General features: G+C 47.6%; 3 protein-coding genes across 4 annotated transcripts in view; 2 read left to right on the top strand and 1 right to left on the bottom strand.

Moving 5' to 3' along the window:
- The window catches only part of SLC1A4 (solute carrier family 1 member 4), a 27,502-nt gene extending 5,848 nt beyond the window's left edge, over positions 1-21,654 (top strand). The window contains exons 2-8 of the mRNA XM_074150167.1: positions 4,230-4,272; positions 5,375-5,437; positions 11,689-11,855; positions 15,942-16,175; positions 17,283-17,477; positions 18,911-19,045; positions 21,420-21,654. Of these exons, the coding sequence (XP_074006268.1) occupies positions 4,230-4,272; positions 5,375-5,437; positions 11,689-11,855; positions 15,942-16,175; positions 17,283-17,477; positions 18,911-19,045; positions 21,420-21,654 (1,072 nt within the window). The remainder of the gene's footprint in view (positions 1-4,229; positions 4,273-5,374; positions 5,438-11,688; positions 11,856-15,941; positions 16,176-17,282; positions 17,478-18,910; positions 19,046-21,419) is intronic.
- A 19,526-nt stretch (positions 21,655-41,180) lies between these two features.
- On the top strand, positions 41,181-53,658 carry CEP68 (centrosomal protein 68). Of its 2 annotated transcripts, none has more exons than XM_074150475.1 (7): positions 41,181-41,275; positions 46,751-47,179; positions 47,653-49,083; positions 50,270-50,392; positions 50,549-50,645; positions 51,630-51,784; positions 53,129-53,658. In XM_074150475.1, exons 2-7 carry the CDS (start codon positions 46,796-46,798, stop codon positions 53,177-53,179), a joined length of 2,241 nt encoding a protein of 746 aa, XP_074006576.1. In that variant the 5' UTR covers positions 41,181-41,275; positions 46,751-46,795; the 3' UTR covers positions 53,180-53,658. The 2 variants fall into 2 exon arrangements, with proteins under 2 accessions (XP_074006576.1, XP_074006577.1); XM_074150476.1 differs by lacking the exon at positions 41,181-41,275 and adding an exon at positions 45,269-45,531.
- A 963-nt stretch (positions 53,659-54,621) lies between these two features.
- Positions 54,622-69,278, bottom strand: RAB1A (RAB1A, member RAS oncogene family). The gene is given in 8 exon segments (XM_074150474.1): positions 54,622-56,774; positions 57,066-57,197; positions 58,216-58,311; positions 59,657-59,752; positions 61,862-61,934; positions 68,854-69,091; positions 69,094-69,232; positions 69,234-69,278. Coding segments are annotated over 8 exon segments (1,017 nt in total). The 3' UTR covers positions 54,622-56,576.
- Between the last annotated feature and the right edge of the window lie 873 nt (positions 69,279-70,151).

Here is a 70,151-nt window from a genome sequence, read left to right as displayed (position 1 = left end):
GACTCCAATCACTGAAAAAAAAAAAAAGAACAACAAACAAAAAACCAAACAGGAGATAACGCAACAGAGTATTTTTTCTAGGCTTCCTCACAAAAATATGTTTTCCAACAGTGAGGTTTTTGGCCTCAGAAGTGGAACCTTTTTGTAAGAAGCAATGCAAGAGGAATGTGTAGTATTTTAGGGTTTCGTTCTGCTTGCCTGGATTTCCCTTCATGCTTTTTCTGCCACAGCAAAGCTGTTTGCAGAGCTCTAGCAAAAGGATAGTTCAGAAAGAGTTATTAATAATAATCCCTTACACATGCAATGAAGGAGTTCCTGCGCCGTCCTTATCCTGCTGCTGGAAAGATACAGGTTAAGGAAGAGAGGAATTTGCCCGTAATATCAAAATTGAGAAGAGTGGGAGCTACAGCCCCTTTTTTCTGCCTTTACAGCTGCAGGTTTCCTTAGTCATCTAGGATTCCTAGTAGTGGATGCTGCAGCTGAACTAAGACTTCGGTGACAGCAAAGATACAGCGAGACCTTCCTGCTAAATTTGGTTAGGGGAGTAATCGTCCCTTCTTGCCTGGTGGGAACAGCTTTTCACTGAAGAAAAGGAAAAAGCTGTATTTATCTGGCTGTGCATGGGGAGATGGTGTAATGAGTACGGTATTCAGACCCTGAAACTCCCGCCCCTGGTGCTGACGCTTTCTGGTTCCTATTTTAAGAGGATCCGAGATGGGTGCTTTCTTGCATTGTGTGTTGTGCAGGTCCCTAAAGGTTTCCTGGCTCGGCCCAGCTGCTGCTCCAGCCCTAGGACACAGCAGTCACCTAGGACACCTGTGTCACCTCTGACAGCCGTCCAGTGGATTTCCGATTTATTTTTTTTCTGGGCTGTCCATGTGACTTGCAGCAGGCAGAGCACCCAGGGTGCGTGGCTGTCCCCCTGCCCTAATGTCACGTGTCACTGGCTCGTCTCATTCTTGCCGCGTACAGCCAGTTTCATCTTTCTGCATCACGGGGCTGAGGCAGCCCGATCCCAGACCCCTTATCAGCCAGACTCAGGGTTTCCTCAGCAGTGTGCTCTTGTGATAGCCCGTGTCTGCTCTGAAAAGGCAACCGTGTTCTCTAGCACGGGGCATAGCAGTGGCAGGGATGGGGACATTAGAAACAGCAGCAGTAGTCAGCAATCCGGTGATATAACTGTGGTGATTTCTTTAAACGCCACACTCACATCTGGTATGGGCTTTCAAAGCTAAAAAACCTTCTCAAGATTTGGTCCGCATGGAGAGACCGACTGGCAGATACCCACATTTAATTTGCATGCCCAATTACCCAGCTCATCAGCTTTCCTGTTTGCTGGTTCACTCTGACAGGGAGGAAGGCATGTTTGCGCTTTCCCGTGCAACTCCTCCACTTGGGCTGGGGGACAGGGTGAGCAGAGGGACGGGGCTGGGTCTGGATTTCTGTGGTGGGTGAACTTTGCCTCCCTGGGCATGGTGAGCAGAGCCTGCAGGCGCAAGTACATGATGAGCCCGGGCAGGTCACCAGCCCACTTTTGCATCGCCTTGGAGCACGCGGCATCCCAACCTGTTTTTTTTTCAGGAGCTGCTGTGGTGTTCTTGCCCAAATCCGTCTTAAGCTAAAAACCTGCGGTCTGACCCACCCATAATTAAAGCTTAATTTAATTCTTAGTCTTAGGCTGTAGTCTGTGTGGAACTTGTGCCTCTAAGATAAGCCATTTATTTGTTAGTTGCTTCTTGTGACCTGACACATTTTGTTCTTAATCTTCAAGATTCAAAACAAAGAGGAGCAAAACATTATTTTACGTGTTGCTGAGACTTTGCAGTCAGGTGTACTTAGAAGTTGGATTGAATAAAACACACAGCTCCTTCTGAGCTGCTGAATGAAGATCCAATTTTTTTTACTTGGTAGATTGTCAAAAATGCTCTTTGCTGTCCTCGGAGTCCTGTGACCAGTGCTTCAGGAATAAAGAATGACTGCTATATGCTTGTGTTTTAATAGCTTTAGTGCTATTTACACTTGAAGCAAGAACCTACCCCTTGCTGTAGCAGGGTTGCTGGCATTACTCAAGTATGTGCTTTAAGTATATGCCTGGAGTTAAGTTAGTGTTTAATTACTGAGGTCCATGGCTGACGTACTGTGTAAATTATGGAGGGCTTGGTTTCTTGGCCACATTTAAACATTGGAGTCCCATATTGTTTAGGCTTTAGGATTGCTTCTTTTGGTTTTGGTTTGTCAGAATGGAAAAGCCGATTTAAAAAAAAAAAAAAAAAAAGTATTATGATTTCTGTTTGGTTTTCAGTCTTTTTTCATCTCTTTGCATCTTTAAAATCCAGCTAATTCTTTTTTTAAAAAGTAATCACCCTGCTATGAAAAGCTGAAAAGAAATCTCCTTATTTTCCCAATAGCTTATTTTCTTTTTTTTGGTTAAAACTGTGCACTGAGCTATGCCCATTTATATATGTGATGTTTTACTTCTGCTAAAAATAAGTTTGCTTTTACTTGACATGAAGTTTTTATTCACCAGAGAGTTCCAACTGTCCAAGAATTGATCCAGATTAGCTGTTCCATTGATCTTATTTGACCAATTCCTAAGCACCTTTGCAGAGTTAGAGCTCACTCTCCTGTTTTCAGACAGACAGCTGTATTGTCAAATTTTAGGGAGGAAAAAGTTGCTGTTTCTTTCACGCTCAGGGGAACGTAGACTCCAGAAGCCAAATTATTCTTACAGCAGTTTGGCTTTTGCAACTGCCTTCTAATACACTTGTAATGCAACAGAGAGAGAGGCTGAGCAAGCAGCCCCTTGTTTGGTGAAGGTCCATTGCTGTCAAGGCTGTGGGAAAACCCTCGCTGTGTGGCGGGATAACGGAGCTATGCAATGGAAAAGACCAAAGTCCTTATCTGTGCCGTATCTTAATCTCCCTCTTGCTTTCAAAGATTTGACTCTGCTCCTTGTGTTTCTGGCCGCGGTTCAGGTTTATGCTTTCTGTGTCACCTGTGGAATGATCACAGCCAGAAACCTGGTTTAAAATCGTGTTTGCCAGGGCAACCATGGCAAAAGCTGGGGGGAGGTTAGCAGGACACAGCCTGCAGGTACCTGAGGCTTCCTTGGAGCAGTGCAAGGAGCAAAGGATGGGGGGCTGCTACCCAAATGTTTTTTGCCACAGTTAGCTCGCTCTGGATAAGGTCTTTGGGTGTTTTTTTGGTTGGTTGGTTTTGTCCTTACCATAAGAGTTTTAGTACCTCTTTGTTGCGTTCAGCTGGCAGCATTTTCAGTTCATACCCCTCACCTTCCTGCCCTTGCCAGCTAGGGTCCTGCCGTGACACCAGAGCTCAGGTGTTATTCCTGTTTTGCTTTCTGACACAGAAGAAGCAGCTGACATTTGGCTAGGGGAACACATGCTCTTTGCCCACTGTAAGAGGGGAAAAAGGAAGTGTAGCGTTAACAACTATGAAATACAACAAGAAGCAGCTTTTTCCTTAATTCGTCCAGTTAACCATTTTTCCTGTCCTTGTTTCTTCATAGATGCACATATATACTGGATGCCCAGTAGCAGTGTATGTCACTGCATGCCATCCTCTCTGGGCAAAACTGATGCTTGATTTGCATTTCTTTATGAAGGCACGACCGAACTCAGATGTTGCAACTTTCCATATGAGTTGCCTCTACTTTCATGTGTGCTTAAGCCCTTGCAGACAACTCTGGCCTGTGACTTTGTTCTGCTTTAACTCGGTGTTCAGGGAAGCTGACCTTGTTGTGTTGAAAGGTTAAGCCGTTCTCTTAAGTGGATTTTGCTGATGGGATTGTCCTTCATGTTGATGCTGTGAGCACAGTGTAATCACATGAGTAACGTTAAAAACCTGCCTGACCCTGGAGGCCATAAGCTGTTGCTGCAGCTGGTGTGGCTAAGCTAGTTTCTGTAGCCACTGGCTAATGGGTGTGTATAATTAGCATCCATCTGATTGCCTATGGTGCCCCTACCCAAATGGTTAGGTGTGGCAGAGGAGCCAGGAATCTTTTCATGTGAGCCAAAGAAGATGGCATTCACACCCCTGGAGACGTAGCAAGACATCTGCTCCGTGCTGCCAGAGTATCTTCTGTAGTACGTTATCTCACTAATGCCAATATGCTTGCCTTTGCAAAAGGAATTGAGTTTCTGAGAGTAAAACACCTTGGTGTTTTAGAAGTTCTACAAGAAATATTTCATTTTCTTGTTTATATTTTACAGAAACCTGTTTCCTGCAAATCTTGTTGCTGCAGCTTTCCAAACGGTAAGATGTGCGTGGACTTTGGACATGAGTACAGTACACAGACAGACAAAGTGACTGCTTTTTTTTTGGGGGGGGGGGGTTTGTTTGGTTTTGTTGTTTTTTTTTTTTTGTTTTTGAAAGAGGACTAGAAAAATGGCGTAGAAAATACCAGAAGTTAATTTACTTATAGTAGGCTAGGCTTTCTTAAAAGCACCTGATGTAGTCAGACATACAACTTCCTTGAAAATGGTTTGATTTTGAAAAATACTTCTCAAAGAAAAGCGTATTTGGAGCCTATGCTTTGTACCTCCATCAAAAATATTCTTTAAACTTTTATACTTTGGGTGCTGTGTTGGGCAGCAGTGGCAGGTCTTCTTTTGCCAGGATGCTTATTACTCTTCAGGAGCCAGCTGGGAAACCCTTGGGTACGTAATTTGGAACTTTGATTGTATATATAATACAGCACAAGTCAATATGCCATAGATAAAAGTAGGAGCAGTACAAAAATATAATTAAGAAAAAGATATTCTGTGATACCTCGAGTGTCAGGGTTCTGTGTGTTCAGGGATGAAATAATGAAGTCCTCCTTTCTTCTGTGCAACTGTTGTCACAGGTAATTGGCAAATACATGAGCTTTTACTTCCCCTATTTTATATCTAAGGAAAACAAGCCCAAAGAAGTGCCCTGCTTTTGCAAGGTGTCTGGCTTATTTATCAAAGTAAACTGTCGCCCTAGATTTTAGGTATTTTACCAACAATTTTAATGCCTGCCTCACCACTTCTTACAGTGCAACAGCACAAGCGCCACTTGGCTTCTGCAGGAGCCAGTGCAACAGCGTGGTGTGTGGGCAACAGCAGCGGGGAGGGAAGGGGAATTCCTCAGCTGCTGCCCAAACCTGGAAGCTCAGGGGGTCACAGAGCACTTCTCTGTTGCCACATGGGGAAGAAGCTGCGTGTGCTGTTGCTCTCTTTTCTTCCACAGGGCAGGCTTGTTAGCCTGCATGGTATGGTCTCCAGAAAACAGTGATCTCTTCCTTGTGAAATGCTAGATGATATGGTCATATTGATGATCTGATTGGCAAACACTGTAGTTATATTTATTTGGGTTTCTTTCTTACCTGCAGTATGCGACGGAATATAAGATGCTGCTCAGAAACACTACCTCTGGAAATGCCACGTGGGAAAAGGTAAGGTCACTTCTTAGGTTTTCATACAAGCTCATCAACCGTAATATTTGACTACTTCCCAGTCTTTAATCCTACCTAGCAGTCATTGGAAAGAAACAAGTACTTTTCTTTGCCTGGAACTGAGACACACGCAAACCAGATGAGTTACCCACAGCCAGGAAATCTACAATGGATAGGGGAGTTGGTCTCAACTGATCTGACCCTTGAGACCTTATTTTTTTGTTATTTGTTTCCAAATAAATTTCTGTAGACTTGGAATTAAATAGCAATCAGGCTGGCTGAATATGCCCCTTAAACATTGCTCAGCATTAACAGTTTGGAGAAAATGATCATTTTTATGCTACCCCCAAAGCTCTTTTAAAAAACAAAACAAAAAAAAGGGGTTAGTTGATATGTTTTTCTTGTTGTCATGTTGCTGAAATTTTGTTTAAAGCAGTAACAAGTGGTCTGAAGGAGTAAAAATTATAGACAGAACATTACAAATAAGCTGCTATTGCAGTGGTGTCAAAAAGGAAAATAATTTGCATGTGTAGCTGAGGTAGTGTGTTATCTTCCATATGTAGCTCATAGGACTTCCAGAGATGCTCTGTATCCCATTGAGTGGCATCTCTCCTGCAGCATGGGGTTATCAAACATCTTTGTTATTGGTCAGAGCCAACATATTGCAGTTGTAGCAATAATTACCATTGTCTTTCAGGCAGCACACTATGAAACAGACCCAGTATCCCCGCCTGTGATGTGTCACCTCACTCCAAGTGAAATATCTCATGTGCTTTTGTGGCATTTTGGGGAGACAAGTCTGAGACTGGAAGTGACTTTCAGGGTTATTTTCTATTTCTCAGGCTTATTCTGACTATCTGAGATTAGTATTGGATATTGGGTTCCTCTATTTCTAATATGATTTGAATGTCCCTGAGGCAAGAGACTTGTAATGTTTGTGTTTGCCATGGAAGGGCTCAGCTGGGGCTTGCCTGCCAGTTCGTAAAACCATCGAGGAAGAAGCAGTTTATGCTCATCCAGGGGGACTCTGAAGCGTATCCCTGGGCACAGGAAGTACCGGCCTCATTACCTTCCCTTCGCCACGCGTGACCCGTGAGCCAGTGATGCAGAACGTGTGTTTCCGAACTCTGCATTTGGCTGAAGGTCTGAACTTTTCACCAGCCCCGGAGGCGGGGTGACAGGTGACTTGGATGGCACAAGAACCGAGCAGGGGAAAAGTCAGCCCTTGAAAGGCCTAGAAGCCTGCTTTCAGATGGTGAGCGGTCTCCCTGGGGCAGAAGGCAGCCCCCGTCTGCCTGGGTTCTGCCATTGCCTGTAAGATTGCATCAGCCCTGAGCTGTGCTCACCCCGCCTCACACAGATGTGCGGCAGTGATCCCAAAAAGAGCACTTTCTCTTCTCATGGCCTTACGTCCTCGGGGAGTATGTGCCTGTGCAGCCTTGTGCTGCTAAAAACTGAGTGCAATATGAAAGGCTGTAACAATGTGCGCTTACACATGTTTGTTACTCTTCATTTAAGCAGAGGTAAATGAAAACCGAGTAAGACTTTTCTTATTCCTTTTCAGTGTCAAGTTTGATAGGGATTCCTTGGCAACCAAGCATGGATCAGGGCCAACCATATCCATTGGACATAAGCTTGGCTGTCAAGTATTTTTTTTAATGCTTGTTCAAAGCCATCATCCTTCCTCAAGAGATAAAGAATGCATCTTTTGGCAATTTAAAACGTGAGATTCTTTTACAATTTTCTTCTTTCCTTTTCCCACTTATCAGACTCCTGTCTGATGCAATATCAGTAAAAATATTCTGAATTTGTCACCGGCGCCTGTTTTTGCCAGCGGTTATGATGTAAAGGTTATTTCTACTATTACTTTTCCAAAACTTTTCAGTTATTGGAGCAAAACCAGAGCTGAGTTTCTTTGATTGCGTAAGACACCCTACTGTCTCTAAGGAAGAGTGGACCAAATAAAAAGAAAGCATTAGCTCAGTTTCAATATTGGTCTGACCATATTATTTATGGATAGATGAGGATTAAGTTTGGAAAGGAAGAGTATGATTTTTGGATAATACATAGTATAAATATCAGTGATAGAAGTGTGGTTCCAGGGAAAGAAGATGATACTCCTAATGTTTTCTTTCATCAGCAGAATATTTGATTGAAGATGAGAAATGTTTTCCTTCTACTTCCCATATGAATAGTGTAGAGCAAAATTTTCCATTGATTCCCCCCCTTCTCCCCCGCCAGTGTTTAATGGGCCCTGTCTTCTCTTGCTGATGATATGAATAGTAGGGCACGTAGATATCTGCTCAGCCACGTCTTTTTTTTGTTGTTTCACATGCTCCCCTCGTGTTTACCTAGCTTTTATGGCCACATCCTCTCTGTCTCTTTGGCAGCAAGGCTTCCTGGGGTGTGGACTATCTCAGTTCTCCATCTGCAGCACAGGGAGGCTGTGGGGGACTCCGAGTTCCTCTGGTGGCAGCAGTAAAAATACACAAACTGGTGATTGCTCTTCTTCCTCACATCACACGGCTGTGTTTTCTTTTCAACCACCTACTACTGGGATGGAGTAATGTCGGCAGTTGTTTCCTTGATATAAGCATTTTGTTTCAAGAGCTAAAAAACAATAGGATCTTCAGAGAGATTCAAGGACCAGAAGGGCTCCCTGAATCTTCCTACCAGAACACAGAATTTCAAGCAAAGAATAACACGTCCCATAGCTTATCCAGGAACAAAGCTCTCATTAAAGCTGGTTTTGTTTGGTGTCCACAATGCTGCTTGGTTTGGCAGTTCCTTTGGGGTGATGCACTCTTCTGTTAGAGTACAAAACGGCCGTTCAGCATCTGCCAGTTTTCGAGGCTGGGACTGTGAGGATCTTCTGCCGAGGATTTACTGCTGGACTCTTCCCATATTGTGCTGCAAGGAGGTGAAATTCCCTGAATGCTGCAGATTCTCTCCTTGATTTGCAGGGAGCAATTTCTTGCAGTAAGTTACTACTCTGTGTGCAAATGGTACGTCTTCTGCCTACATGGTGAATGTTGTGTGTTGTGAAGAAATTGGCTCAAGAGGGAGAAAGGGAGACCGAGACCTGAAAGGGGTGGCAAGATGACAGTGAATAGAGGAAAACAGCTAAGAAGGTTTTGGTGGTTGTGCACAGAGTCCTCCTTCTGGTCACCCAAGAATTCAGGGGTCCCCGGATCACAAGAGCTATGCTTGAAGTACTAGTTAGTGTGAGCACCTGGAAATGGGCAGCAGTGATCGCAATGCTGGGAGCAAGGTGGAGAGAGACATCTCCAAGGGTAAATGAAGACTAAACTCCATGTCTTGTCATTCTGGAGAGATATAAAGGAGTTCAAAGAGAATTGGCCAATTAATGCATGGTAGGCCACTGTGAATGTTAAGATGAAAGGTGAGAAGCCTCCTGTGTCCTGGCTGTAGCTGACTGGAGATGCTCTTGCCCTCCTCTAGCTTCCCAAGAACAAAATTTGACAAGCCTTCAGCACCCGTGTCTCTGAAGAAGGTGGGTGCTCATGGGGACTGAATGACCTAGAAGAGCCTTGGACTTCTCGAGTCAGGGAAGTAACCTTCCAAATGAAGCACTAGGAGCTCTGGCCCTGGTTCACCTGTATGCCTTCCAAGCTCTGTCCTTCTCTGTCACCCTGTGTACCCTACACAGCTGGCGGGAAGCTGAGCAGTCCTCTTACAGATTCAGTAGACTTTTGCCCCGTTCCTGAGACTAGAACTTTGAGAAGCCCAAAGGGTAGGGGATTGCTTGACTTCAGGCTCACACCACTGCATTTAATGAGTTGAGAAGTGAATCTCTCATAGAAGGAGTTTAAAGAGCAGAGATGCTTTGCAAAACATCGGTGTAAAGTAGTATAATGAAATTCCCTCCCAGTTAGCATCCAGGTCAGGACGCTGGGTGCTTTAAGCAGCTTGAAACACTGAATTTCTGTTCCATAGCAGAGTTTGGTATCTATTATTTTTTTTTCTGAATGAAAACCAGAACAACAGAGCATTGACTGTTTTAAGAGGGGCTTTTTTGTGGAAAAAGTTTGGGCCCATTATGGTAAAATTCTATTCCAAGCTGAACTTTTTATATTAGGCTTGTATCAAATAAACCTTTATATAAGATGTTGTATTATAAAAGAATGAGTTGGATAAAAAAACCCAACAAGGTGAGAGGTTGTGTCAAAATGAAAAAGTATCGCATTAATTCCATATGAATGAAGTGTTTCTTTTCTGGTATAAAAATGTCCACATTTTGCTCAAGTTTACATATTCCAGAGAAAGCTTTGTTTTTGATGAAATGACGTGGCAGCATTATTTTACTACAAATTTACTTTCTTCCGGCTAATAAATTAGTAGTAAAATTTGAGACTCTTACATCAGTTTGTACATTGTTACTGAATTGTCACTGAAATTTTGTTCGATTCTCTTCAGCCTTATGGTAAACCTTATCTCCTACCATAGAGTTAACGTTTTATCAGTTGAAGTGAAAAATAGAACAATGGGTGCATGTCATGTACACAGTTTATTCGATTAATAGGAGGGTGTCATGCTTTTTTTATCTAACTTTTCTAACCACAGGAGAGTTTAGGGGCTTTCAGGCACATAAAACAGAATATAGACAAAGCATTCCAGGCTGAGAAGTGTTACTGTGTGTGAAGAGAACAGCGCTATTCTTCAGACACCTCTGGAGATACACTGCGCCCCATTAACTTAGTATCCCGGCCATGTTTTCAGTTCTTTCAAACGGCAGTCAAATAAATACTGACAACTTAGCCCTGACCAAGCAACTACCACCAAAAAAATTGCAGATCCTATATCTAATTATTTTGTAGTTAGCAAATAATAACAAAAAAAAAAAAAGCTAGAGACTTCATTGTTCGTAAACACTTCTGTTAAGAGCAGTTCAGCCTTCATGCTTTTGCATATAATTTGTTGTATTCCCTTCCCTGCGGTACTTTGCCAGTAAGAGACAGTCCAGTTCAGGAGTGTAATTCCAGCAAAAATACCATCTCAGGCAGGCTGGTTTTATCAGCTTTAGCAGATCACTCTCCCAAGTTCTTTAGTCAGTATTCGTTTCAAGCTTTTAGCTTACAATATATTTTTCTTTCCTAGTGTTGAGCTAGTGTCTGCTTAAACTAGCCAGAAGGCCAAAACTTGTACGCAAACCTGATCTGTTTTAGAAGCTCTTCCAAATAAAACAACAATTTGACATATTGAGCTTGTATTGCCAAGTTGGGGGGAAAAAAAACCCAGTTTGTCAAAACAATTATATTTTTATGTAGCCACAAGGACACTCATTCAGTTCGTATGACACTACATTGCCAAACAAGCTCCAGCTCTCTTTGAGAAACAAACTGTGAAGAACCATCAGGGCAGACTAGTTTTTGTCAATAGGTGGATCCTGGCTTTACCCTCTTACTTTAACCATGCAGCCATGTGATTTCTGAGAAGGGCAACAGGTATTTCTTCTGTTCTCTCTGCATCTCCTGCAGCTGATGCGGACAGATGAATGAGTAGGTTTCCAGGGTTTGCCACCTTTCTCCGCCCCTCTCCTCCCTTTCTGCTTCATAACATTGGTTGTTTTCTCGTGGTTTTCACTTTTTTAATAAATATTCCACTAAAGCGATGAAGCTGGCAGTTTGTGAGAGCAGATTCCCGTTGGACGTGTCAGGAAATAAGAGCATGTTTGGGGCCAGACTGCTGCAAGCCTCTTGTAGGTATGATTTGTTTAGTGGTAGAATATCATAGTGCAGGCAGTGAATGATGTTTGGTGGAATAAGTGGAGATAGGAAGTCGACATCACCGCTGTCTGCTGTTTGTACCTGTGGTCTCTCCATCTTCCCTCATGGGGAAACAGGGAGGAAAGCTTCAATCTTTTAACCACACGGGTGTGGTTGGTGCCATTGCTGTTTCCCATCTGCAGTGGAGCTTGTCCTGAGTAAACTGGGGAGGTTTCCTGTTCAGGTCACTGAGGACACACATATCATTGAGTGGCATGTGGGGAGACAGTGGCAGGCCCTTTCCGTCTCCAGTGAATCTATGTCAGCTCATAACTACGGAGGTTTGTATCTGGGCTGCATCCAGTTCTTGTTTGGTTTCCTTCAACAAAATAGGTTCTTCCTTCCCAAAACAGGTTCTGCTTGTTGATTTCAGATCGATCGGGCAACAACAAACAGAGGTGACCATTTTGCTGGGTTTTATGTCCGTCTTGGTATCTAACAAGCCTTCTTTTTTTGTCTCTACAGATCCCTGTTGGTACTGAGATAGAAGGGATGAATATCCTGGGACTGGTGCTGTTCGCTCTGGTTTTAGGAGTGGCGCTGAAGAAGCTTGGCCAGGAAGGGGAAGATCTGATTCGCTTCTTTAATTCATTCAATGAGGCAACTATGGTCTTGGTTTCCTGGATTATGTGGTAAGTGTGTGTGGTGGCAGATACATCTGCAGTACAATATTATGCTCAGTTCAGGAATCTCATGGTTTATCTCTCTCCAGCTTTTTTCCTACCAGATCCCTCATCATAGCAAAAGTGAATATCATGGCGTCACACGATGGGGTCTCTTCTTCTTGCTTGTGCCCTGTAATTAGACAGTCACGTACTTCAGAGGGTTGCTTAAAAATCCTCTCTCCAGGACTCCTTTTTGATTAATTAGTGGAAAGAAGGCTTTCTATTTCAAAGCAGCATAAACCCATGGCTAGCTGCCATCATATCATAGAATGGTTAGAGTTGGAAGGGACATTAAAGATCATCTTGTTCCAACACCCTGCCCTGAGCAGGGACAGTTTAAAACCATTCCCCCTCATCCTGTCACTCCACTCCCCGATCAAGAGTCCCTCCCCATCTCTCCTGGCGCCCCTTTTAGGTATTAGAGGGCTGCTCTTCTCCAGGCTGAACAAGATCCTCTTCTAAGATCCCTTTCCTTTTCTTGGGTGAAGCAGGAACTAATGTTACTGGCAGAGCGATGGATTGTTTCTTGTTGGTGCTTGCTTCTCCAGAGTTGCTTTTCTTTTCCAAGAGTAGGTGTTTCCCAAGGTTAATTTTTCATTTGGTCTTCTAGCTATTAATGAGTAAATCCATTATTTCACTTACTTCCCTGGAGCCCAAACATGTTTGTGGGGTGTATGTTGCTCTAACCAATCTCACAAAGCTTTTCCCACCAAAAAAAAGCCTGTATGCTCGGAACTGGAGTGCACTGAACTTTCTCACTGGGCAAGAAACCAGCTTTGGAGGAGTCAGGCACCTCTAGAGAGCGGTTGGGGCCACCTAAGCTGGTGTAGGACCAGCCTCCTGACTGGGTTTTCTGTGAGGTACAATGAATCTGGGCCTCAGAGCAGCGTTGTGGCTGTTCTTGTGCCGCTGGGTGGGTGTAGGCTGCTCTTGCTCACACACAAAAATAAACATATTCATAAGGACAGCTGGCTATACAAATTAACAGTGGGACATTTCTCACTCTCTCCAAAGCTGTTGGAGAAGCTATAAGCTTCCTACAGCAGAGGTGTTTTTTCTCCCTTCATTCTGCATTTTTTCATTCCTACTATTTTCCTTGCTCTAAGAAGTAGAAAGGTTTTAACAAAACACCTGATTTCACACAAGCAGATCTCTGTTAGTTGCTGTCATAAGGGATTGAAAAATTCAAAGTCTCAAAGCAGCTTAAGTCTTTTACTCTTGAGTGTAATTCCTTGGACACTGAATACTGATAAGAGGCACTTCTTGTATTCAGCTGATTACAGTGCTAACACTTCAAGCCAATCAGTTGGTATATAATCCTTTACTTTGTGGATTATTGGGACCGCAGCTGCCTCTTAACACTGCAGTGCACTGTAGCCCTTATTCTCTTACCTTCCTTAAGGCTCTTGTGTCATCCTGGTATTTATTAAAAATCTGTCAAGCTGCATGTGCTTCCCAAAGGATACTTTGGAATGGGTGAAATCATACTGCCAAGAGAAAACGCAGCTTGAGCTTGTATCTAGTCCTGTTAAGTAGCCACTCTTGTGTTTAGCAGCGCTTTGGTCTCAACTTTCAGTTCCTTCCTCTCCAGCCTCCCTCTCAACGGGGAGGGATCCAGTCTCACCTCCGAATCCAGCGTCCGTGTTTGCAGAGCTTGTGCTGGGATGGGGCGCAGCTCGATCTGGCTAATCGGGGTGCTCAGAAGCACAGTTCAAAGGCAGTATGTTGAGTGGGGAAGGTTCAGCCGGCCCCCCGAGTGATTTGGCCAAGGGAGGACAAAGAGAGGATGCTCACGTTGATCTGGAACATAAGGAAGTGCTCTCTGCGCAGAACAGAGGAGCTGCAGGACCACTGAGGGAGAGGCAGGCGAGGAAGAAGCTGAGTGATCTGAGCAACCTTAAGGCTTGCCCACCTTTCCAAACCTTTGTATGCTTAACCAAACCTTCTGAAGTTTGTCCTGACTCTACAGATCAGCTTCTCTGAACATGGGCATTGGGTTGGAGTGTACAGCGGGAGAAAAACCAGTCTTTATTCCTGACATGTACAGGCAGAAGGGTTTCAGAGACCTGAGTGATCTTTTAGTATTTGTTAATCTTAGAAGCAGAAATGGATAGAGCATGGACAGCATCAGCAGAGGTATTCAGAAACAGGCATCCCAAGTAGAGCTTTGGAGGAGCTGCTCCTGGGCCTGAAGTGATTCCTGCAGTTTATTTAGTAGCTGTTGTGCTGTAGGTGCAAGGGCAATTCTGTCTTTTCAGGGCTGTTCCCAGCTGCGCTACTGGGACCAGAGGTGTGGCTGTGGCCTGCAGGTGGCCCTTCCCCTGGAGCCTCTCCAAGAGTTCCTGACAAAGGAAACCTCAAACAAATGCTGACGTCCTCAGACAACGTGGCACATTTCTAGATAGGAGGCATCAGGAATGTATGCGTACGTGGCTGTTGGTGGCTTGAGGGAAACTCTGGAAGCCTAATCGTTTAACTTAGTCTTTCGTAGGCAAATCGTAGAGTTAATTGCTGTCTTTGGCATGTGCATTAGTAGCCTTTAGCTGAGGCTTCTGGAACGGGCGTAGCTTTTTCTTTCCTACACTGAATATGTTGGTACCCAGTGTGTCTACCATGTTACTGACCTAACGTCGTAGTTCTGCTGATCGTCACTGCATGTTTAACCAGTGCTGTTTAACATCTTTTTTGGAGATGTGGACAGTGGGATCAAGTGCACCCTCAGCAAGTTTGCTGATGACACCAAGCTGTGTGGCACGGTCGACACGCTGGAGGGAAGGGATGCCATCCAGAGGGACATGGACAGGCTGGAGAGGTGGGCCCGAGTGACCCTCCTGAAGTTCAGCCAAGCCAAGTGCTGGGTCCTGAACCTGGGACATGGCAATCCCGGGCACAAATACAAGTTGGGCGGAGAATGGCTGGAGAGCAGCCCTGAGGAGAAGGACTTGGGAGTGCTCATGGATGAGAAGCTCAACACGAGCCGGCAATGTGTGCTGGCAGCCCAGAAAACCAACCCCATCCTGGGCTGCATCCCCAGCAGCATGGCCAGCATGTCGCAGGAGGTGATTCTACTCCTCTACTCTGCTCTTGTGAGACCCCACCTGGAGCACTGCATCCAGCTTTGGAGTCCTCAGCACAGGAAGGACATGGACCTGTTGGAGCGGGTCCAGCGGAGGGCCACGAAAATGATCAGAGGGCTGGAGCCCCTCTGCTGTGAGGACAGTCTGAGAGAGTTGGGGGGGTTCAGCCTGTTCTCTGGAGAAGAGAAGGCTCTGGGGAGACCTTAGAGCCCCTTCCAGTCCCTAAAGGGGCTCCAGGAAAGCTGGGGAGGGACTCTTGATCAGGGAGGGGAGCCATAGGACGAGGGGTAACAGTTTTAAACTGAAAGAGGGGAAGTTTAGATGAGATATTAGGAAGAAATTTTCTGTGAGGGTGGTGAGACCCTGGCCCAGGTTGCCCAGAGAAGCTGTGGCTGCCCCATCCCTGGAGGGGTTCAAGGCCAGGTTGGAGGGGTCTTTGATCAACCTGGTCTGGTGGGAGGTGTCCCTGCCCATGGCAGGTGGTTAGAACTGGATGATCTTTAAGGTCCCTTCCAACTCTAACCATGTGTGAGATCCTACTCTTCAACCCCATTCTCTGCTCTGACGTAATACTGCTTCTTTTTCTTCCCTCCATTTGCTGTCCCTTCAGCAGTGACTTCAGCTTTAGATCTTTGCCTGCCTTCCTCCTTGATGGACTAAAGCTCCACACCAGTGTCTTCTCCTGATAGCTTCTGCCAGCGTTTCTGCTTCCTTCTTGGCTTTCCTTTGGCACTCTCCTAGCTGTGTCTTTGAGGGCCTGGATGGACAGAGCTTTTTTAGTTTGACTGCTTGCCTTCCACCAGCAAGACCGTTAGGCCTTCCATATTTGCTTAACTTAAATGTATGGTGAATAAGGTGCTACCCTTCAGTAGGAGCAGCGTGTTCTTTAGAAAAACGTTATCTCCAGGATGGAAAAGTGCCTATTTTTCAAGGCTTTTTGTTTGTATTTAATGACAGGCAATGTTTCTTTACACAGGTATGTACCCATTGGCATTATGTTCCTTGTTGGGAGCAAGATTGTGGAAATGGAAGATATTGTGCTTCTGGTGACCAGTCTGGGAAAATACATCTTCGCCTCTATTCTGGGCCACTTTATCCATGGAGGAATCATTCTGCCACTTATTTATTTTGCATCCACACGTCAAAATCCATATCGTTTTCTCTTAGGACTTATCACACCATTTGCCACTGCTTTTGCCACTTGCTCCAGGTGGGTTTCTGTGCTTCTTTGGGGATTATAGCCTGGTTATATTTGTCACTGTAAACTGGTTATATCCCAACTGTGTTGAGTTTTAGGTGTGAATATTGTTCCTGAGATTGCAGAAAGAGACTTCTAAGCGTAGAGAGTCTCACTGCTGTCAGCAGCCTGTCACACAGCACATACTGATAATTAGCTGTTGAAAACAGTTCCTCAAAATACTGGGACTGGAGCATGATGCTCAGTTGGAAATTTTTTGGGGAAAAGGTGAAAGTATTTGCCTTCGAAAGATCCTGCCACGTGTCCTGTCGTTTTTAAGTAAAGTAAGGGTCAGTAGTGAGGGACTTTGTCCTGAGAAGTTTCATTCTCCAATTTCAGAAGGATCTGGAAGAAGCTTAGGCTAATTTTGCAGGAGAAGAGCAGACTTACTAGCTAGCGTAAAGGGACTTAACATTATTGATTTCAAAGATGTGGCCTGATCAGCTTTTGTTTGTCATAACCTAATTATCAAGCGTGTCGTTTACACTTTTTTGAAGGGGCAAACACCTGATCAAGTATCATAACTACATAAAATCACTTCAGATCATCTCCAAAAGTAGATGCATGTCTGTCCCAGGCGCTGAAGTACCTGAAGTAGGAGAGGGTTTATGAATAAAACCATGTAATTTATAGTGCAAGAAATAAATCCAACAGTGATTTTTTTAATCATTATTATTACTATTTTTATTTATTATTAGTCTGTTCATTCGAGAAGGTACCAGTACAACATTAACAGAGATTACTGTTGCATCGATTGTGTTTATGTTGGCACCTGTTGGTGTGTTTTTTGTGGTTTGAGGCTTAATGCACTGCATACTGTGTTAAGTCTTGAGTTCTTCTGGGAGATTAGAGTCCTTAGGTATTTCTGGATGGAAGCAGATTATTAAATACCACTGCTCAACACCGACAAGGAGGGTCCCTCATTGCTGTCATGGCATAGAGGGGCTATAAAATGGCATCATTGTTTTGACAGACCTGTCTGCAGCACGTTAGAAACATGAAGGCCATGAGACGTGGACTTTCCATTCAGTCCACCTTGATGCTTTGTGTTTGATGTTTTCCCCTGTTCTCTGCTTCTAGCTCAGCCACTCTCCCGTCGATGATCAAGTGCATTGAGGAGAACAATGGAGTCGACAAGAGGATCAGCAGGTTTATCCTTCCTATCGGGGCAACTGTAAACATGGATGGAGCTGCTATTTTTCAGTGCATGGCAGCTGTGTTTATTGCTCAGCTGAACAATGTCGACCTCAACCCTGGGCAAATCTTCACAATCCTGTAAGTTGCTTGCTATTGCAACCACATCCTTCTGGCCCCCAGACACATTCGAGCCTGTGGTCTCTCTGTTAATAGCTAGCAGTTTGCATTCCACATCTCTGACCTAAAGCTTGCAAACTGCTATGAAACATAATTATAGGGTGATTAAAGGATGGAGTCTTTCAAGCTTTATAAGATTTGCCAGAAACTCGATTTAATAAAAGGTGGAACCTGGAAAAGGTAATTGAATTCTGAAACAGACTTTGAGCCGTTTAAAGCTCTTTCTCACATGAAATTCCTCTCCTTCCTTAAGCATGTCACTCCCTCACCCTCCACTCACCATTAAGCTGGGTAATTGAGGTGAGCTGCTTTACCCAGAAAGCTATCCCTGATTCCCCCTCTGCATGTCTTAGAAAATCCCCCTGCCAGCTCCTCAGTTCCTTATGTATCGGTTTTGTACTAAAGACTCTGCTCCTGCTTACCTCTGCCCTTCCGACCATTGCATCGCTGGCTTCCCAGATCAGACTCATTATCATTCTCCTCCTGTCTGCTTTGCTCCATTACCCCACCACCACCACCTCAGTCCTGCTTCCTTCTCTCTAGGACTCTCTCCCCTCCATGCCTGGAATACCCTCCCACCTCCCATATCCCATGAAGTGTCATTCTCTTCATTTCCCTCCATGAAATCCCTACAAGGAGTTCTAGCCCCTCACTGTACCAAGAAGCCATAGCTGTATCCACCAGATGCCTCCAAGGGCTGGTTCCTGGTATATTTTTACCCTCCCTGGCCAGGTTTTATTTCCTTCCTTATTGCATTTCCTGGTATATTGTTTGTCTATTTAAGGCTGGGCTGGGACATTATTTTCTTTGCTGATGGCCTAATTAGTCTTTCAGGTACTCTTAGTGAATCGGGTGTTAACACAGGCCTGAGGGTCATGTAGTGATAGCCCAAAGAAAATTCAGTTTTAGACATCTGCACACAAAAAGGTGTGTGATCCATATCTATAGCACACGCAGAGCAGGTTTCCAGCTCCTGAGTTAGTTTCTGTGTTTGAATGCAAGTGAGACACAGAGAAGGGACAGCACAGGAAATGTAATGTACTCAGCGTATTTGAACTGATACATGACTTGGAAATTGACGTATTAATAATGCAGCAGGATATAGTTGTGTTGGTTGGTTTGGTTTGTGTTTTTTTTCTGAAAATGAAATCATGGTATTAAACACAGAGCCATTGCCTTGGTAGCTGCTGAGGATGCCTGCTGAGCAAATGTGCTCTGTACCCATTACTTTGCATCAGCAGGCAGGAAAGGGTTTGCCTGGGAAGCAAACGATCTGTGTGTCCCATGCTATAGAGTTTGTTTACAGTTCCCGGAGCGGGGAAATATGTGACGTTAAGCGTAGGAGAAGAGTGCTGTGGAGCTCCCGCTGACTGGCTACACAAATTGATTTGCAGTGTGACAGCCACCGCCTCTAGCGTGGGTGCAGCCGGAATCCCAGCCGGAGGAGTCCTCACCATCGCTATCATCTTGGAGGCCATTGGACTGCCGACCAACGATCTCTCCTTGATATTAGCAGTGGACTGGATTGTGTAAGTACTTTAGGCCACACGTATCTGCTGTTGCATGACATCTAGCACGTTCAGCTGGAAGCATGGGACAGGGTAGTTAAAGTAGCACAGTGTAAAATAAAAACCTACAAGATGTGGCTGCCTACAGGACAGGTAGCTCTTGACAGATAATGGAAAAGGTGGTCCCTTCTCAATTAAAGCAGTTAGTATGCTAAAATCCCTCCTCAACTTTACTCAGACTCTATTGAAACATATTTCTTCCTGGTTTCAATACTCTTTACAAGGATTATTAAAAATTTGTTCAGAAGGTTTTGATATTGCTGGAAACTAGTTGGAGGCTAGGAGGGAAGGGGAGGGCGGGAAGGAAGTTGAGTCTGAAAGCTTTCTTGGTCACATGTGGGAAGCAGTCTCCACCATAAGCTGTTGTCAGCTATTGTTTGAACTATTTTTATAGTTCAGGACTGGTCAAAGCACCTCACAGAGAGGTGCCATCCATTGGCAGGGCAGGGACACAGAGGGTTTGTGGTCCTCATCACAGCTATGGGCAGTGTCACAGCTGGAACATGCTGCTGGGAGTCACTAGTTGAGTACGCAGTATTATCACCTTCACTTTCCATCTTCTGGGAAAGAGGTAAGAGCTCAGACCTTTGCTCAGCTCCTTCTCTTCTTTCCAAGAACTGTTCCCCTCCTTGAAACATGAGAGATTATCTCCTTGCCCAGGTCTGTTTGGAAGAGCTTGTCTCACCACTTAGTGTAGTTATGCCCTTGTTAAGGCCTAAATTTACCTTCTGTACCACCTAAATTAGATTAAGGAAAGCCTAGAAAATTTGTTTTGCTTTAAGTATTGGGGACCCAGCCACAAGTTCATGACAGGTGTAAATGCACATGCAGGTGACTTCTTATAGCTTAGATGAGCCCTGTAGTAAAGGGTGTCTCCTCTTTTCCTCAAACAAGCCTGGCTGCCTGCTGTTCTTCAAATACTAGAAAATCAGACTGGAAAGAATTCTCATGAATTACAACATGCTTGGAGTTTAAATGCTAGAGAACTGAGCATGATCTGATAATTTAAAAGCATAATCTGCTTTCAAGCAATCTGGTTGAAGTTGGGTAGTAGGCTGAAATGACTGCTCAGTATGGGTCAAGCAATTTGAATCCCATTGCATTTTTTTTTTCCAGTTGGTGGGTTTCTGGGCAGTTCCTGGTTTGCCTCTGCATTGCTTTTTGGAAACACCAGCCTCTCTGTATAGCTGGTGTACTTCCACAGCAAATGTGGAAATTAGGGTGCCTGAGGATACTTTTGAATTCCAGAGGCTGGGGAAGGCGACAGCTGTATTGCCACCTTCCCTTCCCACAACATGTGTGTCTGTGGAGCACAATCATATTCATTAGGGCCATCAGATTCTTTCTTGCTATCACCTCTTGGGGATCATCCACCTCCAAAGGACAGGAGAGACAGGCAAAGCAGTAGCTGGCTCTTTGTATCCCCTCTTCCTCAAGGATTACAATAGTAGCTGTGCTTTCCACAAGCTGTACTTGCAAGTGCCTGGAGACAAGATTGAAAAGCCCATGTCATGCTGGCTGCCTTCATTTCAAAACATGTAGCATCCCTCTGTGGTCAACACTGTTGTTTTAGTCAAGGAACTCAGCTTTGTGGTAACAAAAGGGGAAACGAGGGAGGGAAGAGCCCTGTGTCTTGTTTTAATGCCAGCTGTTTAATTACCGTAGAGAACCACAGATACAAGTTGAGCACATGTTGAAGTTAGGCTGCAGAATGACTAACAGCAGTCTCAAAAGGCACGTGAAGAAGTTGTTCTTTATGACCCATAAACCTCCTCCATTAGACCCTGGGACGCAGTAGTTTTGTGTTGTAGGACCAAAGATTAGGAGAAGTGCTACTAGCAAGAAATGCAGAGAACACGGTCATTCTGACTGCTTTTGGAAAGACCCCTTAAGTAGCTGCTTGGGCTAAGGTAGGAGTCTCTCCAGTTAAAGAAAGCTGGGTGCTCTGATTTACCTTCTGAATAAGCCCAAACTAAGTTCTTGCTATGAACTAGCATTTGAAAAATGCTGGTCTGGGGAAGGGAAGGAGGAAGGAGGTGGGCTGGGGAAAGAAGGATGCCTGAGAAAGAGTAGTACCATTGTTGCAGCCCACTGAGATACCAGAACCAGTTGACAGTAACATTTGGGCTGACCGTAAACCAGCTCCGGTGCACGTTTTTAGTTCTGAAATGGTGATGATACTTCATTGGAAAATAGCTATGGTAACATCTCCCTTGTCTGTCTCCACTGATGTTAGTGGATCAGCAGGGGCGACTCAGTTCTCCTTACTGTGTTGTAACTCTCTTAAGCTAAAAACCTGCTGCTTTGTGGTTTTTTTGTTTCTGATCTTAACCAGGGACCGAACCACTACAGTTGTGAATGTGGAAGGCGATGCCCTAGGAGCGGGCATCCTTAATTACCTGAATGAAAAAGAAAAGAAAGAAAAAGAGCAGGAGCTAAAGGAAGTCAACGTAGAAGCAATTGCTAACAGCAAGTCTGAAGGGGAAACATCGCCTCTGGTAACCCACAAAACCCAAGTCTCCAACGCAACCAGTACAGCAGACCCTGAATCCAAGGAATCAGTATTGTGAACTGGAGGCCGTTTGTCAACACGTGTCCTAGAGGTGGACTGGGGACTTGTTGAAGCACCTTAGACCTTTGCAGTGCTGACAAGGGCTGGATGGCTCTTGAAAGTTTTCAGTTCCAATCTCTTTTTTGAAATATGCTGGCCTGGGGAAGGAGGTGGGGTGGGCAGAGAAGGGGTGTTGAGAAAGAACACTCGCTTTATAATAGTATTTTGATAATTTCTATCTATACGTGTATATGTGTTGCACGTGCACACACATATACATGCATGTGAAAACAATGCCATTGAGACTTCTGGTTTAACAAGACTTCTGTTAGTAAAGGCTCATGGGTTGGAGATGGGAAAGTAGACAAACCCAATTTGTGCTTATTGTAGGGAAAAATTAGTAAGCTTACTGTGCTGCTGTTCGAATGGAGATGCAGTCTAGAAACTCCAGAGTGGGTAAAAATGTTGCTTAAATTTAGTTTCTGGCTTGGAAACACACACTGACCATTACCAGCATTATGAAGCAACATTTTTCTCCCACTCTCTTTCCTGCTCTCCGATCCCTTAAAAATGTCAAATGTATCCTGAAAACTAGCTTTTTCCTTTTTAAAAAAAATTTTGTTTCATACCTGAATTAATAGCTTATAGGGGTCCAACCCTTGTTCCATTGCCCCGCTGCGTTGCACCTTATAGCAGCTTTCCTGCCTTCTGGTGAGTAACTCCCAAACTTTGGGACCAAACATAGGAGATCTCCGTGCAGCTCAAGGACTCATTTTCTCCTTTCCTCTAACCAAGCTGTTAAGGAAAAAATCCAGAGTAAACACAAATTTTGTTAAAGTAATCCCTTTGGGGCTGAAAAAAATGTCAAGTCTGTTCCAGCATAAATATGTCTGGAAGAGGCTTGCCTGTTGACAACATCAAGAGATCAAGAAGTCAGTTCCCTTCATGAAAACACGTGTGCTCCTTTGCTAGCAGGCCACGTCCTGCTTATGTTTATTTAATGGGTCAGTCCAAACAAGTTAAGTCATACCCTTCTTCCAGCAAAATGGACCAGGGGAGGAAAAAATCTGAACACACCTCCTTTGGGAACTGAGGACAGGCAAATCTGAGTGTTGGCTTGAAAGAGGAAGAGATGAGTTTATAACCCCGTGCAGTTCAGTGATCTCTGTGTGTTGGGATAGCTGCATACCTGTTCCTGCTAGGAGTTTGGTCCTGCTCTAGATGTCCTTCCAGCAGCACCTTACACTGGGTAATTCTGGGTGGTGCTGGGCCAGGGTAATGCTTAGTGACAGATGGTAACCTTTGCTTGAGCCTGAGCCAAATGCATCTGGATTCGGACTCTGCCTTTTTTCCTTTACAACACACTTCCTGAATTTGCTCCCCAAACTTGAACAAAGTCTGGCAAACTCATTGCAAAGATTCTGTTGATTTTTCTTGGCTTTTTGGACAGCAAATAGTTACAAAATTATGGCTGTGCATATGCCAAGGTTTGCCTGGGCTTGTGATGCTTTCCCTTGGCTACTTTAGCAAGAAGATTGCATATGGTCAGTCTCCACACTGTTAATTCAGCAATATATATTTACACTTAACATTACTTCATCTCAAAGCTAAGTCTCCCTTTTTCTTTTTCCTCTCTTGCTTCAGAGGAAGTTATCTTGGAAAGATAACCAGTTGCTGATATTTATGTTCATGGCACTAGGAAGAGGCAGCTCCAATTTCATAGCAGCAGCAGGAGCCTTCTTTTGCAAAGCATCCTGCCTGGTAAAGGGACACAATGGATTTTGCAAAAAGATGCTCAGAATGAGACGTGGCTACCTCTGAGGGAAAACACAGTGAGTGCGTCACTACTGGCTGTTTAATCATGTGCAGCAGGGCTGTGCAAACAATCAAGGTAGGAAAGGATTAGTCAGCCCACTGAGAAACTGCAGGTGGAGTTTCTTTTTAACCAGTTTCTTTATAACCATGTCCACAAAATTTGGTCATTCCTTGGCTCATCTTCAAAATGGAAAAGAGACAAACACAATTTTCTAGGGACATCCTTTGCCCAGTATTTTTATTTTATTTTTAGCAGATCAAGACCCACTGAAACTTTGCATTTCCTTCCATTAGAATCATCCCAACTCCTTTCAACTCAGGAAACCAAAAGCGCACTTTGTAGCTCACAATGAAAGTCAATAAATAAGAGGTTTTTTGAAAAAAGGAAGTTTGAAAAAGTGGTTCTCAACAAAACCTTTTTTTCTTTCCTTTTTTTTTTTCTTTTAAAGAAGTCTAAGTATTTCTTTAAAAATTTTGAATGCACCAGAACCCCAAATATTTTGATTTTTAAAGCAGTATATGGATGTCTCAAGGAAGCTGAAAACCATGACTGTTCCCTGTCCTTACCATGGCAGATGCAGCTGTGATCTGGGATCGGGACATGAGAGCAGGCAGCACTCAAATGACATTCCTATGAAGCATCACAGCACCATTCTGGACTAGAACGTTGCTCAATTTTTATTTTTTTCCACCCCAAAGCTGTCGCCCGCAGGTAAAAGTGCTTGCCTGAGCAAGTCCAAAGGCTGGGCTTCCTCAGGGGCAGCACCTTGCTGTTGCTGTGTTGATCTTCCTTCCCTGTGGTGCAGCAGCTTGATTGCGCCTTGTCCTCGTAGCAGTGTGCCGTAGGCTATGGCACATTCTTTCTGACAGTAGATCCCAGGAAATGGAAAATTAAAGCCAATACCTCAGAGTCGTCTTGGTATTTTCCAATAGCGATGAAGAAGCTCAAAGTCTTTGCTGAAGGATGCCTCTCCCAGTCCCTGCTGGTGGATTGCCATGTTTTGCATCAGTGTGAATGTCTGGTGCCATGTAAAGCTTGTTAGAGCAGTCAGATTTAAAGAGGTCAAATCATTCTCGTAGCAGCAATTTAACAAAGGAAATCTAACACTCCTTCTCCTGGAAACAGGTGCCATAGGGTTTATGTGAAGCATGAGTATTCAGGTCTTAACCTGCCAGAAATTGGTAATTTTACAGAAGCCCTACTTTAGACTTACAAATGTGCTAGTTCTTTTGTTGTCTGTGTACAGCAAGAGGGAACCCAGCATTTTCCATGGAAGCAGGAACGCTGAGTAACTACTACTTCTCAGAACATCTTCTTGGTCTTTTCTGTATCATCTGTGTCAGAAATTACATTTCTTGGTTTTCTGTGATGTTCCCATTCCAGCGCTCTCCACCTGGCTTTGGATCTTTTTTCTCAAGGTACAATTGTAAAAGATCCGATATTACACTCTTCTTGGACTGTAAAAAAAATTTGGCAGGTTCCGACAATGCCCATGTAGCAACATGAATCCTGATCAAAAACCCAATGAGACAGAAGGCTTGCCATTTGCTTCAAGTGGTCAAGGTCTTCAGGTGAGGCCACTGAGAGAAAAATGAAAGGGCTGTTGAAGGATGTGCATTTCAGATGCTGTCCTTGACCTGCAGCACAGTGTGTTACACCGGGAGCTTCCTGTTTCAGGACCCCCTGCAGCCTCCCTCCAGGAGGCTCTGAGCTGAGAAGGTGCTCAGCAGCAGGGCAGGAGCAGCTGGTGGGACCTGCTCTGCTCTCACCCAGGCACTCCACAAATGTGGTGCTGGTGCGGTACTGAACTCCAGTGTCTCTTAACCTGGACTTAGGTTTATGTTCTCCCAATGTGGCTGTAAATTGGAAACCTTTTAGTCAGTTGCTTTTTCTTTCAAGAGGAAATAAATTCCATCTAGAAAACACTATTTTTCTTTTTGGTTTTGGTCTTTTTTTTCTTTTTTTTTTTTTTTTTTTTTGTAAGGTACAAATTCTCTCCTTAGGAGAGCAGGATACAAGCAGCTCATGTCCTACCCTCCAGTACAGCGACTGCTTTTTGGGAGAAAGATAAGGGAATATGGAAGAGAAGAGTCTGCAAGCCTTTGGCATATTCAATCCCATTTGGTCTCTGATGCCATTTATTCTTCCACTTTTAACTTCTCTTTTTCAGTGAAGTTTCTTAGACTGTTTTGGACTATCTTTTATCTCTTCTCCTCCAGGACTGGCTTCCCACTCCATGCTTTATCCGTCACTGCCAGATCTCATCCCATTTCTTGGAACACCCTATGCTGTTTTTATATATCAGTGGCTCAGGTATAAATGGGAGAGTGGACAAAGTTTTGAGGGCTCCGGCTGGTCCTTGGGAAAGCAGTTTGCATTCTGCCTTGCTCCTGTCCTTGACTCACCAGAGGTTTGTGAGATTTAGTAATTTAAAGAGTTGTTCTGGGAGTATGGAGCAGTATCTGTCTCTCATCCCGCGAAAGGTGCTTGTTCCGTCCTGTGGGATGTGGCTATGGATGTATTAAAAGCTCTAGTAAGCGATGGAGGGTGCCAGCACTTGGCTGCTATTGGGATATTTTCAGTAAAGACCAATTATTCCCAGGAACTGAGCTTGAGCTGAGTCTTGGCTGTTGTGTAGGTAATTGCACTAAAAGATTCAGGAATTGCGAAGGACTTAAAACCCTTCTGGGGATGGCTTTTGTGTTGAAAACAGGCTAGGGTCAAACCTAGTGCTTCCCCTGCAGGGATGTGACAAACAGGACTGTGTCCTTTGGACATAACAGAAACATGGAGCCAGCCAAAGTACCAAATCAGCTGGTGAAACAACCTCTGCTTTGTCTTTTCTGGGCAGCCCTGTCACTGCCTGAAGAGGCAGTGCCCTGAGCTGGAGGTGGCAGGAGGTTGGGGGGACAGTACGAGGGGCAGGAAGGTTTATATGTGCTTGCTCTGTTCCTATACTCTTCCCTGGATGCTTGCTGTGGCCAGTGCTAGAGATGGCCAGGAGCCAGCGTCACCATTCTTAGACTCATTCTCCTGTGGTTCCTCCATATTTTCCAGCAGGAATAATGAAAACTGAGACGTTTAGGCAGTTCCTCTTTCAGTCAAGTCAAAGTATGTGTGACTGACCACCCTGCCGTAATGTTGTAGGTTATGTCCTGGAGAGCTTACCAAAGGTAAAAAACCACCACCTCTTTCTGCAAAGATTTTCAGCGTTGGTCAACAATCTGGGCTGAATCTTCACTCTGGTCCTCTGCTAGCACGGCGCATTTCTGCAGCCGCTGGAAAGCATCCTCCTGTTGGAAATGATCATTTTTAATCCTGACCTGACCTTCTCCCAGCCAGTGAGCAATGGGCCTCAGGTAGGACGTCAAAGGACCAAAAAGACAAACTGTCACCAAAGGAAAAATGTCATGTCTTCATTGATTTTTAACTGGGCCCTGGCAGTTCATAATCACTTGCAGACATGCCTGTAATGACTGATCCTGTGACTGATGAAGAGCACAGAATTAGGCAGGTCACATAAATCCTCTGCCTGAGCTTCCTTTTCTGTAAATAAAGTTTGCAGGTACTTACCTGTCTCTCACAGGCAATAGCGTGGAGGATAGCGAGTCTCAAGGTTTGGAGAGCACTCTTAAGACACAGAGCACTAAACCTTAAATAATGATGAACTTTTCAAAAATCTGAAAGGAATCTAACAATTAAAGTATGCGTCATGAAGTCAAGAGTTGCGTTGTGGTAGGGTCTGAATGACCGTGTGACAGGCAGGAGATCCAGTGTATGGGCTTGCTGGGCTAACTGGGGAGGCAGGGGAGGTAGTGTTGGTGTGAGTCGCATTTCAAAAAGCGGATGCGCTTTATTCAAGGCGGGCAGAGTGCCCTGTTGTATCTGCCTCCTTCCATCTCCACCTGGGATGCCCATGAACGCTTAGGTTCAGGTAAGATAACAGACCTCACCATGGCTTCAACGTCTAAATTAGAAGCCTCCACAGCTTTTTTTTCTGTCTAGTTTCAATCGAAGAAAGAGCTTTTCAGCTAAAAAAACAAGTTGTCTTGGCAGTATGGGCAAAAAAAGTGGAGAAAAAGGAGGAGGAGCTGGGGGGACGCAGGGGAGCATCACAGAGGACAGGGATAAAGAAGCTAAGATGCTGAAGGAAGCATTTTTTCCGTGACGTTTTGATACAGAGCGCATCAAAAAGACCACAGGCATTTGTCCGGCGTGTAGCAGAGAGGATGCAAATCCCTGCCTGCTGACTGGCCAGGATTTGCGGGGACAGGCAGACGCTGAGCGCTGATGTTTCCTGAAGCGCGCCGTCACTGGGCAACAATGCAGCGTGCCAGCGTGGAGCTCCGATAAGCCACTCCTGGCTGCTAGCCATGACCACAGAGAAATAGCGGGTAGAGTTCTGGATCAGAGCTTGACCCACATTCCTCCCTGCAGGATAGCTGGGACAAGTGCTCCTCAGATAAATGGCGTGGTAGCCATTATTCTCCGAGGACAAAGACGACCTTGTTATCTGTGCGAACATATTGATGAAAGCCATGTTGAGTTTCAGAGAGGAGGGAAAAGGGTACGACAAACGATCTGAAACTTTTTCCAGACATTGGGCAACCTGTTGAGACGGTTGCCGCTGAATATTTCAAGTCTGACAAGAAGTGATCAAGAGCCTTATTTGGCTCCCGTAGCTGTCTGTCTTCACATCTGAGCGCTGGCTTGGGAACTGAATTTTAAACATGATATTCGTTCTCTGCATGGGGTCTATACAGGCATTCGTGACCAGCAGGCACCATTTCACAGTTGCAGAAGTGAATGCACGCAGAAAAAGGTGAAAGAACACATTTCTTGAGTCATGTGAAGAATCCTGAGGTTTGTTGTTAGCTAACAACTATCACCTACCCCAAATGCTTAACATCTAGGGGTTTATAAATATATTTGAGTATTGATACCAGAGTATTAATAGCATGTTACTGCAGAATGATCGCTTCTCTCTTTGGAGGAATGGAAGGTGAGAAGTGTAGGAGAAGTAGGGGAGTTATCTTCCCTCTAGGATGGCTTTTTTGATAGAAAAGGAAAAAGATAATCTCTGTCATTTAAAAGTTCATGGTATGGTTACTTATCTAATTCTATCTCGGTGTCAGCAGGTCCATCATCCTCAGCAGCTATGAAATCTCATTTGGATTTAACCACTGATCTCAGTGCCAGCAGGAGGTGAGGACTGTGGACATTTCAGCAGGCCAACTGCTCTTGCTCGAAGTCCCACCCAAGAAACATTTATACTTGTCTTTCCCAAGGCCACAGATGCTGTTTGCAAGGCAAGCAGGCCTACCAACGGGAACCAGCGGGAGGAAATGGATTTTGAGCCAACCCTGTTGTGATGCAAAGTTAACAGTGTGGTTTTAAGCCACAGAGGCCAAGAAATTCAGTATTAGATATTCCTTAGGATAGCTTTTGCTCGCTCCTCATAAGAGCGCTGTAATATGCTTCTTTTGCAAGCACGTATGTAGTAACTGAAGCTAAACTGCGTATGGCATATCAATGTAACTTAAGTTAATTGCACACTACACGTCGCAGAAAGAAATTACCAAGGGAAATCTTGTCTGAAGGAAACTGTTTACACATGCCTGAATCCCCCTGGATTACATTCCCACAGAAAGAATTGTGCTTAACCATAAAAAGTACTCCAAATATTAACTGGTTTGGATTGCAGCTTTTTTAAGAACCAGAAGGAATGCTGCAAAGCAGACGGGCCAGGGCCTTTGCTGGTGTGCAGTAATGTAATTTCCTGAGTTTTCAGTGGCCTTTGGACTTGTGATGGAGATGATACCTCCTTAACATCACAGGTGTTTGGTCTGATCCTCTTAAGATGATCATGTTCAGTAAAGCAGCAGTAAAGGAACGTTTTTAAAACTCGTCGACTATAACTAAAGGCATTTTACATGCTCATACTGTTCCTATGACATGGTGCCTCCCACAAGAAAAATGCGTTTTCAGTGGTCAGTATTGATGCAGAAGCAAAGCTTCCTCATTTTTGGATAGGTTTTCCTTCTCTTTATGCCACTTGCAGAGTGTGCTGTGGTCCTTGGAGTCTGCCCAGACCCCAGCAGGACTGGGCTCCTATAGTACATAGATTAAACTTAAAGGTATTCTAGTCCCATGTGAGGATACAGACTGTCTCACATCCTATTATGAGGGGACAAAGACGTAGCTTCAACTTGGGAGGAGGGACTGGGCTGAAGAGAATCCTACTTCATTAAGGCAATAACTTAATGACATTTTACACTTAATTAGTCAAATAATTGTGACCAAGCTAGCCCAGCCCTGGCTACCTCCCTGCTCTGCCCCACAATAGACGCTCTGTTGACATTACTTCCCTGAGGACCAGTGTGGAGATAATGTGTTTGCCATCCCTGAATAATGCAGTCTTTTAAGAATATAGTCTTATTTAGACTTTCTCTGTTGCTGTCCTGGCTGCAGTTTGGTAAGCTCATCCCCAAAGCACATGCTGTGCAGAGCGGAGACCGTGTGTAGCACTACAAATAGCTGAGCGTACCTCTACTAAGGGGAGAAAAGCCTCTTTTTCTGAATTGCTTCTTGTTTATGGCAAACTGAGACTGACTCACTCGCTGCTTTGTGAGGGTGAAGATTTTGATTAGTTTTTGATTAATCCCTCTAGGTTCAGGGACAGCAGGACCACCCCTGAGACACGAGGAGTCTCTGCAGCAGAGGTACGCGACCTGCCTTATTATACTTAAAGGTGCCTTGTCCTGGTTCCCTTCAGGACAACTTCCAAGTTGCTGTTTGGCTTTTGAATATAACTATGCACCAAAGGGAAGAGACTCCGTTATCCCTGGAATCGTGAGGGAGAACGTGATGTCGTAGTGTGGGACGGAGAAAGTGAGTTTCTTTATCCTGTAAGCTCTCGGTCAGCAATCCTGCCTCAGATGTGTGTATGCGTGTGTGTGCTTTTATTTCTACGTGAACACAAGTTGCTCTAATTAGGAGGGAGGATTCTCGTATTTTTATATGCTAAGCCATTTGATTAATTACTTTAATAAAATGACAGACAGATGAACTCTGAAATTCACTGCTGCCTGCTCCAGTACAATCCAGTATCGCTGATACAAAGGTATCTGCCTTCACATAAAGCTAGCGCTTAGAGTAACCACTCCATTGAGTAAGTACTTGTGCCATGTGGATGTGTTGATCCTCGTGATGAACATCTGTAACTGTTCCTCCTTCAAAGCCATGGGTTTGATTCATGCGACTCTGTGTCAGCCTTTTTATTATCTACTAAGAACAGATGTACGTTCACGTATGCAAAAAAAAAAAAAAGAAAAGACCATATTGCTGTGTCTGGGGGTGTGTGACCCTGGGGTAGATATTACAGATGTTTGCTGTGTTTCTACCCTGCGGTGTAAAAACTCTCCCTGCCTGTCCGGGGAGAAACCAGTCCTGTGGCTCAGGTTGAGATGGTTTGTTGTATCAGGAGGGTGACACAATAGGATGCTCTCTCTCTTTTTCTTCCCTTCTCTCATGGCAATGTGTATGTGTTTTCTCTTCGTGTAGCTTCTCAATCCAAAATAAAAATCGCCCCGAATAGAATCTACGTTTCCATCTTTGTTTGGAGAAGTCCTTAGCCTTTTAGCTGGATCAGCCTTGCCTAATCAGCTGGCAAGCTCCCTGCGACTCCCTTGGAAATGCCCCTGAGTGAGAACTGTGGAACTTGGTATTTGGGTCCACTGTCCCAGACCTGTGCCCTGTGCTGGTGTCACTGATTATTGACACATCGCTCCATTTCACCCCTTCCCCTGGATCCCAGGGCAAGCCTACGGCAGCGTAGCACTTCTCCGAGCCCTCCGCACAGGTACTCGGCTCTGCAGGGGCTTTGGGAAAGCCCACGTTAGGAGGTGGTTTTTATCGACGTGTGCCAGAGCAGAGTACAAGGGCTGACAGACAGACCCGCCGCCTATTCTGCCAAGCAAATGGACTGTGCCCAGAGGGAGGATTTCAGGAGTGGGAGAAATCTTCCAGCAACTCCTTTGCAGTAGGCAACTGGGCTGGTAAGTTCAGGGCAATTCCGCATTTGACACACACAGTCAGTCCGAGCAGTGCGCTGGTTCCAGAACTGAGGGCTTGGGTTTGCTGTCAAAGTGGTTTTGATACAGCTTTTCCATTAAAAGCTCATACGTCTCCATCGGGTAGATTTTATCCTGAGATGCACGACACAGCATCACAAATCCTGAAAAAAATCTGCGTAGGTGTAGTTTATGTCCAGTACCTAAAGGTGGCCTTCCAGTCCCTAAAGGGGCTCCAGGAAAGCTGGGGAGGGACTCTTGATCAGGGAGGGGGACCATAGGATGAGGGGGAACGGTTTTAAACTGAAAGAGGCAGATTGAGATGAGATCTGGGGAAGAATTTCTTTGCTGTGAGGGTGGTGAGAGCCTGGCCCAGGTTGCCCAGAGAAGCTGTGGCTGCCCCATCCCTGGAGGGGTTCAAGGTCAGGTTGGAGGGGTCTTTGATCAACCTGGTCTGGTGGGAGGTGTCCCTGCCCAGGGCAGGGGGGTTGGAACTCAATGATCTTTAAGATTCTTTCTAACCCAAACCATTTTATGGTTCTATAATTTTAGTTAGTTTCAAACATTAAATTCTGATCCCAGAACTAGTAAACAAGGGTGCAAGAATTGCAAGCACCAGAAGTATAATTTGAAGGACCTGCCCATGTATGAACTTAGAAATTGTGACTGGTATTGTGTCTTGGTACTTACATTTTGCAAAACCGTCAATGTGGCGGTTTCCAAAAAGCCTATCTGACCCCATGGTTGTGTCTTTGTCTTCTCGCTTCCTAGCTGAAACCCTAAGGAGATACCTGGAGGAAGGCTAGACTGGTGAGCTAATGGAGAAGTCCTCTTGAACCTTAGCCTCTGGCCATTCAGATGTCAGGTGACAGAGATGGCTGTTGCCTAAAACAAGCAGGTTTTCCGAAGTCTTCTGAGGTAAGTAAGTGGTCGTTGTCAGAGCTGTTGTGCCTTGCCATTTGAAACACATGAAACTTTGAGACCCGTGGAAAAATCATGAGAACTGACTCAAGCCAGACATTGTTACAGCTTGCTATGCATCGTTACAGATAAATATATTTAAGTTTCTTATGGTATTTCAACAAAGAGAGAAAAGTTGGAAGAAGTTTAATCAAACTTCAATTACTTTGTTTTTCTGCCACCACCTACCAATCTGGCCAATTTCTTCCCAGTTTTTTTGGAAAATGCTCCTCACTTCTTCCTTCTAAAAAGTTCTAGGCAGGCAACACACATTTCTCTAGTTCACATGAAGAAAAGCATTTAAAAATAAATTTATTACTAAAGCTGCAGCTATTGTTGTAACTTAATATTTGCAGAGGAAATCCAATTATGGCCAAGGAGCAGACTACGCCTTTCTTTTCTTTTTTCTTTTTTTTTTTTCCTTTAATCCCCAGTTTGTCTGATTAAGATAGATATAATTATAGGGAAGTGCTTTGTGAGTTAGTTAAACGCAAGACAACACCATTTCGTTTTGCTGTGAAAGGAATGGTTTGAGTCGAACGGGTTGTGTGGTCTGGCTGTGCCAGCAGGTCATCTTTAAAACGTGTAGATTGACGACAGCTTGTTGAAAATCAGATCTCTGCTCTCTCCCCATTACGAGCGCTCAAGGGAACGTACAAGTTACGTTGTACCTCTCGGGAGTTCCATGAGCTGTGATGTGCATGAAAATAGCTTGGCGAGCTTACAGCCAACTTGCTGGCCTCACATCTTGGATGTCAGAGTTGAGCCATCACGCTATGGAAGATACCTGTGGTTTTAAACTGGGCAAGCAGGGTAGCAGCTGGAATTTATTTCCACATTTTGAAAGTTATCTTCATGATCCTAAGGGTTGAGTTTGCCAACATATGTGCCAGGGACCGGACAAATTACAAACTGGCTCCAAAACCCAGGACCAGAGATGCAACGCAAAGCCACTCCACAGGCTTGGGTAACAGGACTTCACCCTCTCCGCAGGATAGTGATCAGCAGTGTGAGGTAAATTACTGTAATTACCGTGTCACCAAAACACGTACACAATCAGGCAGATCTGGCTTCTCTTCCTCCGTGATGTGCTAGAGTATAATTAGATGGTGATGCCTACAGCTACTAGAGTTTGAGGGAGGCCTTCAAACATTCGCAACTCAAGCCTTGTAAACTGTGTAGATTCCAGCCAAGAGCAGCCAAATCGTTAAGACTGAACTTCCCTGGTACTGCATCGCTAATCAGCTCAAGTAATTTGACTCACTGAGCATCCTGAAGGCACAGGGCTTTGTCGTTATAGCAGTGCCCTTCTTCCTGAGGTAGGGAACCAGAGAGGCCAAACACAGTATGGATCTTACGGAAGGGGACTATAGCCAGCAGAGTGAGGGGGGGGATTCTGCCCCTCTGCTCCGCTCTGGGGAGACACCCACCCCCGGTGCTGCCTCCAGCTCTGGGGCCACCAACAGCAGAAGGACATGGAGCTGTTGGAGAGGGGCCAGAGGAGGCCACGGAGATGCTGGGAGGGCTGGAGCCCCTCTGCTGTGAGGACAGGCTGAGAGAGTTGGGGGTATTCAGCCTGGAGAAGAGAAGGCTCCGGGGAGACCTTAGAGCCCCTTCCAGTCCCTAAAGGGGCTCCAGGAAAGCTGGGGAGGGACTCTTGATCAGGGAGGGGAGCCATAGGAGGAGGGGGAACGGCTTGAAACTGAAAGAGCGGAGATTTAGATGAGATCTCAGGAAGAAATTCTTTGCTGTGAGGGTGGTGAGAGCCTGGCCCAGGTTGCCCAGAGAAGCTGTGGCTGCCCCATCCCTGGAGGGGTTCAAGGCCAAGTTGGAGGGGTCTTTGATCAACCTGGTCTGGTGGGAGGTGTCCCTGCCCGTGGGGCAGGGGGATTGGAACTGGATGATCTTTAAGATCCCTTCTAACCCAAACCATTCTGTGATTCTATTTATTTACATCAGCTAAAGCAACACAAACTGATCTTACCCTCCTGCACTCGTTCTCTTAAAGATTTCATTCACTCACGCTGACGAGCAATGAGACATAAGGTTGTTCAAGTGGTCTGGCCCCAATCACTTGTATGCACCATTTGCAACAAGGAATGATGGCTGTCAAATCTTCACTAAACCTCCCAGTTCTGGGACGGTTCTGTAATAATCTTTAAGAATCTATAGGGTTTTTTTATGGTGGTCCTTTGCTGCAGCCTCTCCTCCTGCTTGGCTGCCAGGAGAAGGAATGGGAGATGTGATACGCTGCCATCCTCCTGTTATCAGAGGAGGTCTTTCACGGGTGAGTTGTGTGTGCTATGGTCTTATCGGTGTGCAGACATTCTGGGCTTGACAGAAACAACACGGTCTCATTTATTTATTTTTTTTGGCTGGGAATGGTGTCTCATGTTATGAGTACAAGCCGTTTTTAAGCCCCCAGCTCTGCTATTTCTTCTGATGCTTACGTAAACAGATTTCCATTCATACCAGTCCCAATATCTCTCTTACAAATCCCTGCACTGATGACTGGCTCTTGCAGATCCCAGCTCTGGTTCTGAAGAGCCTCACGGTTCTACTCAGGACAATACACAATTGACAAAGGGTCAAGACATCCCAGCAATTAGTATCAAAAAGAAATCCCTCACATTCGCCACTGAAAGCAGCACTAAAATCTCACGTTTAAATAGTAAAATTAATCCCAATTATTAATTGTCCGTTATCATTCACAGTGATTGAAAGCTGCCACCACATCTTGACCAGCCAGCTCCTATTTTTTTTTTCACAGCAACGTGTCACCTTCATCCAACAAGAGGAAAGGTGAAGCATCTGGACCACACCAACTCCATTCTGTTCACCCCCCCTCTGCACCACGGGACCTAGCCCTGATCTACCACTCTGTGGGTGTTTTAGGGAGCCTGGAGAGAGGTAAGGACACGTTTTGGGGGAATATGGAAACTTGAAACACCTGCTTTTGTGTCCGGCCAGGCTGTTTATGGTGTGACGGGTCCATCGTGTGGCCAGAAAGGAGAAGTGCAGTTTCTAGTTGACCTTTTCCTTGGGCTAAATCCTGCTGCTCTGTCCAGCTGAGCAACCAAGTGGTAAAGAACTGAATTTCTGTGTTTATATCTCTCATTGCTCTGCACTTCAGTGTTGTCACTAAAATGGATGTCACTCGAGTTTTTCCTCTGTTAAACCCGCCTTACGTGTTTCACATGTCAGCTGCCCTGGGTGTGCTTAAGTCATATTTTCAGGTTCTCCAAAATCAGGAAGAAAAAGCAGCAGCTACCTTTTTTTAGGAAATATTTAGTAATAGTACTAAAGTACTATTACTAAATTAGTAGCTATGGCGATCTAAGAGAGCGAGGGAAAGTTTGAGGGCTTTCTTATGACTTTATAAGAAGAAGCTAAAGCACCATGGCTGACTTTGAACCTCCTTATTTAGACGTTACTAGAGTGACTGTCCAGCTGAACGGCTGGATTCCTCAGGGGCCTACCGTAGGTCCAGGATCGTAAGTGGTTGGTTAGTGACACAGATGTCGGAACAGAGAAAATCTGCAGGTCCCACTTGGTGGAGAAGGTCTGGGAACACGGAAAAGCGCCAGGCTGAAATTCATTGCAACGTCGGAAAAACTGAGAGAAGGTCTGGGCAACAAGAGGCTGCAAAGAATTAGTCTAGATGAGAGTAATTAACTGCACTAATACTGGTGGGAAATGGTAGATTAAGGAGCAGGAGCAGGAAGTTACGGGGCAGTCAGAAGCATGAGTCAAATGCCCTGCACTATGAATAAGGCAGATACCGTGCCAGGGTGTGTAAACAGGAACGCAGCCTGGACTACCAATACCAGTTTTGCTTAATCATAGCCAAACCCACGTTGGAGTTTTGGACCAGGTTTAGGTGTTGAGCCTCAAAGAAACGTGGCCCAAAGAGTGAGAATCAACAGGAGAGCAAGGGAAACGATCCGAGCTGGGGAAATCCTGACCTCTGGGGAAAAGAAAAAGTTTGTTAGTCTCGAGAAGAGAAGGACTTCTCCCTGCAAACACCTTTCAGGGAGGGGTCGGGCAGAGCGAGTGCACAGCGAACAGAGTCCTCAGCAGTTTGTATGAAGACGGCTCCTGCCCAGAAGCACGGGTGAAAGAGTTTGCCAGACAGCCTGTCCTTAAGGAGCGAGGAATGCAGTCCTGTTGGGTTGCAACAGAGGTATTTTTTTTATAAATCATTGCCTGAGCAATTTTAACATAGGAGAGGAATAATGTCAATCACTTCGATGTAGCCAACAGAGACAACGAAGGCTTGTGGCAGCTCCTTCCCACCTCAATGGTAACACTGGGAGACAGGCAGGTGTACTAACGGGTTACGTGTAATATTAACTCCCTGGCTGTCTGAGGCACAGCACCAGAAATGGAATAATGTTCCCAAACGTGGGCAAATCCTCCCCACAGATAATGCCATACCGCTGGCCAACAGATGGCAAAGTGAACACAACCGGTTTTCCTTTTCACTGCAGTACTCCCAATTAATATTGCTGGCAATGCCCTGGGAACAAATAGGTCGGGTCCAAGCCCTGCATTTGCTGACATCTCATCCATCCCAAACATTTGCGTTGTTAGACTGAAATCTGATGCTGGAGATAGTGCAGATGCTGTGCAAGAGCATATGGTGCACACCCGTGCTTCAGGTTTCATCGCAGACTGTCACGCCTCTGGCTTGTTGTGTGAGACCATTCAAGGTAGAAAGAAACTACAAATCGATGTGCCAAAAACTTTGGATAACAGCACATCATTGGTTTGGGGCGTATTAAAACTCAGGGTATATACAGCTGGTGCTCCTGATGGATCCGGTTCTGTGCAGAAAAATGGATATTCCCACCAAGAAGGTAGAAGTTTTTAAAGAAAATGGCATCTTCCTATCCCAACTTCTCTCATACTAGAAGTGCACCACTTTTGGATCTGATCATCATAAGCAAGCTCTGCTTGACGTCATAGATATGGGGATTCCTGCTGTCATCCACAGAGTGGGTGAAATCATTTGTCTTTGCTGGAGGACCTCCTTGCTGAAAAACACAAATCTGAAAGAATCCTGAGGTCTCAAATCAGCAAGAAAAGATCCATCTTAGTCTCTGCCAGCCTTGAGTGACCTCGGATGGGAGGTTGGCTGGACTTGACCCTGTATTATAGATCAAATAAACTAGTTTCTCTTTGGCAGAGTTCCTAACAAAGAGGGCCAGATGTCAGCGGGTGAAGAACGGTATCATTTCCCTGCAATTTTTAATTAATCCCTCCTTTAGATCACCAGTTTATTCCCCCGCCTTGTTTATTGACACCCTCTCAGCAGGAGCCAGAGGAGGGGGGCGGCAAGATTTTTTGCGGCGCTCTGGTTGTTCTTGTAGACATCCTGGCACTCGTTTGATCCGAGGCGGAACAGGAGGCGAACCTTTTCCTGCCGGGGCCGAGGCCACAGCCGAGCGCTATTCAGCTCCGAGAACAATGTCTGGCACCTTGCAAGTAATTTAAACCGGCTAAAAACAGCCGAGTCCGGGGAGGCGGGAGGGGGATGAATCATGACCCATCCGTGTTTGCTTCGGCCTTTCGACTCACCTGAAAGCAGCACGGCCTCGACAGGCAGGCAACCGGCTCCCTGGAGAATAAGGAATAAAAAGCTCTTTTTTTTTTTTTTTTTTTTTCCCCCTTTTACAAGGGTTTTGCCTGCGTGAATTCCAACCAAAAAAAAAAAAAAAAAGCTGACTCTCAAAAGCCTGCCCCTGAGGCAGGGGGCTGGATGTGCAGCCCTGCGGAAGCCCTGCCGTAACATTCATCAAAGAAACCCCAAATATACAGAAATACTATGCGGGAACAGGGATGATGTGTACTTTTTCCTTCCGGGCTGCGAGTTCTTCTGAGAGCGCCCTACCACGTTACGCTGCGGCGTTACAGCCTCTGAGAGCAGCCCTGGAAAAAGATACTCCCACTCTCTTTCTCTAGAGAGAAGATCACGGAATCATGGAATTGTCAGAGTTGGAAGGGACCTCTAGACATCATCTAGTCCAACTCCCCTGCCAAAGCAGGGTTGCCCAGAGCACATCACTCAGGACGGCATCCAGGCCGTCTTGAAGATCTCCAGAGAAGGGGACTCCATGACCTCCCTGGGCAGTCTGTTCCAGGGCTCTGGCACCCTCACCGGAAAGGAGTTCTTCCTCATATTTGAATGGAACTTCCCATGCTCCAGCTTGTGCCCGTTGCTCCTCGTCCTGTCACTGGGAACCACTGAAAAGAGTCAGCTCCATCCTCCTTCAACCCACCCTTTAGGTACTTGTAAACATTGATAAGGTCTCCCCTCAGCCTTCTCTTCTCCAGGCTGAAGAGCCCCAGCTCTCTCAGCCTTTCCTCATCAGGGAGATGCTCCAATCCTTTAATCATCTTAGTTGCCCTACGCTGGACTCTCTCCAGTAGTTCCCTGTCTCTCTTGAACTGGGGAGCCCAGAACTGGACGCAATATTCCAGTTGTGGCCTCACCAGTGTGGAGTAGAGGGGGAGAATGACCTCCCTTCACCTACTGGCCACACTCTTCCCTACGCAGCCCAGGATCCCATTGGCCCTCTTGGCCACAAGGGCACATAAAAGATCCACCAGGATGGGAAATGGGGGCCGGTTCCAGTGAGGTCAGTAGAATACACCTGGTAAAATACACCATGACACACGGGGTGGCAGCACTGGAGCATGCTGTGAGGCTGAGGAGTGTGGCCAGTGGATCGAAAGACCAGCCAGGGACTTGGGATACCTGTGGTGTTCCCCTCACCCTGCTGCCACCAGCCTGCTGAGCCAACCTCAGATGTCTCTTTGGTCCTTCATGGCCTAAACCTGGCACCAGTGTCCTTCATAAAGCACTTTATGAGAACCGACCTCTAGGAAATCTCAGCATTATCGAAGAAATCCGCGTCCTGGTTTCACAGGATCCATCCAGCGGCACAAGAACAGCCACAACGCTGCTCTGAGGCCCAGATTCATTGTACCTCACAGAAAACCCAGTCAGGAGGCTGGTCCTACACCAGCTTAGGTGGCCCCAACCGCTCTCTAGAGGTGCCTGACTCCTCCAAAGCTGGTTTCTTGCCCAGTGAGAAAGTTCAGCGCACACCAGTTCTGAGCATACAGGCTTTTTTTTGGTGGGAAAAGCTTTGTGAGATTGGTTAGAGCAACATACACCCCACAAACATGTTTGGGCTCCAGGGAAGTAAGTGAGATAATGGATTTGTTCATTTGCTTCTGTGATTCTGTCGTTTTTTTCTTTTTCATGCTCCTTGATCCCATTCCCACTTCACCTTTCCTTGGGGCCGGTCTTCTTTCCGTGGTGCCCAGTGACAGGACAAGAGGCAACGGGCACAAACTTGTACATACGAAGTTCCATCTGAACATGAGGAGGAACTTCTGTACTTTGAGGGTGGCAGAGCACTGGAACAGGCTGCCCAGGGAGGTGGTGGAGTCTCCTTCTCTGGAGACATTCAAAAGCAGCCTGGACACATTCCTGTGCAATCTGCTCTGGGTGGACCTGCTTTGGCAGGGGGGTTGGACTAGATGATCTCCAGAGGCCCCTTCCAAACCCATATCCCCCTGTGATTAATAGGGCAGACAAAGACCACAATCAGCCTTGTATTCTCTACAGGAGGTGGGCACGTACAGCTGCTCCATCCACCAAAGGAGGGTCGGGCTGGGTACAAACCCCAGAGCCACCCACTTCCACGCGGGAAGAGAGGACTCAGGATCCATCCTGATCCGAAGGCTGCCCAACCGTTGGGGCACAGCCGGCCCCTGGGCCCGCTCTGCTGCCGGGGATGGAGATCTTGGGGACCCTCCTCCTTCGTGTTGCCCTTGTAGGGTGCTAAACTCTTGTTTGCCATTACGTGTAGCGTCGCTGCTCATGCAATCCCATTTTTAGATGGTTTTTCCATCCCAGGAACAGCCCGGTGACGCCCCGGGAAGGTCCACGTATGGAAGAGAAGCAAACACCCTGAAGTCGCAACCAGCTCCCCGAGGGAGAGGACGCTGCTCCAGGGGGGGTGCAGTCACTCCTGGGGGGGATTCACTCCCGGGAGGCTGATTTACTCCACGCCGTGCTTGGCCGGGGTCCTGCACGGGACCCCGGATCCCGAAACCCGAGTCCCGGGTCCCGCTCAGGGGCGGGGCTGGGGGGCGTGGCCTCTGTGGAGGGGGGCGTGGTCTGGTATGGGGGCGGGGCTCAACTCCGCTGGGCGGCTTTGAGCCACTGCGGCGGCGCCGCGGAGGCCTCAGCTCGGCTCCCATTGGCTGTCGAGCCGCCGAAGGGTGCTGGCGTTAACGTGGCGTCGGGCGCTCCCATTGGCTGGAGGGGAGCGGCGGGGGGCGTGGCGGCGGCGGCGGCCGCCGCTGGGTGGGTGCGGGCCGGGCCGCGGGGGCGGCGGAGGTGCCGGGGGGTGGGAGGGGGGAGCGGACAGGGACTGAAGCGGGGGGGGGGGGGGGACACGAGGAGCAGCCCCCGGGGCTCCCGTGGCGGGGGGAGAAAAGGGGGGGGGGGGAGGAAGCGGTCGGCTTGCCCTTTGGAAGCCCGTTCCCGTTACTCGCGGCGGGTCAGGGCATCCCCGGGGTGCGGTGCCCCCTCGGCTTTATCGCCTTTATCATTTCTTAGTTAATTGTTTTTTTGACGTTAATTTGCTAATTTATTTATTTAATTTTTTTTGCAGCTGTGGCAAGGCTTTTCGGGCAGAAAACATGCAAGGAAAGGAGCAAAAAAACCCAAACCCACCAAAGCTCCCCTCCCGCCGGCCTCAGACGTGAGAACGGTGGGTTTTTTATTTCCTCCCCCCCCCTCCCCCCCAAAAAAAAGAAATACCAAAAGAAAAAAAAGAAGCCTCCTCCCCAGCAACACCCGAACTGGTGGGAGATGGGGACTCGTCTGAGGGTTGGCTGCTCTTGCCGAGGTGCTCCTGCCGGGGGGCCGTGGGTGGGATGTCCCCCACCGGTGGGACGGAGCTCCCGTTGTGTCCCGTCTCCCCCCCCACCCCGGGTTTGGAGCGGCTCTTTAGCAGCTTTTCTTCTGGTGGTGTGAAAAAAGTTCGGGGGTCAGTCTTCTGGAGACATCCCTCCGGACCTTTCCCCCCCTTGGAAATGAAGGGAAGAGCTGTTCTTCAGCTTTTATCGGGGGGGGGGGGGGGGGGGGGGGGAAACAACCAAACCAACCCAAATCAGGCAGGAGTGTTCCATTTCCGTGCCGCCCCGTGGCTGGGGAGACGATGGAAGGCTGGGGTGTAGCCGGGATTCCTGGCCCTTTTTTCCATATGGTTTGAAGGCCCGTGGAAAGTCTCCACTGTGCCTAAAGCCGGGGGGGGGTCCCTTCCCCCGGAGCCGTGTTGGTCCTGCCTGAGGATGTGGGCTGGCTTCTCCTCCGTCAGGAGGGTTGGTCTTGATCCGCTGTCAGCCCGACCTCTGAATTTTAGGGTTTTGTGTTGGAAGATGGTGAGACACGTTGCTTTCGAGATGCTCTTGTAGTTGGGAGTTGCGCTTAGGGGCGGTAGCGTGTTCATTCTGCTTTTTAAATGTTGACTTCAGGGATGCAAAGGTGATGAGGGGCCTGGAGCATCTCCCTTACGAGGAGAGGCTGAGGGACTCGGGTCTTTTTAGTCTGGAGAAGAGAAGACTGAGGGGGGATCTGATCAATGCCTATAACTACTTAAAGGGTGGGTGTCAAGAAGATGGGGCCAGTCTTTTCAGTGGTGCTCAGGGATAGGACAAGAGGAAATGGGCACAAACTTGAATATAAGAAGTTCCACCTAAACATGAGGAGGAACTTCTTTACTTTGAGGGTGGCAGAGCACTGGAACAGGCTGCCCAGAGAGGCGGTGGAGTCTCCATCTCTGGAGACATTCAAACCCACCTGGACACGTTCCTGTGCGACCTGCTCTGGGTGGACCTGCTTTGGCAGGGGGGTTGGACTAGATGATCTCCAGAGGTCCCTTCCAACCCCATATCATCCTGTGATTCTGTGACTTTTTTGCCTGATCCTTCTGCGTACGGGTTGCGTGCGAGTTCCTCCTCTAACCTGCATCCAAGCGGGGTTGGATGTCCAGCTCCCCCCTGAAATCAATTGAAATCAGCTGCCTGAATTAGAGACCTTTCTTGAAAAGGCAGCAAAATCTCCGCTGGCCATTGGAATAGCCTTACAAATTCTGAAATAAGCAGATTTTACTCTCACTCCTGCACCTTGGCAGGTGTCCTGGTTTCTGTTTAGCTGCCAGCGAGCTTCTGGAGATGTCCTGAACCTATGCACCAGCATTTGCTCTTTCTTTAAAGAGCAGTGGCACCACAGAAACTTATATCACTGCCTGCTGCATCCGTAGGGTCAACAAATATATTTGTTGAGATATATTTGCTTATTTTATATGTAAGACCGTAAGGTCTTTGAAGTTCAGAATAGTTCAACCTTTGCGCTCCTGCATAGAGTTACAAAAATACCAGATGGGTTGTGACCTCTAATTTTTTTTTATATTTTTTGTTAATGTTGCTTAACACGTGCTTTTCAGATTTAAGGCTTCCAATTCAGATTAAGATTCTATATGTTTTTTGTAGTTGTTTTTACGGGGCTGGCTGACAGGCGACTCGAGCCACTGAATCTGATGGAGATGACGACGTTCAGCGTCACTCCGAGTTTAACGTGGCATCTGCTTAAAATAAAGAGGTACCGAGGTGTCGATCGTTACTTGCTGCACGCTCAGTTTAAAACTTTGAATTCTACTTTGGTGCCTTGTTAAGCTTTTCTTTATTTTATATATATATATAATTTTTTTTTTTTTAAAATCACTCCCCAGCCACAGAACTGATTGCCGAGGGGTTTATGTCCTAAGCTACAGGTGCCCAGCGCCCTCCTCCCCCTTCAGATTTATATTTCCTGGATCGTTTTTGGGTGAGCGGCGCTGCCAGTGTGTGCAAGGGGGGATTAGAGGCGGTGAGATGCCCATTCGTGTGATAATTACTGCCGTTCTCTGCTGAATCACCTTCTTCTTGTAACAGGGAGGGGGGGGGGGTGGGGGTGGTGTGAAAGTGACCAAAATAGTGAATTTGAAGCAGGCTCTTGGGCTCTGAAAGGGATCCTGGAATGTGACAAGTGATGTCCCTCAAGGGTCCGTGCTGGGACCAGTACTGTTTAACATTTTTATCAACGACATAGACAGAGGGATTGAGAGCACCATCAGCAAGTTTGCAGATGACACCAAGCTGTGTGGTGTTGTCGATACACCAGAGGGATGGGATGTCATTCAGAGGGACCTGGACAGGCTGGAGAGGTGGGCCCAGTTGAACCTCATGAGGTTCAACAAAAGCAAGTGCAGGATTCTGCACCTGGGAAGAAACAATCCTCGGTATAAATACAGCCTGGGGGATGAGGTATTAGAAAGCAGCCCTGAGGAAAGGGACTTGGGGGTGCTGATGGACGAGAAGCTGGACATGAGCAGGCAATGTGCTCTCGCAGCCCAGAAGGCCAATCGCATCCTGGGCTGCATCAAAAGAAGTGTTGCCAGCAGATCCAGAGAGGTGATTCTGCCACTTTGCTCTGCTCTGGTGAGACCTCACCTGGAGTACTGTGTGCAGGTCTGGAGCCCTCAATGTAGGAAGGACATGGACCTGATGGAGCAGGTCCAGAGGAGGGCCACCAAAATGATCAGGGGGCTGGAGCACCTCTGCTATGAGGACAGGCTGAGGGAGCTGGGGTTGTTCAGCTTGGAGGAAAGGAGGCTCCGGGGAGACCTCATAGCGGCCTTCCAGTACCTGAGGGGGGCCTACAGGAAGGCTGGGGAGGGTCTGTTTACAAAGGCCTGCAGCGACAGGACGAGGGGCAATGGTTTTAAGTTGGAGAAGGGGAGATTTAGATTGGATATTAGGAAAAAGTTCTTTACCATGAGGGTGGTGGAACACTGGAACAGGTTGCCCAGGGAGGTGGTTGAGGCCCCTTCCCTTGAGATATTCAAGGTGAAGCTCGACGAGGCCCTGGGCAACCTGGTCTAGTTGGGGGTGTCCCTGCTGACTGCGGGGAGGTCGGACTAGATGACCTTTGGAGGTCCCTTCCGGCCTGGACCAACCTATGAATCTATGAATGTAATACACCGTTTGTCACCCCGGCGGCTTCCTGCTCAGTGGGTTTGGGTCGGAAGAGGAGGAATCCAACCGGCGAGCCAAGTTTCTCCTCGTGGCCGAGGCCCTGCCTTTCAAAGCCAGTAAAGTAATATTATCTCCTGGGATTTTCTGGGCGTTTAAATGGCCTGTAAGTTGGATTTGGCATTCGATCCGCTAACGCTTGATGGCCTGACTGTCCCAACGGAACCGATGGGAGTCAGTGAAGGCCGGCGAGTAGGAGGGGGCTGCCTCCTGGGCTCAGGAGACCTCTGGCTTTAAAAATCTATACCATGGGTACGTGGAGAGATAATCCCACACGCGCTCCGTGGGAGACACAGGCGGGTTCCCGAGCAGTTCGGGATACTCTTTCCCTTAGCATCAGAAATCTACCTTGCGTGAAACAAGGCAGACGTTTTAAAGATATATATTGTCGTATAATGCGTAGGGAATTTAGCAGGGTAGGCTTATCAATGACGTTTGTTGCAATCTTGGGGGGGGTGGGAAGAGAGGAATTGTGTTGAGTTTAGGACGACGACGCCTGTAGGGTTGTGCTTGGCAGCGACTTCTTCAGCGGTCAAGGGGTTGAGTCCCGGTGTCGGCAGCGGGACGTGGCTTGCGTGGGGGGGGCTGGCAGGGCCCAGGCTTTACTTGCCCTCTCTGCAGCTGCCGCCGCCGAGCTGAATATAGCAGTGCGACAGGGAGCTCTCGGGACGGGGGGGGGGGAAGGGAAGGCGGCTGCGGTGCCTGCCACGGCTTGTGCCGGGGATTGAGTCTCCCTGGGAGACCCGGCTTGTGCCGGGGATTGGGTCTCCCCGGGAGACCCGCCGTGTCACCTCGCCGCCCTTTGTTCACCGGCGCGGGCTCTGCCCGTGGGACACCCCCTCCCCCCATCCCCCGGAGGGGTGGATCATAAAACCTTATCGTGACGGAGGGGGTGAGTACCAGCTTGTTTCCCACTTCCACGTATTGTTTGGGAATGCTTTCTTCCCTCCTTTTTTTTTTTTTTTAATTGTATTTCTTTTTAAGTTGAGTTTGCTGGCGATACTCTCTGTCGCTGGGTGAGTACGGGCAAAATCACTCTGCCAGGGTTTTCCTGATGCCGGCAGCCTGGCTCCAGGCTGGAGTTGCTGGAGAGGCTTTTGGCAGTGCCAAAGCAATTTGGATTTCGGCAGCGCCGGTTTCGATGCTCCGTGGGGAGCCCCGCGAGGTGTCCTTGCTGTCGAGAGTGTATTTTTGAGTCCTGCTGGCTCGGCAAATGCAAGCCGAGGCGCTCGGCTCTGGCCGGTGTTTGCGAAAGGAGATCTCCTGTTGGAGCTTTGGCTCCCCCTTGGGGAGTCGGTTTGGGCTCCCAATTCGGAATTGGCTCCCCTGGATTTGCCTCATCGTGTTGTTCCGCCGCAGCTCCTCGCTCCCGTCCAGCGTGGGCAGCGAAAGGGTGGTGGTGGAGCATCTCCGTGCCTGGAGCACCCGGGGCTCACACTTGGAGAATAATCACCTTAGAACGATTTGCCGCGAAAAATGTGTCATCGGTTGAGCAAGTATTTCCATTAATTAATTTCACAAAGAGTTCATTTCATGAATTGAGGCAGAAGCTGCAGAGCTAAGCGCCAGGTTTGGGATTTACAGCCTCCTGCCTCCCCCTCTAATTTATTATATATACCTTTCGCTTCTGGGTGGCTTCCATTGCAAGGTTTTGAGTCTGTCTCTCAAAAAGCCCTCAACTTTCCACCCCAACAGCCCTCAGGGCTCAGCCACGCTAATAGGTGCTTTATGTCCCAGTTAATGATGTCTCATTTGGGCCCAGCAACCTCATGGTGCACAAACTGTTTGTGAGACTGGCCATTAATTCAGGAGAGAGCCGCACCGTGCCAGCGAGGTATAAGGTATATATGCACCGTGTGGCCAGGAGCTTTAATTAGATTTTTCTCTGTGCGTCGTGTCCTTGAAACCAGAAGGCAAAGCGCTGCCGGGACGCACGGGTTTGCTCTTTCCTCTGTCCCACTCGATGCACTGAGATGCGGCTTTATGATTTTTGGGGTCTGACCCAGAATACGCTTAAGCTCGTGGTTATTAGACTATACCCAGTTTCTTCACTTTGACCTGGAGACGAGGGGGAACAGCAAGTTGCCGCTACCGTGCGTTGTGTATTTCAGAGAGCCCGAGGCTTGGCATCGTCTTGCGGAAGAAGTTCTGTCCCAATGGCCGTGGATGTGGGGAAATCACCTTCTGAAGCCTCGCTGAGCAGGAATGCCAAGGGTGATGGTCGTTGGGACTGCGCAGAGGTGGAGATGGACTACCCAGAGCTAGCAGACAGCCTGCGACAGCTTTTAGGGGCAGAGGAAGCCAAGCCCTGCCCGCAAGGGACGGAGAGCGTGGCAATGAGCAGACGCGGCCACTTGGCCACTGGTGTTACCCAGGGAGGCTCAAGCTACCACCGAGAAGCCCCTTCAGAATCCGTGTCCAGATTTCCCAGAGCAAGAGCAAGCCTCTCGGAGACAGAGACGTTAATTTATAGAGCTGACGATGACGGTGATGTGCATCGTCATGGTGGCTACCGGTGCCTTTCCTCCGGAGAGCAGCAGGTGAGAGGGCCGGATGTGCAGGTGTTGCTGCATCTCTGGGAAGTTCCAAGCGAGGTGGGGACTCGTTTGTCTGGGCTGACCTATCAAGGGCTTCCCATCTCCTCCTGCCCATGGGCTAAGCCATGCGGTGGGGAAGGGCTTGGGCTCGAATTCCTGAGCTCCATTCCTGTATTGCCGCTGTGGAGCTGGGAAGTTGCTCTGGTCGGGGCTCCTTAAACAGGTGCCTCTTGCTGCCAAATGACTTGTGAAGCTTCCCAAGCCCTTAAAAGCAAGCCCCACTCTGGGTTCTGGGCAGCTGTGTGTCATCCTGCTGATGGAAGAGTTCCCCTTCCAGCCTCTCCTCACAGCAGGTCCAGGGCTGGGCTTTTATCTCCATGTTCCCGGCTCAAAGGAGCCTTTTATCTGGATGCTGTGCTTCATTTTATCCATCCCTTTCTCCCTCCCTTTCCTTTTTCCCCCCTGTCCTCAAGCAGGTGAAGACATCAGGCTGTTGGGAGCCAGCATCCAGCCCCCCCAGCCAGCGCAGCTCTGCAGAGGAGAGCATCCTCGCCGGCAGCAGCCACGATGCCCATGCCGGCCGGCGGAGCCGCAGGCTGGGAGCTCCATCCCCGTTTTCCTCCACCCCTGAGCTCCTGCGGCCCCAAACCCCTCTCAGCCCCGAGAGCGCCCTGCGGAGCCACTCCGCGTCCAGCTTCTCCGCTCTGTCTTCCGAAGAAAATGGCCTCTCCGAAGGGCTGTCCCAAAGCTTGCCAGCCAGCGTGGACGTGCCTTCTCCTGTGGCCACCGCTGCCCGGGACCCGTGCCGTCGGAGGGGTGCGGCAGAAGGCAGGGTACACAAGCCCTTCAGTCCTCTGCTCGATGACGGTGCCATGGTGGAGCGCATCAGGGGGATGTCATCCTACCAAGCTGATTACTGGGCCTGTGCCATACCGGATTCGTTACCCCCATCTCCTGACCGTCACTCGCCCCACTGGAACCCCAATAAAGAGTATGAGGACTTGCTGGATTACGCTTATCCGCTGAAGCCAAGGTACAAGCTGGGAAAGGTGCCGGAGCCTTTCCTCCATGACTCAGGGATAGGTTTGGACAGCTTTTCTGTTTCCCCCGAGGGCACGTCGAGGTCCACCAGCATCTACAGCCGAGGTGGGCAGGCTCGGGGAAGCGGAGAAAACGGACGTCGGAGGTTCGTGGCCTCTGCAGCGAGGTCCTCCACCCCAGGGCCTGGAAAAAGAGGCTGCTCAGGAGCTGGCTCGTCCTATGAACCTTTACCTGTTGCAAAGAGCACTTCCTCTCATCCTTCTAGAGGTCTTGCTAAGGATGTAACGACGGAATCAGCTGGGCTGGGTTCACCTGGCCGCCCCGCTGCGGGTGGGAGAAGCTGGTGTACCCAAGGGAGCCCCTTCCCAAACCACAAAGGGCAGGCGAAAAGCATTAATGGGTTTTTACCTACAACGCGAGTGCTCCCTCTAAGGAAAGAGTGGGAGGATGACGAAGAATTTCTCTCCCTGCCTCCCAGACTGCGGGAGCTGGAAAGGCTGGCTCAGTTCTTATCCGATCTTTCCTTAACTATAAGGACGCCTGGGCACGACCACCGTAACCTGCCCTGTCGCAGCGAGGGCGGGCAGCCCCTTTCCTCTGCGTTGGCTCCTTTGGGAGAAGCAGGTGGCAGGGACAAAAGAGGGAATATCGAGGATTATGCTGGGCTGTGGCACCCCTGCAGCTCTCGAAAGCTAAGCTGGGAAAACAGTGGATGGTGCGGCCAGATCCATAGGGATCCTCTGCAGCGGCTTCGTCTACCGACCGGTCTGGGGGACACATTGGATGGGACCCACCTAAATGAACCGCGGGTGAAGGGGCATCCGAAGAAGAGCCACCAAGGCGAGTCCCTCGCCCAGTGCGTTAAGGTAGGCTGAGAATGAGGAAATAAAGTTTATTATGGGAAGATCTGGCATAAAACATCTTTGTATTTATGGCACAATTAATTAAGGCTTCCCCTTCTGCATGATGCGGGGGGGGGCTCACCGGAGTGGATAATTTTTTCTGATGGAGTGGGAGCCCGTCTGGCTTTTCCTGGGGCTCGGCGTCGGGGGGACGTGTGGCTCTCGGTGTCCCCCAATCCCCCCTGTCCCGCAGCAGCGGGAAGAGCCTGGAGCTGGGGCTGGACTGGTGTGAAACCCAGGGTTTGCTGCCTGTCCCGTCGCTCCGGCTATTTAATGCAGCAGGGCCGGACTCTCCCTTCAGCCCCAGGCTGGGTCCTGCTTAAGGGTATAATAATAAGGCCGAGTGGAACCGGCAGGATTTCTCTGAAGAGTTTCCCGATTGTTTTGTGAATTTTTTATTTTTCAGGCAAGTGATGCCTGGGCTCTTTGCAAGAGAGTAAATTATTATAGTGCACACGGCTGCAAGCACCAGTGCGCCTCATCCCCTCCTCTTGTACGGCAGTAGCTCTTCTGATATAAAAGGGTCTTTTCTCCCGTCAGCACTAGGGTGTATCTATCGCCCCAAACCAGGGAGAAGCAGCTCAGTTTTAGAGCAAAACCCTGACTCCCGAGGAGCAGGACCGGGCTGGAATCTGGTTTCGGTGTGAGCAGAGGCCCCCTGGGTTTCCTGCAGCCTCTTACAAAAATAATCCCTTACCGAGAGGCTTTAAAAATAAATGAAAGCGCTTAATTGGACGAGACAAACCCTTGGGGGAAAAGCAACTGCAAATTAACCGCACGGCTCCAGAGAAGAGGAGGGTGTCTCCTCGGCTGGGAGGTGGTGGAGGCAAACCCCTTCCTTCAGCCTGGGTGCCACTGGCTTCCGACGCCTCTGTGTGGCAGCCATTTCAGGGTGACCCTCAATTCTTGCCACCCAGTGAGTTTTGGGGCATGTGTGTACTTAGGGGTTTAATTTGCTTTTTGCCTTTTTTTTCCCTTTTCCCGTCGACCCTTGTTTTCCCAAGCTCGGGGATGTGTGTGTGTGCTGAGGGGAGAGCAGGAGGGAGCATGGGCTTCCTGAAACGCCGCTGGCTCACCTACTGCTGACCCTCCTCCGTCTTTGTTGCAGAAATAGATAAGTAACCCCTTTTCGTTATGCTTCGTTAAGTAGATGTTTTGCTGCCAGCTGGAAGAGCTCATTCGCTGGCTGTACACGGTCGCAGATATCACCGAGGGCTGGGTACCACCCTCGCCGGACACCGAGAGCCTGAAGGCATCGCTGCGCCGCTGCTCGGTGGGTGTCACCGCTGGCTTTTCTCCCCCCTCTTCGGTGCAGCTCTTTCCTGGGGGAAACGGCTCCCCAGGCAACCTGCCCCAGGTGTGTCTCTTCCAAAAAAAACAAACACCACAACCCTTCTCAGCAGCGCTCCTCTTCTCCTTCCCTTCCCAGGAGTTCAGGAAAGATGTGGCCAACCACCGGAGCCTGACGGAGAGCGTGCTGGAGAGGGGAGAAGCTCTCCTCAACTGCATGGCCTCAAGTTCTCCAGGTGAGGGGGAGCCCATGTGTCACGGACACAGCCAGTGTGCTGGCAGCCCAAAAAGCCCCCCACATCCTGGGCTGCATCCCCAGCAGCGTGGCCAGCAGGGCGAGGGGGGGGATTCTGCCCCTCTGCTCCGCTCTGGGGAGACCCCCCCTGCAGTGCTTCCTCCAGCTCTGGGGCCACCAACATCAGAAGGACATGGAGCTGTTGGAGAGGGGCCAGAGGAGGCCATGGAGATGCTGTGAGGGCTGGAGCCCCTCTGCTGTGAGGACAGGCTGAGAGAGTTGGGGGGTTCAGCCTGGAGAAGAGAAGGCTCCGGGGAGACCTTAGAGCCCCCTCCAGTCCCTAAAGGGGGCTCCAGGAAAGCTGGGGAGGGACTCTTGATCAGGAAGGGGAGCCATAGGATGAAAGGGAATGGTTTTAAACTGAAAGAGGGGAGATTGAGATGAGATCTGGGGAAGAACTTCTTTGCTGTGAGGGTGGTGAGAGCCTGGCCCAGGTTGCCCAGAGAAGCTGTGGCTGCCCCATCCTTGGAGGGGTTCAAGGCCAGGTTGGACGGGGCTTGGAGCAACCTGGTCTGGTGGGAGGTGTCCCTGCCCAGGGCAGGGGAGTTTGGAACGAGATGATCTTTAAGGTCCCTTCCAACTCTAACCGTTCTATGATGCGTCTGCTCCCCCGAAATCCCCCGCCCCTCCTGGGTGGGCAGAGTTTGCCATTCAGTGAATGGGAGCGAAAAGGGTTTTTACACCCCTGCTGCTGCCCGGAGACGTGGGGGTTTGAAGGAATTAACACTCGAGCGCTTCCAGCTGCACCCTGCCTTGGCCCTTGCCTTGCTCCGTACCTTCCATCGTGGGAGATGGGTGTGATTCTACCTCTTTATGTGTCCCTTCTTAGGTTTTTGTCTTTATCCCACTGGGATAAAGATGTGGGAGGAGGTGATTCCCGAACTGTCACCGTTCTGCCGCCTTCATCCTGCGTTTTGTTTTCCAGCTCTGAAAGACACGCTGGGTTTGATTGCCAAACAGTCGGCGGAGCTAGAAAGCCACGTGGAGCGCCTGTACGAGTCTGTGAGAGCTGCCATGGGTTCCGGGCAGGGGCAGGACGGACCGGAGGATGGGGGGGTGCAGCAGACGGGTGCCCAGTGGGTAAGTGGGGGCCACAAACCACCCTTTCTGGGGTTTGGGGAGAGAGAGGGAGGGTTAGGAGGAGAAACACTTAAATTAGCAAACACTATATACCTCAGGCTTTCACAGAATCACATGGGGTTGGAAGGGACCTCTGGAGATCATCCAGTCCAACCCCCCTGCTAGAGCAGGGTCACCCAGAGCAGGTTGCACAGGAACGTGTCCAGGCGGGGTTTGAATGTCTCCAGAGACGGAGACTCCACCACCTCTCTGGGCAGCCTGTTCCAGGGCTCTGCCACCCTCAAAGTGAAGAAGTTCCTCCTCAAAGTATCCTCCTTTAGTATCATTTCTTTTAATCTGATGTTTGGAAAGCCTAAGAGGAGAAGAAAGTGAGGGCGAGCTCAAAATAGATGCCCCACCATCTCTGACCGTGTGTTGGGGGGGGAGCAGGGTGTCGGGGAAGCAGCTGATGAAACCCAAGAGGGGGCCGAGAGCGATGGCAGCGCCTCGGAGGGAGGTCACTGTCACTCGGGGTGGGGGGGTGGGACAGCAGGCACAGAGGCTGCCGAAATCACTCGGACAGCGAGGGCAGGTGGGAAAGGGCAATTTTTTTTGGTTGGTTGGGTTGGGTTTGGTTTTTTTTCTCCACTTCTTTTTTTTTTTTCCGGGAAGGGAAGGGGAGTGAATTCGGGTGTAAAAATATGGGCTAGAAAACATGCTGGCTGACTTCTTGAACATCTTCCTTCAAAGAAAACTGCAGAGACAGCCGCGTTTCAGGCACGTTAGTGTAAAGGGGCAGAGATGAGCGTGGTGGCCGAGGTGGGGAGGGGGTCAGAGCAGCGTAAATGGGGGGAGCAGCTGGGGGCTGCAGAGCCCTCAGCCAGGCGGGCAGCGATGGGGAACCACCATCAAACGCTGTCTGCACCAAAGAACCCCCCGGGGCGTTGAGCAGAGTGCTGGGGCCAGAGCAGTCGGAAGGCTTCCGACACCATGAGGCAGGAATTTAGGAACTGCAGGAAAACCTTGCCCTCCCTCCACCCTCCTCCTCCTCCTCCTCCTCCTTTTCCTCTTCCTCCTCCTTCTCCTCCGCCATCAGCTCAGATCTCCCCGTGGCCCACGCCTTCAAACTGGAAATTGCAGAGGGGAACCAAAAAAAAATTATTCTTTAGAGGGACGTAACAGGGTCTTAAGCGGGTTAATATACATCCTTATGTGTCTTTTAAGCAGGTTAATATACATCCTTATGTGTTTATACACTACCAAGGGTGTGATTTCAGCACAGTCGGGGGGGGGGGGTTGGAGGGGGGTTATTGGTTTGCAGCTGTAGCATGATAAATTAAAATTTAATTAATTTTGCTATTTCAGGTGCTGCCTGCGTCGGCCCTGGGCTTTGCGAGCCGGGCACGGGAGGACTGAGAAGAGCAGTGAGGAAGAGCCAAAGCACCGTGTTCGGGGCCAGCCTGGCCCGAGCTCACCTTGGTGGGGAGTTGTTTTTCAACCGTGACTTGAGAAACCCCCCCGTGCAGCTCGCCTGTTTGGCTCCTGGGAGGGCTCACTAATAGCCCCCGCTGTGGAGGGGAGGTTTGCGCGTGAGGAACGTAGAGCCGGCCTTTTTTCTGTGACTTTGTTGTTGGTTTTTGTTGTTTGTTTTTTTTTTTAATGTAGTTTTCCTGTTTTTTTGTTTTTTATTGGCGTGGCCTGTCCCACGCATTAGCAAAACGTCAGGAATAGGCTGGGTTTTCATGTTTTGTTATTTTTTTTTTTTTTTTTTTTTAACTGAGTAATCCATAGCGTGCCGTGCAACTCGCTTTTAAGTAAAAAAAGAAAAAAAAAAACCAAAAAAAAAAGTGTTGATTTTTAATAGCTGCCTTCTCCTAGTTTGTTTAATGCTCTTCAAAAAAAAAAAAAAAAATAAATAAAAAGGTGCCAGAAGCCAAGAAATAGCAACTCCTGGCTCTTGGGAGCAAAGGGACCTTGTGTCCGTAACACCCGGTCCCTGCGGAAGCAGAGCCTCTTTAACTCTCGTTTTCCTCAGCCATAAAGAGCCCGGGTGCTCCGTGCCGCTGGATAACATAACGAAGGGGTGAGTGCGCTCAGGGAGGGCCCCTTCACACAAAGCTCCGGTGAGAAGGGTCTCCCAACCCTTTTGGCACCGGAAAAGGGCATCCCTGAAGCAGCCTTAAGGAGGTAAGTGGCCAAAAAAACACAAACCAAAAAGTTCCAGCCAGCTACGGAGTGTCGGGACTTGGCTTTCATTAACCTTTGAAGGAAATGGCGAGCAGCGTGTTCTTGTGCAGAAGATGCCGTTTCCTCCCATTCTTCTGGGCAGAACAGGGTGAAGTCTCTGTGCTGCCCAAGTCAGAAGGTGAAAGCTTAGTTAAACTCAGTTACAAATGACAATTCATTGGCTTTTCTAGGGTGTGGTTTGTTTTTTTTTTTTAATACTCTCCCATCTCCCACCTCCTCAGCTTAAAGGGGGTTTGGTTTTTTGTGTTGTTTTTTTTTAATTGCTGAGTTACCGGTGCCAATTTATAAACGGGGTGGGTGAGTTCAACAAAAAGGGCTCAAGCACATGGTTACGGGGAGGCTGGTCTCACTGGCTTCTGTGCCTGTGGGCAGCCAGGGTGGGGAAAGGCTACGCTGCCCCTGTGCTACCCCCTGCAAGGCTTACGGCCGAGGCAGCGGCTCTTTGGGTCACAGGAAGGAGAATAACAGCACCCTCAGCCTGCTCTACCCTCTTCTACCCCAGGCTCCAGCATTTAAAAGCACCGTTAACCACAGTCATTAATTGGCGGGGGGGGGGGGGGAGAGAAAGAATAAAGAACCACCCGACAACTGGTGTAGCCCAAGCTGTTTTTGCAATGCTTTTATTACTGTATATATTAACATTGTTTTGGATAGTATGCAGCAGGCATCTTGACATTTAAGTTCATTTGTGCACTTCTCTAAAGGGAAGATGTTTTTTTTTTTTTTTACCCTCAATACACCTCCTTCTGCTTCGCTTCCTGATCTCAGCAGCACTCGCTACTCCTACCGGCCCCCCCCCCCCCCGCCCTGCTCTCGGGGAGGAGCAAGTCACATTAGATAATGAATTATACCAACAAGCACATCTCTAATAGAAAGCACATCACTTTATTGTGAAGGTCTCAAGTGGAAGAGTTCAACTTAACCATGACAATACTTCATGTAATTACAATTGCCTGTCGATCGATGCAACTATGTTGAAGAAAGCTGTTAGCCAAAGTCACCCCCCCCGCCAAAAAAAAAAAAGAAAAAAAAAGTCAGAGGATATTTGCACCAATTTTAGTTTATACCTCACAACATACCTAGGCTATAATTTGTTTGTTTTTTTTTTTTTTTTTCTTCTTTTACTATCACAGGGTGTATTTACTACTAGGGGAATGTTACATGGTCTTTCAAACATGAGACTATTTACAGAATAAGCTGAACATTTGAGTTTAGATAAAGCTGAACAATTTTACATGTATAGGAAGTGTTATAGGCTAGCTTTCCTGTGGCTTTTAGCTAGACATCAGGCACTAATGATTTGATTAGCTCTGTACAAAGAATCACACACTGTCCAAAAACCTCTTGGCTGCTGGTTAGTTCCAAATTGTTCAAGATAGATAGCGCCTATTTTGAGCGACAGTCTGGTGTGGGGCCTTGCCGTCCCCATCTCATCCTTCTGACACCTCTACGCGTCACAGAACAGGAACTAAGCTGTTGCACTAAGTCAGAAGAGTATTGATTAAAAGAGGATGGAATTAACAGTATATAGAAAAGACATAATGTACTGGTAGAAAGTTATACCACCTCAAGGTTAGGTTGAAGTCATTCACGGTAGGGAAACACCCTTCTCTCCCCTACTACGCAAAGGGGACAGGAATCCCCTACCTATCGAGTCCTTGAGAAATAAATTAAGTTCCAAGACTAAAGTTGGGGAACTGTTGTACATTCAGAGTGCATTATGCCTCCGTGAACGTTGGCCGGGTGTTCCTGGTACAGCTCCTGGGCCTTAAGCACCTCGACCACTCAGGCTTTGGGGCCACGGTCACTAGTTTTAGTTACAGGGAAGGTCTACAGGGAAGGTCCGAGAGCCCTGGCTGCACACGGATATGTTTTGTGCACAATGCAAAGCCTGATTTCCCCCTTAGCCATACAAATTAAGACAATATTTATCACCATACAGTTTGATATTACTTCCAATAAGTACAATATTTATTAAACATTTCTTCAGTTTTGTTACATATTGTGCAACAAATTACAATATTCTGCAGCCACAAATTATATGCAGAGTATGAAGGAACTATTAATCAGATAGTGTGATCTCTCCATTTATAATTCTACAAGAAGGAACTAGCAAATCAGATCTTACATATATCTTACTAAATTTTATGCATGGAAAGTGACAGACACTGTTGTGCTGTTTGATACAAAATGGCTGAACTTCATCTTCAGAAGACTAAACCTGACATCTAAACATGCCAATAGAAACATCAAAACAAAAATACATCCTAACCAACCACAGGAAAACAGTCTGGTATCAGGAAAAGCAACAAGGATTACACGTTTATAAACCAGCACACAAAGGTTTAAAACAGTTCTGAAAATGAAGTTAGCTGTCTTGAGTCAAGGGAATAAAAAAAGTCAGTATTGACCATTTACAATCTCTGACCTTTGTGGAGACGGTAAGAATCTGTTGTAGTGCAGCTACATACAGTACAATTCAGGCAATTTATTTATTTTTTTTTTTTTTCACTTGGGTTCAGATTGCAAATTCATTGTTGTGAGACAAAAAGGGGGGAGGCAAGTTTTAGCAGCAACCTCCGCTAGACTGCTTGACTGGAGTGCTCTGAATTTTAACATTGGACTTCTCTGCACCACCAGCTGTCGCTCCCGGACCCATTCGTTTTTTAATCTCAGCAGCCATGGTCATGAAAGACTGTTCTACATTTGTGGCATTCTTTGCACTGGTTTCCAAAAATGGAATTCCAAGAGAATCTGCAAATTCCTGCGAATCAAGAAACAGTGAAGAGTAAGCTCAGACACCGATTCACACCTCGCCTCATGTCCTGGTGCATTCCTGGATAAGCCACAAGTTCCCAGGCCACCCCCCTGCCCCTCTCCCAAACTCTGGTCTGATGGTGACTTTTGCTGCACAGGGTCATTATCGAGCCACCTGCATTTACGGCGCTTTGGCATCTGGGTGCCAGGACACTTTCTTGCACTAGAACTTACTCAAGGGCATGACCAGCCAGACCAGGTGCTCAACCAAGGCAAACACACATCCATAGCCACATACCTTTGCTGTTGTATAGTCTACTACTTTCTTTGTGGTCAGATCACATTTGTTCCCCACCAACAACTTGTTGACATTTTCACTGGCATAACGGTCTATCTCCTGCAGCCACTGTTTTACATTATTGAAAGACTCCTAGGAGATAAGAGAACTGTCAGCAAGACCCTTAACCCAGAGGAAAGCTCAGCAGTGTTCAAGTAATGACTGGGCAAGAACATGAAGCAGTGCACTCAACTTAGCACTGCGATTCACAACCAGGAGAGAGAAAACTCTCCTTCAATGCTACAGTGCTCCCCCAGTGGCCTGGGGACAGTGGAGTCACCACAGGGTCTCCGTCTGTGCTCCAAGCCCTACACAATCAGCCCTTCCTCCACCCCCACCACCTCCCCCCGCATTGCTTTTCCCTGCTCAGTATCTCGAATAGTCAACAACGTCTACCATCTGGGACTCTTCCTCCTCCTCCTGTAACGGAGATAAAAGACACAGCAGGCAGCTGAAAGCAGGAGAATCCCAGGCCTTTACAGAGCAAACCACAGTGTTGTGGAGACGCTGGGACAAACTTTGGCTCCTGAAATGCAGAACGGCCACACTGAACAGACACTCAAGTTAGCAACTGAACCACATTGCTCTTCTTCCTATTAATTCAGGAAACTCCACACTTCCTAAGAGCCCTTCAAACAAGACAACTGCACCAGTCACCTTCAGAGGTTCTTTCACAGAAAACACTGGCTCAGTTGTACCCTGCACACTTGCTGACAATTTTCTGTTTCAAATGCCAGTTTTTATTGTAGACCAAAGTTCAGGTACATTCAGAAACCTTTCAACAACTCCCATCGGTAACTCAGACTTCCTGCTATCAAAGGCAGGGTGAGAACTGCTCACACGGGACAACCAGTTACCTGCCCAGCAAGTTTCAGGTTCAGCCTAAGATACAACTGCTTTAGAGCCACAGATCCCACTGCTCCTTTTATTTCTGTGTTCAGCCCCAAACCAGAGACTAACACATCAGGCTTGATAAACCTTAACACTGCATGAAGAACGTAGTCCCCATCTCCTTAAGAAGTGCTAAGTCATTAAATTCCCAGTGTTATTTACTCATCAGCCCAGTATATTCCACCTGGGGAAGCTTTCCAGGCAGAGGTTTAGCACTTACCTGATCTGTAACATCATACACCACTATGATGCCATGGGCTCCTCTATAGTAACTGGAAGTGATAGTTCGAAACCTCTCCTGTCCCGCCGTGTCCCACTACAAGACAAATGACAGGACCAGTTACTGCAGCGTAGCTGTACTGGTGCACATCAGTTTCCAGAAACACAGCTTGGCTGATCAGCCAGCCAGATACAAGTGAATCCGAGTTACAGCCCCAGAAGTGTCTCTGAAACCCTACACAAACAGGATTTGAGAAGACTGAGATATTTTAACTGGGAAAAATTACACTTCAGTAGCTGCTTTTCTAGAAGCTCTTATTTGGTTTCAGACAAGTGTAGTCAAAGGATGTCACCAAGGAAAACATTAAGCAGTTTTGCCCCACGAAGAAGCCATGGTTCAGAGGTCAGAAGATAAAATGCAAGCCAGCACTTGAAAACCTGTTAGGAATAAGGTCAGAGGGATGCGGGTCTCTAACATGACCACTCCCTTCAACTTCCTTGGCACAGGAGCTGCAGCAAGAGGATTTCACAGCAACACCCTTTTCAGAGGATGAAATGCAACAACTCACACCAAACCCAGCTCCTTCTCCTGGAGCCCTGTCAAGAGCAGGACTCGCATATCAAACACAGGCAGATTTCAGCAGACAGCCTTCCTCAGGGGCTGCTCTGCACTCAGGACAGCTACATTACAGCCCAGAGGCTCGGGCTCACTCCTGCCCCACAACACGGCCTGGAATCCCTGAGTCATTGCCTTCAAGTCCCAAGAGCCTCTGCTCGAGCTGGAAGCAGCAGCCAACAAGGATTGCGTGACCTTGCATAAATATTAGATTTCATTACACTGGCCACTCTTTTAGAGAGCATCAAGATTAGAGGAAAGAACTGCCAAGTCTCTTCCCCTGTGTATTCCAAGTGAAAGGCCAAAAGCGTAACCAGAAAACAGTGCGAAGCGCAGACAGGCCAGTTACAACACGTTTGTGTCAGTTTTTCCATTCAGGTCAACAAAAGCAGCGTTTCCAGCACTAGATGGTGCAGCCGGTTACTCACAGCTGCTGTAGAACTCGGGCACCTTGGACAACTGTGGGATATTCCCAACATTTACACAAATCCTTCCTAAATACTGCAGAACTACACCAGTTTTGATAGAGGAGAGCACTCCAGCAGAGGATTCTACTCTTCAGCTCACAGCGCCTTTGAAATACTGAAGCTTTCCTTTCTTCCCAGGAAAATGTATTTGTAAGTCACTTCCTCTCTCAGCATCCTTCTTTAAGGACAGGGTCATGGCAAGTCTTGTAACCTCGTAAAAACTGCCCGGCCTCTTGTCAAAGGGAAGATATCACTTATATTTTAATGAGTAAAGTACAAAGGATAACCACCAATAGTTACAAATGTAATTCTGTGCTTCAACGGATTAAAGTACCTCGGAGTTGGGAAATATTACTTACTATCTGAAGCTTGATTGTTTTCCCATCTAGTTCTATAGTTCTGATTTTGAAGTCCACACCGATCGTGCTGATGTAACTTTCTGTGTACGTGTCATCCTAGGAGAAAGAGCAAAGAGAAGTCAAGCCTGCTGCACCTTTTCCTGCAACCGCCTCCTATTGTGCACCAGGCAGGCAAAGGTACTTCATTCCCTGGCGATAACAGTCTGATCATTCACGGCGAAGTCCAGTAGGTGTTTTTTTTTTTTTAAAAAGCAGCACCTCACACAACAAGATTTATGTTCCAAAAAAAACTAGTGAATAAAACTAATCTCTGGAAATAGCGTTAAGTCCTTTTGAACTGTAGTTTAAAAAAAAAAAGTCTTTGTTCATGTTGGCAGACTGAAGAGCTACTTAAAATAACCATTATGGTTATTAAAATGCCTCAGATTTTTATTTTCCTCCAATGGTTTTTCATCTGTATTACACAGCAGCTACCTCCAAGTGAGAGGCCATGCCTCAGAGGTGCTCCACATCTGAATTTCAGGCCCTCTGCTGCCACGGCTGGTCGCTGAGGCAGTTTAGAGTTACAGCCTGGGTACTCCTGCTAAGTTCCCTGCTCCACAGCTTGTAAATACAGGAAGGAAAAACCCAGCACTGGTTTCAGCAGCCTCCAGCAGACCTTAAGGCACACAGGAAGCGCTGGATCGGTCTGTGCCTCCCTTCTAGCGAGCCTTAGCCTGCCAGCATGAAGGAAGCTTCCATTCCCAAAGTACTAGTAGGATAGACCTTCAGGTAAAATATACCACAAAAAGCTTCACATAACCAACAGCTACCACAAAAGCAAGGGATTTCTTTGGGTTGTGAATGGAAGACACCTGAAATAATACATTTGCAAGTAAGAATAAGGCATTAAGCCTTTTAGAATGACACAACATTGATTTCCTTAACATTTCAATACTCAAAAGGGTATGTTTGAGAAGCCCAATGCCATTTAACCTACAGCAGGAAGAATGCAGGTAAGTGAATGCTGTGGTAAGTCCTGATGTTGAAGTAAAACAGCTTAGTTAGAAAGTCAAACCTCTAAAGGAAAAAACTACTTAGCTGAAGAAACACCAGATAACTAAGCACAAACTTAAGCTGGGTATCAGAATTAATTCAAAAGCATCTGCAAGAGAAGCAGGCCAGACTGAACTGGGAGCACTGCTCCAGCCCGAGTGTCACTTCCAATCCACTGCCTCCGGTTCTGTGAGCAGAGCAGGTCACATCTTTCCAGTGTTCATACTGGTTTTAGCCTCGCCCTGCCTTAACACTGCACAAGCAGCAGTTGTCATAGCTCTAATTTAGGTGATGCTGTTTGTACGCACCAACCATTTCGTGTTAACAAAAGGGAACACAACAGGCTCTCTCCAGAGGTGCCTCGAGCAACTGTTCCAACTGTGAAACCACCACCATCATCTTGCAGTGGTACCAAACTCTAGTTTCTAAACAAATGCCCCATTTTCTGCCTTCCTGCCTCTCCTCCCACAGCAACGTAAAGCTGCACTTTGGCACAGACAGAGATAAGGTATTCACGGACTCCAGTTTTTTCTACCAAGACCTGTCAAACCCATTTTAGCTTTTCCTGTTGACAGCAAAACTACAGCTTCTTTCATTAAGATTCAGCCACATCAGCCCACCGGCAGTTTTAACATTTATTATCTACTCATTCACTTGAGGAACCATAAGGCCTTATAACTCCTAGGGTATTATTTAAATTACTCTCCCTCTAGCTAAGCAATCGGTAGGCTTTTTCAATGGAGATATCAAACTTCACCTGGCTGAAAATATTCAGATCAAGCAGTAACTGATCAAGACCTTACCCTGACACATTTGTATTCTTCATGCCTGAAGGCACACATCTCAGAATTCAAGCATGTTCTTCCATCTTCAGTGTTCTATCACTAGTGGTAATGATGGAAGTTAAATTAAGATATCTTCTTGTTCTTAAGAAAATAAGAATTAAACTTAACTGGACATAGTCTTGGTATTATTTCTTTCCATATTACTCACTCATCAGCAAATATATCAGCTACAAACAAATGCAGAAGATAGGAGGGCTTTGCAGTACTTTAATTATCCCTCAGTATACCAGACCTGACAGACATCAGTCCTTTCAAGTAGTTCTTGTACTTCTTGCTAAGTACCTGGTAGCTTTTTTACATAAAGTTTTAAAGTGTGATCACTTACTGCAAACCTAAGTAGAAGGCAAGATTTCCCAACACCGGAGTCTCCAATCAGAAGTAGCTTGAATAAATAGTCACTGCAGAAGGAAAAAAAAAAATATATTTAAGTCACTTAATGAAAAACACTACTAAGAACCAAAGTCCTGAGAGCCAGTATATTACAATGTTTGAGAAGGGTAAATTATTTCACTACTAGGGAAGTCACCTACAACTCCAAGCTTCTCCACCCAGTTTATACACTCCCACAATTTATTTGGAAAGGCGAGTGTAAGGTAGATGCCCCGAACACAGCATTTTTGTGTAGAACTATGCTTTCCTAGGAAGTGACTCTGGGGATATTAGCCTGGCTATCACCAAGACTACCACAGTCCTACTTCAGCCCTTTGTGGCCTGGTTAATATTACGAATCATGCTTAGCAATTAAGTGCAAGCCTTATCATTTGGTTGAGTGGCTCAGGTGCCACACAGATGGCAGTAACAGCCTGCTGTCCACCACAGCCATTATCTTCCCATCCTCTTTAAAGAGAGAGGCTCTATTCCACTGCTCAGCTTCACAAATACCATGTAGCTGGCCAAAAGGGGCTAATTCTTCTCCCAGGTTAAGTTACCCAAATTTAAGTTCCAGCAGAATCCGCTAGTGCAACATGCAGTTCAAACATACAAACTGTTAACACCACATTTAGTGGCCCTTCTACAGCAAAATGAACACCCACCTCCCACAATAGACTATTAACTGCTGACAGCGACCACATACTCCGCCTGCCTTTCAGAAATTAAAATAAAGCTAAAGCCACTGCCAGATGAGGATACACTCGTTCTCTCAAGGATGTCAGGTGTGATATTAGTAATCCTGGAGTCACACCAGTGGGGGTGACGGTAATTGTTTTGCTCCATATTGACTCCTCCCAGTATTGAGGGAGGAAGCCCAGTATCATCAATGACCAATCTAGACTTATACTTCAAACAGAAGCGTGTATTTCACTGCTGGCAAAACATTAGATTTTGTGTTCAGTCATAAGACTAATGGGACAGTTTAATACTAAAGATCGAGGAGCAGAGAAAAAGCACCAAAGCACCACTTACCCAAGTTATCTTGCTTTGTAAGCACTAGACTAACCCACTCCAGGTTTACAGCTTTCAGCCCTGTAGTGTCCAGGATTAAGTCCTGTCCTCATTTAACCACTCGAGTTTACAACAGACATATTTCTATGCCCACTTAACCAAACTGAGAAGATAAGATTTATGCAAGTGCCTGAAGTCAACCATCCCCACCCATTATTCCCTACCAACATCACCATTGACTCTGGCTGGCAGGAATCCAGCCAGGAAACTGCATCCATCCCCAGCTGATAACAGCCAAGCAGATGGTCAACTGCTCAGCTTCTCACCACTCCTCTGCTCCAGTGCCCAAATGACTGGCACCTTGGCTGGTCCCAGGCTGCAAGGAAATACTCAACCGAAACCTTCACCAGCTTCCACAGCACTTCTCAAGGGTTAGGGAGAAGGAAAACTGAGCAACTATGACACTGATCCTTAAAACCATAGCCCTCCCCCACAGTGTAAAGCTAAAAGCACTCAAGGTATTTAAATAAAATAATCAAAGTCAAAGGATATCTAGCAGTTTACAGTCACAAAACTCACTACCCCACCTGTCAATTCTCGTACTGATACAAGGCAAGATGGTTTTAGTAAAGTGACAGTTATTAACCCAAACTGTTCAGGGGAGATAAGATATATGGGTTATGATGTAATGTAACTTAACAGCTTCAAGATCATTGAAGCACTATTACTGCAGATGCATTATTGCTGCTCTTACCCTTACACTGGTGATCACTGACAAAATATATGTTTGTTGAAGCTTGGGGCTGCCCAGAAGGTGACACCAAAACACCACTGCAGCCACACTGACGAGCCAGTGGTTGAGAAGGCACAGTTATGCTTTAGCACAAAAAAACCCACAACCCTACAACCTTGTGTTTTAAGCCTAAGGATGACTGAAGCAGGACGGTATCGACCAGTGCTAGCGACCCTCAGCTACCCAGCTTTGCTGCCTCTCAACAACCACCACCCAGGAACCCAGGCAAGAGGCTACACCCAGTAACAACTGTAGCTAGAGACATTTAAAACTTCTTACCACCCTAATAACTTAGTTGCCTGAGATAGAAACTCTACCTAATCTGGAGCCCAAGGTAAGGTAGGGCAGCTCTGAAACCTGGTCCACTGTTAAACCTCTGCCTTCTGCCCCAGGATTATGCATAAACTGAAGCCACGATTGCCTCAGCCTTCAAACAGCTCCTTCCTACTTCAGCAGGAAGTTTTGGTGGTTCAGTTCTCTGCAAAACCAGAATTTTCAGCAATCCTGAAGTTAAATTGTTACTTACAGTAAGCACTAATACACTTGAAAGTATTAGAGCTCGCAGCATGTTATAATCTCCTTAAGAATGGTAACACATGAATATTACCACTATATTGTCTTCACTAAAATTAGTGGGAAAAAATTAATCCCTTCCTGGAGTAGGTAAGGCTTCAGCTTTGAGTCTGAAAGATGCACTTAAGAGCCTCCCCTTGCTTCCAAGGGGAATTCAGGTCCCTCCAGCCCCCAAACAGTCTTCCTCTGTTACTCAGTGCTAAGAGCAGCTCCCAACCAGATCTACCTGCCCTGCTATGAAATCTTTTACTGTTCAGAAGCAGGTAAGAACGATCATGGCTTATACACAGCACTACTGTTAACTTAACACAACCCAGAAGCCTTAAATACCAGGTCTGACATCTTTGCTGTTAAGACCTTCCCTCTCTTTGGGCTTCAGTATTTCCAGAGGCAAGTGACAACCACGGGCTCATACGGTGACTAAAGCCACCAAAACCCCGGCCGGTGTCACTGAGGCCACAGCACCACAGGAACAGCCACTGCTGAGTCAGCTCTGGCTCTGAACTTAGACACAGGTGTTGTGTCACAAAACCTAGCTTTGCCAGGTGAGCAAGACAGACGCTTACACCTGCATCGATTCAGAGATAATTTAAGTAGGACCTTGTTATTTAGGCTTTAAAAAATAAAAGTAATTCCATATTCCAATTCCTTTCCAGGTACAGTTGCTTTAGGACCTTTTAAAATCCAGCAGGTGCCTCGAGAACAAAGTGAGCAGCCTGTTACACATGGTATGATGCCAGAGTCAGTTCCTGGGGTACAGCAACAGCTTAAATCAAATAAAAATGACAACAAGCTACAAAAGGTCTGCAGAAATCTACTTCTAGGCTGAACTACATTGATAAAATATTTGTGGCAACAGGTTCAACTGTAGCCACGTGTCCAACAAGCCACGCAGGTTAATTGTGGTATTTGCTCCTGAAGGGCCACATTTCTGAAGCCCACGAATTTTGCTCTTTAAACCTGAAGACCTAATTCATCAGGCTCTTCGGGAGCCTTCATAAAGCAGGCTGAGCTACACTACTTGGAGATAGCATGAATTCAGATTTATCATGCCACGTTCTCACCATGTATATAGGCAAGTGAGAGTCAGCAGCCATCAGAGGAGGAGGAATATGTGCAGGGAGGCAGGCAGGTACCATCAGTAAGAGCGAGGCTTTCAAATCCTCCCCATCAGGAAGAGGAGATGGCAACTTCCTCTTGCCAAAGAGAAAAAGGATAGATACGCTAAGTTTAATTGCATCTTGCAAAATAGAAAAAAAATGCACCTCCAAAACAACGTGGAAAATTCTGAGCAGAGAGGAGCATCCTCCTGTTACCTGCATTTTCCACGGATTAGGCAGCAAGTTCAGCAGAAGACCAGGAAGTCAAGTGGAGGACAAACGTGGCCAAAGCTGTTTGGAACAAGGGACCTGGGAGCCTCTGAGATACTGTTGTTTATACAGGTAGACGCGTGGGGATTGTTTTTTAAATGCCAGGAAGGTTTTATGCCAGAACAGACAAGACTAGGTAGTCATCTGTCTCCAACAAGGAACTGCTGGAATCAGCTTTAATCACTGATGTCAGCTGCAAGTTTACTGTAAACAGGTACTCACAGCAGCCTCAAATCCCCAGTCTTTGTTCTACCACCCAAGAAATGTTGAAGAGGAGCATGACTGTCACACTGATTACACACTGCTCGTGTAAGTAAACAGAACCCAAAAGACATAATGCCATTTTGCATCGCAGATTGCTGTTTAGAAAGGTTAGAACACAAACAATTTCAGATGATTCCAGCAACCCAGCAGCTGTCACACAGTTGCCATCTACTGACCTCATACAAGACTGAAAACCCCAATGCAAAAAAACCCCAGATTTACTCCAAGAAGCACTTCATTTTCTCATCTCCCCTTGAAGAAGGTATCTAGAACAAGATCCAGACACTATAAAGCAGCAATCAAAATCAATTCCTGGTGGCACTTGCCTGCTCAATAGTTCACCCACCAGTGTGTTTACATCAGTCAGCCCTACTACCTGCAAGTCACAGAAGGGGTAGGAAATGCCGAACCTGACATGATCTAGTCACCACAGAGTCAATATTGACATTTTGCTCATTTAAACACCAGAAGGGGACACACACACACCCCCCACAGCAGTAATACATCCCAATTGTACATGGGCAGGTGTTTTCAGAATTTAGCTTCCCAATGCTAGTGCTAATATCTCATCCATCCCTCTTGGGCTCCTTCACTCAAATGAAAGCACACTAACTAGTCCACCAGGCTGTCCCACAGCCCTGGAGCTTCAAGGAAGCTCTCAAGCACACACTCCCAGCAAATCCTGGCACCAGCAGCTTCTAATCCTTGAAAATTGAAGGAAGCAGGTCTCTTTATTAAGAGATTTTAATGAGCTCTCCCACTGACCTCTGACAAGAGAGTTCTAGCATGCCTAGGAGAGAGGATTTGGGGCTACAGCCTGATCTGAAGCTGTGATAAGGAAGTGGGAATGTGTTACATTACAGGCAAGGCATTTCTAAAAGGACAAATGGACATCTGTACCTGTATCTGTTACAGGTAACTAGAAAGAATAATGTTATAACCCCCCAAGTCTTATTCCTGGTTTAACATTGATCCAAGCATACATATTACAGTGATAAATATTTTCTGTCCATCTCACCACACCCTTCCCATCTCCTGTCCTCATCCTGCAGGCACAACCCTGACAGGAAGTAGCAATTTAATACTACAAATTAATCTTAAACTACAGCTTTTCCTCTCTATTTCATTTTCAAGAGCTCAGCCATCCTCGCCACCACCAGGAATGAGCACTCTTTATCCAGAATGAGTCTTCCTCACCTCAAAATGTTTTCCCCACCTTTACAGCGGCATCCAGCATCTCACTGCAGGGAACTACTCCCTGCATCAGTCTAGAAAGCTGAGAGGTTTCAGGAAACACAAAATACCTACAGAAAAAGCCCCCTCCATCCTGTTTCTGCAGTGTTAGTGGCCTAACACTTTGCAGGCAGTTTTTCCACTACAAAATCCACCAGCCTGCAAAGTAAGTTTGAGTTAAGCCCCAAGAGTCATTACTACCACAGAAGCACCAACAATTTGTTGGTCTTTCACCCACTGACTACCTCCAGCTACTGTTTTGGTGTTTTCCAAAGCCACACGAGCAAGCTTGTTAGGCAATCTTGCCAAGATGTAACTTGAGTTCCTGGCTGTACCTCTTAGTTTTCACCAACTCCCTCACACAAGCTGATGATTATTTTGCCTTCTACTCCTACTTGCTTTTCAGGTGATTTTAATGGGCCCAGAGCTCTTGCAGCCACACTGCCATAAGCAGAGAGCACCAAAGCCATGACCGTGCAAGTCAGCAGCCTCAGCTGCATGGAAAACAATGCTTTGAGGACAAAAGTTGTTAAAATGTCATCCATGAACAGAGGCAGTGGGCACCTAGAGCAGCAATGCCATACCACACATGCATTTCAGTACCATAACCACCCCATTTACATCAGAGGGCACAGTGGCTTCACCATCCCAAACCAGAGTGCCAGAGAAGCCAGCACCAGCAAAAGAATCCCAAAAACACTCTTCAACACTAAAGTGTTTGAGACTGCAGCTGCTGGTTTTTAAAGTGCTTTTTAAACTAGTCCCGAGTCTCTCCTTTTAATTCACAAAAAAGAAAGCCATGAGCAAAACGAGGTTTACTGTCATCCCTGGCATCCTGGTGGGCAAGCCACTGCTCTTACAGTTGCCAGGATACAGACAACTACTGACCGGAGAGCTCAAACATCCTTACTCCCCAACAGGTCAATTAGAGAAAAAAGGCCATATTAACACAACGAGGTACAACGACCCTCTGGAAAAGAAAAAAAAAAAAGAAAAAAAAGAAAAAAACAACTAAAAAACTGTGCCATCACCAGGTTTTCTAGGCAAGTGCTATTTCAGCTCAAGACAGCCCCAAGAGCATTTCATTATCAAGTCGCAGCGTTGCAAAATCTACATAGGCAAGAAGTGTTTTGCAAGAGCCATGTGACACACACATGACTTGCAGCTAAAGTGAAGGGTGGACCTCTGACTACTAAGCTGCCAGCAGCAACCGGCCAGGAAGATCGGCTTTCACAAAGAGCCGGGGTTGTTTTTTCTCCCCTCTCACCGTCCGCCACCTCACTTGTTAGAGCCCGAGCTCCGCATTTTCGAGGTCCGGGAAACACCGCCGTTAACACCGCCCATACTCACTCCGCCGCCGGCAGCGCTCCCGGGGAGAGATGGAGGGATTGGGAAGGGTGGGGGGGAAGTGGGGGGTGCCGAAGCCCCCCGGATCACCGCGCCGGTTTGTAGCAGAAACATCATTAACTTTTCATGGCCCCCCCCCCCCCCCGCCGGTGGCCGTAACCCAACCCCCCCGCCCCGGGGACGACACCGGCAGGCCTAACATCTCCTCTGGTGACTGGCGGGCCCAGGAGAGGCCCGAAGGCCCGGCCTTCCTATCCCCCACCCCCCTTGCGCCAGGCCCGGTGGCGGCCTTTCCTCCCCCCGCCCCGCCGCGGCCTGCCGATGGCGGTGCGGCGGGCCCCGGCCCGCACTCACTATTCGGGATTCATGCTGGACATGTCCGTGGGGCCCGCGGCCCGGCGAGCGCGCTGTGAGGGGATATGAGGCGGGGGGGAGGGGGAAGGCGGTCGCGGCCTGGCACCTCCCGCCGCCGAGGCGGGCGCTTCCGCGGATTCAGGCGTCCAACGGCTCCCGCCTTCGCCCGGCTCGGCCTTGCCCCCCTCCGCCGGCGCCCTGCCCTGCCCCGCTCTCCGCGGCCTCCGCGCTCGCTCCTCAGCCCAAAATGGCTGCCGGAGCCCAACCAGGAAACGGGGCGGCCTCTCGCCGAGCGGCGCTTACATGGCCGGGGGGCGGTGGCGGGGCATGCCGGGAAACCGAGTCCGCACCGCCGCAGCCGGCCGCCCACCCCCGCCCCGGGAGGACTCGCTTTCCCGACGGCCACCGCAGCGGCGGCGGCGCATGCGCGGCGGCCCGCCTTTCTTCCCTCGGCCCCGTCGGCTGGGCGCGGGTCTGAGCGCCGCCGATTGGCCGGGGGGGAGCAGGCAGGGCGGTGACGTCGGCGGGGAGACGTGGCAGCTGGGACGAGTCACGGCGCGGGCAGGGGAAGGGCGGGGCCTCGGCGGGGGGCGGGGCCTCGGAGGGCGGGGCGGGGGGGGGAGGGCGAGCGGTCGCCCCAGCCAGGGTGGCGAAAGGGAAGGTAATGGGAAAGGGAAAAGGAAAGGGAAGGGGAAAGGGAAGGAAGGGAGGAGGGTAGCCCGCTCTGCTGCTCGTTGTACCACTCGCCTTCTCGCCTTCATGTCGGGTGAGGGGGAAAGATGGAGACGTTGTCATCAACATAACGACAACAGAGGGGGTGATGGGCATCCGTGGGGGTTCGGAGCATCCTCCATCCTCCGCCCGCGATAATTAAGTAACAATCCCCTTATTTTTTATTTTTTATTTTTCCGTCTTTGTCAAACCAGGACATTCTTTCATCAAAAGCATGATCTGGTCACATTTCATAACGTTCCTTGGCCACAGTGAATGTTACTCCGCTCGTTTTACTGTCGGGAAAGGGGCAGGGAGAGGTTCACAGGATGATCACAGAATGGCTTGGGTTGGAAGGGACCTTAAAGATCATCCAGTCCCATCCCCTGCCATGGGCAGGGACACCTCCCACCAGACCAGGTTGCTCCAAGCCCCATCCAACCTGGCCTTGAACCCCTCCAGGGATGGGGCAGCCACAGCTTCTCCAGGCAACCTGGGCCAGGGTCTCACCACCCTCACAGCAAAGAATTTCTTCCTGAGATCCCACCTAAATCTCCCCTCTTTCAGTTTAAAACCCTTCCCCCTCG

The sequence above is a fragment of the Numenius arquata genome, chromosome 7 (assembly GCF_964106895.1).
Source record: "Numenius arquata chromosome 7, bNumArq3.hap1.1, whole genome shotgun sequence".
NCBI classification, from domain to species: Eukaryota; Metazoa; Chordata; class Aves; order Charadriiformes; family Scolopacidae; genus Numenius; species Numenius arquata.
Note: the sequence above shows the minus strand (reverse complement) of the source record. Positions and strands in the feature narration are given on the sequence as shown.

Bases quoted from the DNA above. Each gene is read 5' to 3' on its own strand.
- CEP68 (XM_074150475.1), top strand. From the start codon at position 46,796: ATGGCCGTGGATGTGGGGAAATCACCTTCTGAAGCCTCGCTGAGCAGG. The intron at 47,180-47,652 runs GTGAGAGGGCCG...GTCCTCAAGCAG, and splicing joins TTTCCTCCGGAGAGCAGCAG to GTGAAGACATCAGGCTGTTG. The intron at 51,785-53,128 runs GTAAGTGGGGGC...TTGCTATTTCAG, and splicing joins AGCAGACGGGTGCCCAGTGG to GTGCTGCCTGCGTCGGCCCT.